Source organism: Aulonocara sp. 'chitande type north' Nkhata Bay, linkage group LG22 (genome assembly GCF_057382095.1).
Source record: "Aulonocara sp. 'chitande type north' Nkhata Bay isolate Kocher_YH1m ecotype deep benthic linkage group LG22, A_spYH_male_GT1.1, whole genome shotgun sequence".
Classification (NCBI taxonomy): Eukaryota; Metazoa; Chordata; class Actinopteri; order Cichliformes; family Cichlidae; genus Aulonocara; species Aulonocara sp. 'chitande type north' Nkhata Bay.
The window spans coordinates 30,599,126-30,671,214 of NC_141364.1; the positions used below are offsets into that span (position 1 = coordinate 30,599,126).

Genomic DNA, 72,089 nt, shown 5'->3' on the forward strand with positions numbered 1-72,089 from the left:
ATTTTTTTTTTCAGAATAATGATTAACATGAGACATGTGCCAAAGTCTTACCACTGAATCTAACTCTTACCAATTATATATTATTGGATAGGTGTGCGACACCATTATGAGCCATGCCAAGGAGAGGTTTTCTTTCACCAAGCACCTTGTCAGCGCCACTCTGTTGCAAGGAGACTTGTTCCAACAACACAGCAAAAATTTTCCAGATGCAGCACTACAAACCACAGTGGAAGCCTATCCCTCATTGGACAAAGCCAGACTTAAAACAGAACTGTCCCTGATCTACGACAACGAGGAGTTTCAGAGTTGTAGTGGTGCGCTGGCGCTCTATCAGGTTCTGATGGAAAACAACCTTCAAGACACATTCACCGAAACTGTAAGTCTTCTTAACATCCTCATCACCACACCAATGACAACATCAGAATCGGAGAGGTGTTTCTCTACTTTAAAGAGGATAAAAACTTTCCTGAGAAACAATATGGCTCAGGATCGGCTCAACGCTCTGGCTATGCTGTCCATAGAGAAAAAACTCACACAAGAACTTCCTGATTTCAACACCAGGGTCATCGAGAAATTTGCCACTCAGAAAGACAGACGAGCAAAGTTCTTGTACAAATAAGAACCCTTAACCATATTTACTCTCTTTCTCCATCCCTCTCTCTTTCTCTCTTTAGCCCACCCCCCCAATCAGTTTACAGTTGTTGTTTTCAATAGTTATTTTTCATTCATTCATTCAAAAAAAAAAAAAATCTGTTCATGTTCATTTTTACAAATCTATACAAATGGCCAGAATATGGTTGTTCATTTTTACAAATCTATACAAATGGCCAGAATATGGTTGTTCATTTTAAATTTAAATTAAAATTGTGTTGTTTGATGTACTCAAATGTAGGCTTGGAGGTCTACCAAGTTGATTTCTCTCCGGGTGTCCCCAAACACACGCTTCCCTTCCAGGTGTGTCATCTCCAGTATAATTCTCTCAATGGACTCTGATAAAAAAAAAGAGTTGGGAGTCGGACTTGAAGTCAACCACACGAGATATCGCATGCTGTGTTGGTCCTGGTGTCATCTTTATGATGTTTTCCACTCCCGCTCTACTTCCTTTGTCTTGGGGGGGATGAAGACCAGAGCAAGTGTCCACTCTTGGACTGGAATGTCTCCTCAGGTGCCTGTTCTTCAGGTGCCTCTCCCTCTCCATCTGTTGATTGGTCAGAGTCCTCAAAGTCTGGATCAAAATCTATCTCTGCTCTATCTCTGTTTCAATTTCAGTACCCTCTTCATCATGTCCAAAACCCGGACCAGAACCTCTTCGACAGTCAGTCGCCAACTCATTGTGCTCAGAGTAAAAGGAGTGCAAGGCAAACACCAAGCTATATATATGGTCTGTGTGAAGATGATACATTGATTAGTCTGGATGGTGTGATTCACGTGGGGGGATAGTGAAATCATTGAAAGAGTATAGTGGAAACGGAAGCGCAAATACAAAAACTGAGCGAGAGGGGCTGCTATTGTGTGTGTGTATGGATAATAGCAAACACTGAAATATATTTTTTGCATGCAGCAATGAATTTTGTTCACTCAAATTCAGCTTTTCTTCGCTCACAATAAATTTCTCCTCAAAATGCAACACTTGCACCTGCAAACTTTTTTTTCTTGCACTCCAAATATTTTTACGTGCGCTCAGAATAGTGGCACAAAATTAACCCCATAGACAGCTTGCTGAAGAACTCGAGTTTCTTCTCCCCCCTCCATGCTGTCAGACACTTGAAAGTGACCCGCGCGTGCTTCTCAGCCAATCACAGCGGTATAGACACCCAGCCTTCCATTTCCATTAAACTCTTTCATTCACATAAATTATTCTCTTGCATACATATATTTTCTTCACACATGAATGCATTCTCTTCTTACATACATGTATTATTTGTGAGATTAAATGCAGTAGGAATGCATAAATGAAAATGCATGTATGTTAGAGTGAAAATTTGTAAATATGTACATTAAAATACATGTATAAGAGAGCACAATATTGCAATGTGTGTGTTAAATATGTGTAAACATGAGAATAAAAATATCTAAATATAAAAATTTAAATAAAACTATGTGAGAGTGAAAGTATGTGTGTGAAAGAAGAATGTATGTGTGTGAGAGTGACAATACGTGTGTCTGACAGAAGAATGTATGTATGTGAGAGTGAAAGAATGAATTTTGGCTTGTACGGCCCCTCATATATATACACGAGGGGCCGTACAAGCCAAAATTCATTCATAGGGTAAGTCCTCATCATTATCCCATAGCGGTTCAGGTAATCTCTCAGGGCCTTGGAAGGGTGGCCATGTCCAGTCTACCTCATCAATGTTGGGAGAGTCGCCGAAATACAAAAAATCTTCCTCGTTGTCAGTGTCCATAGTCCACAGTTGTGGTGGTGAGGGGGGTGTGCTCCACTCCGACACTGGTGAATACGGTGCGTTTTCACTCCAATCTTCAAATGTAGGGTTCGTGGCTGGATCTTCAGAGACTAAAGATTGCTCAGTATCCCTGGTACCAAGTACCAAATATGTACCAAGTTCTGTCACTCTGATGGTTGATTGAGCAGAAGGGCTGGAAGATGCCATTTTCATGGAGAATTTCAAGCCCAACAGATGGGAATTACCGTTCTTTTCCAAAGTTGCAGCTGCTAGGGACACAGTGGCCAACTCTACGGTTTTTGAAAATTGCTACCACTCCTACCCGCACCCTTTAAGATCAACCCACTTCCAGATCACGCCCCCTTCTGTTATTTTAAAAAGAAGACCGCCGTCTCATTCCTTCAAACCTTTTTTTTTAGGTTGGAGGTGAGCTTCACTCCCTCCAAGAAATCTACAGGAAGCGGTGCCTGAGGAAAGCGGGAAGGATCATCAAGGACTCCAGTCACCCCAGCCGTAAACTGTTCAGACTACTTCCATCAGGAAGGAGGTTCTGCAGCATCCGGTCCCAAACCAGCAGACTGAGAGACAGCTTTTTCCACCACGCCATCAGAATGCTGAACACTTTATAGACACCTCACCTTCACTACTGGAACTTCAACAGTGTGCACTCCACACTGTATATAATGCCACTTGTTTTGCACAATATCCAACTACCAACCTCTGTATATTTTATATATTGGTTACTCTATTTAATTTGTAAAATATGTACACACACACACACACACACACACACACACACACACACACACACACACACACACACACACACACACACACACACTTAGTATACACATCCAGTAATGCATACACTCTTATACAGGGAGTGCAGAATTATTAGGCAAATGAGTATTTTGTCCACATCATCCTCTTCATGCATGTTGTCTTACTCCAAGCTGTATAGGCTCGAAAGCCTACTACCAATTAAGCATATTAGGTGATGTGCATCTCCGTAATGAGAAGGGGTGTGGTCTAATGACATCAACACCCTATATCAGGTGTGCATAATTATTGGGCAACGTCCTTTCCTTTGGCAAAATGGGTCAAAAGAAGGACTTGACAGGCTCAGAAAAGTCAAAAATAGTGAGATATCTTGCAGAGGGATGCAGCAGTCTCAAAATTGCAAAGCTTCTGAAGCGTGATCATCGAACAATCAAGCATTTCATTCAAAATAGTCAACAGCGTCGCAAGAAGCGTGTGGAAAAACCAAGGCGCAAAATAACTGCCCATGAACTGAAAAAAGTCAAGTGTGCAGCTGCCAAGATGCCACTTGCCACCAGTTTGGCCATATTTCAGAGCTGCAACATCACTGGAGTGCCCAAAAGCACAAGGTGTGCAATACTCAGACACATGGCCAAGGTAAGAAAGGCTGAAAGACAACCACCACTGAACAAGACACACAAGCTGAAACGTCAAGATTGGGCCAAGAAATATCTCAAGACTGATTTTTCTAAGGTTTTATGGACTGATGAAATGAGAGTGAGTCTTGATGGGCCAGATGGATGGCCTTTTCGGGTTGAGGATGGAGTCAAGCTCAACTCCCAGTCCTACTACCAGTTTCTGGAAGACACCTTCTTCAAGCAGTGGTACAGGAAGAAGTCTGCATCCTTCAAGAAAAACATGATTTTCATGCAGGACAATGCTCCATCACACGCGTCCAAGTACTCCACAGCGTGGCTGGCAAGAAAGGGTATAAAAGAAGAAAAACTAATGACATGGCCACCTTGTTCACCTGATCTGAACCCCATTGAGAACCTGTGGTCCATCATCAAATGTGAGATTTACAAGGAGGGAAAACAGTACACCTCTCTGAACAGTGTCTGGGAGGCTGTGGTTGCTGCTGCACGCAATGTTGATGGTGAACAGATCAAAACACTGACAGAATCCATGGATGGCAGGCTTTTGAGTGTCCTTGCAAAGAAAGGTGGCTATATTGGTCGCTGATTTGTTTTTGTTTTGTTTTTGAATGTCAGAAATGTATATTTGTGAATGTGGAGATGTTATATTGGTTTCACTGGTAAAAATAAATAATTGAAATGGGTATATATTTGTTTTTTGTTAAGTTGCCTAATAATTATGCACAGTAATAGTCACCTGCACACACAGATATCCCCCTAAAATAGCTAAAACTAAAAACAAACTAAAAACTACTTCCAAAAACATTCAGCTTTGATATTAATGAGTTTTTTGGGGTTCATTGAGAACATGGTTGTTGTTCAATAATAAAATTATTCCTCAAAAATACAACTTGCCTAATAATTCTGCACTCCCTGTATTGTCCATATATTTATTACTCTCAGATTTAGCCATTCTTATATTTTTTTTGTTTTATGTTATTGTATTTTTTGCACACTTCTGTTGCTTGTGAAGCTCGCACACAAGAATTTCACTCGCATGTACTGTACCAGTGTACCTTCACATGTGATGTGACAATAAAAGTGATTTGATTTGATATTGTCCTTGAAACATTGGAATTTCATATATGCACGAATGGCTTGGCGCGCAAAGAATAACGTCACAACAATGTGATTGGTCACTTGCGATGTTGAACCTCATGTTCTGTTCATTCCTCCGTTCTCTGCAATAAATCACCAGTCCTCACCTACCTGCAAGTCCTGCGTTTGAGTTCTTTCTTCCTCGCCTTCAAACACAACCCCTGACAATTCTTCATTCAGAAATGAAATTCCAAAAGTATCTGAGGTGAGTTTATAATCAGGGGGGCCCTCCCCGAGCCAAACAACACCCGTAGAAGGCTGACTCGAGCTCCTGCGCATGCTTAGCCTCCTGCCTCACACTCTCCTTGGGGAAGGCACAAACTGCAAACTGCTGATACCAAGCCGAGTCTGCTGGGTCCATGTTCTGTACTTCTGTCATGTGATGTGTGCAGCAGGAGAGAAGGACCCAATGTGCGGACTCCAGGAGGCAAAAAGTGTATTCCAAAAACAGCTTTATTGCTGAAGATAAAATAACTAATCTGAAAATACCAGTAAACTAAACAGGCAGGCTGGCAAATGGACAACAGAGTGTGGGATGAGGGAGATCACGACACAGACTGAAGAAAACACGGGGCTTAAATACACAGAGTGAGCAATCAGGGAATGGGAGACAGGTGGGAAACACAGCTGGGACAAATCAGGGCTAACGAGACAAGGGAAGCAAAACCAGATACATTAACATGAGACACGTACATTCAAAGTAAAAACAGGAAACATAACACAGAGACATGGACTTGACAAGGGGATACAGCTGACAGGGGAGACAGCAACTATGGAACACAGAGACATAAACCATAGGACAGAGAACTCTAAGGAACCAAAAGACTAGAAATTATAAATAATATAAAAGTTCAATAATAATGTAAAACTGAAAACTCTGGGTCGACAACCCAGGCACCCCAACATTAAAAGCTCTGCATTTCACTTAAATTTTTTTGTTTGACTTGTACCATCCAAACTGTAAAGGAAAATATTTGTTTATGGTCCAGTGTTGAATACCTATAAAGGCTACAACATAGTGTATATACACTATCCTCCTAAGACCCGAAGTCTTTCATGGCATGCATTTTTAATTTCTCTTTGATATTTGGGCTTATTGGGACCTGATGAATGTAAAAACCAAGAATTACCAGATTCTTTTTTTTTTTACCTGATTTTTGTTTCAGAGAAAAAATAATACCACATAAGAGGAAATTCACTTTGATAGAACAGTGGCAGTGTAATGTCCTCGTAAGTGGATATCAGGTCCTTGTAGAGTGAAATTTAGTATTTTGGTCTACACCAGGGGTGTCCAAACTTTTTTCACCGAGGGCCACATACATAAAAATATAGGAGGGGCTAGGCCTTCCACTCTTAGTGAAACTGTGGTCTCCATCTGTCATATACTGGGTTGCCTGTGCCGAGCTGGTGGGCGTTGCGGCTTTACGCCACCATGACATGCTTTGCGGCAGGGCTGTCAATGTGCAGTTCCTCTCTTAGCTGCCACACCCATTGTTGTGCTGTTATAACCCATGCTGGATACACGTTCAATAAAGCAGCAACATAAGAAAGCTACCGAGTGGTCATTCTACATGGTGTCAGAAGCGACCCGGACCATCGCCAGAATAACGCCATAAGGGAGAAAACAACAGAATGGCTTAGTTTAATCCCCCGAAAAGCTTCCCCTTCGATAAGCCGACGGAATGGCCCGACTGGAAACAGCGTTTCGAGCGCTACAGGATCGCAACGAAACTCCACAAAGACGAAGGACAAGTACAGGTGAGCTGCCTAATCTACACGATGGGAAATGAAGCAGAGAACATTTACTAGTCACTCACCTTCGCCGCCGATGAAAGTCGTGATGGCTTTGCCGTCGTAATGAGGAAGTTCGACGAGTATTTTTTCCCGCAGAGGAACATTATACATGAGAGAGCATGTTTTCACCAGCGTGTCCAGCGGCCAGGTGAAACGGCGGAGAGTTTTATCTGAGCCCTGTATGACCTCTCAGAGCACTGTGAGTTTGGTGCATGTAAAGAGGAAAATATCCGCGATTGTATTGTGGTCGGGATACGAGACAAGGACCTCTCCCGCAGGCTACAGCTGATGAAGGACCTCACATTGGCGCAAACGACCCAGATCGTCAGAAAGTCAGAGGAGGTCGCAGCACAGGTCAGCTTGCAGAGAGATGCGGGAGACTCAGTACAGGAGGTACGGGATAAGCAGAAAAGCATGGACTGGAAATCACAACAACAACAGCGAGGCAGGCTACCCGCGGAAAAAAAATGGGTGGGGCGTGACAAGAAATGCGGTAAATGTGGGAAGACACAGCATGCCAGGGATGAAAATGTGCCCAGCAGCAAAATCTGTTTGCCATGGCTGCCGAAAAATTGGACACTGGGCCAGGGTGTGTCGTAACACCAGATCAGTGAATGAGGTTACAGAGACAGAGAAAAGCGAGCAGGCCTCATATTTTCTAGGCTCAGTGTGTAATGCAAAAGGAAATAGCGAAGCATGGACTGTGCAGTTACTGCTAGACTCTGCCCCAATAGAATTTAAGATTGACACAGGAGCAGATGTCACTATCATAAATGAAGACACGTTCCACACACTTGCTCATAAGAGAACAGTAGAGCCTTCTAATCTCCCTCTAGATAGCCCCGGAGGAGAGCTGTTATGTCTCGGCTACTTAAAGGCCACAATAAGTTATAAAGGCAAAGACTACCTATCCAAGGTGTATGTGGTTCGTGGACGCAGAGTTAGCAACCTTCTCAGCCGCTTCTCGTCAGTGCAGATGAACCTGGTGAGAAGAACTGATGAAGCAACAATCACTGCCACCAGGAACCAACCACTTTACGGTGAACACGGAACACTAAAAACTGAACTAGTCAAAATTCAGTTAAGGGACGATGCTGTGCCTTTCCCCATGCTGCAGAAAGTGAAGGAGGAACTACAAAGAATGGAGAACCATGATGTCATTGAGAGGGTGACCCAACCTACCGAATGGTGTGCCCCAATGGTGCCTATCTTGAAGAAGAACACAGCAAGGGCCAGGATCTGTGTTGATCTGACAAAACTGAATAAGTCTGTCAAAAGAGAGCGCTATATCTTGCCTACCCCTGAGGAAACCATGTCCAGGTTGAGTGGGGCAACGGTCTTCTCCTCGCTGGATGCAGCCAGTGGATTTTGGCAGATCCCGTTGCATCACGAGAGTTGCAAACTAACGACATTCATCACGCCATTTGGCAGGTATTGCTTTAAGAGGCTGCCCTTTGGGATAACAAGTGCACTAGAGATCTTTCAGCGAAAGATGTTGGAGACCTTAGAGGGGCTTGAAGGTGTGGAGGTCTTTATGGATGACATCCTGATCTATGGGGCCACAATGAAACAACACAACACCCGACTTGAGAAGGTGCTGCAGCGCATTGAGTTAGCCGGATTGAAGCTCAACCGAGAGAAGTGCTCCTTCAGACAGAGCCAGCTTCGCTTCCTAGGGCACCTGATCGACTATTCTGGGGTCAGGCCAGACCCTGAGAAAGTGAACGCCATTCTTCAGCTGCCGTCACCAGAAAATGTGCAAGAGCTTAAACGTATCCTAGGAATGGTTAATTACCTGGGCAGATATATTCCTGCTCTTGCCACAGTATGCCAGCCACTGTACGAGTTGCTTAAAAGCAAAAACAGTTGGACCTGGGGTCACCCACAGCAGGCAGCCTTCAAGAACATTAAGAGAGCGCATACATCAGCACCTGTTCTTGCCTTCTATGATGTCAACAGACTCACAGCCATATCTGCCGATGCCAGTAGCTACGGGCTTGGGGCTGTGCTGCTTCAGCTTCATGGCGTAGAGTGGAAACTGTGGAGCAGGGAAATTATTTTACTGCTATTGTTAAATAATCATCATTAATAATAGAATCTGCAGTATTGATATTGTATTCAGAGGTTTAAACAGTGTGTCTTTTAGAAAGACTAAGTGCAGCAGGCTGACAGGAAGTTGCAGAGAGTTTGCAGGAGAGTTTGCAGAAGCGAAAGCAGAGTCTAAGTATTCTGAGCAGGTTAGACGAGGCTATTTGAATTACTAGGTTATTAAAATTGTCTGTTATACTTTTATATTCTTTTATTAAGCTCTTAGTAGAGGTTCTTGATTAAAACCTTTATTCAACATAGTACATGTATTTTCAGTTAGGTTATTGTACCTAAGGATGAGCCTCTGTTCTGGTGAAAGGTCAGAAGTGCAACAGGTGGATTGAGAAAGAGCATTTAAGGACAAGACAGTAAGTGAGAGGTGACATAGAGGCTGAGTGAGGTCGTGACATACACCCACACACACACACATTAGTAGACTCATTTATAGGTGAGAAGTTGGTCATGTTTGTCTCTGGAAAGAGGAACAGCGTCTGGCAGGATGTGGGGCTCGTGTTCCAGACGAGACGAAGACAACGTTCTTTTAAACTGTGTTAAAAGCCAATGTGGTTGATTTGACGTATGTATATATTCTGTCGGTGACGCACGGAGGGGCGTCAGTAAATCAAACACTGATGCTATAAAAATCTGTGTATGCTTTGAGTAAGTCGAAGATCAATTGCTGTCTGCGTACAGAGGTGTCTTCCCACGCGTGTATTCATTAAAATCATTGTTTGACCAAGATCTTCTGGACCATGGTGGTTTGTACTCTCCTTCCTCAATATTTGAACCTTAACATTTTGGGGGCTCGTCCGGTGGTTGAGGAGGGAGAATTGGAGGTGTAGATGGAGAGGTTCGGTGGTCTGACGGGCAGACATGAATTCCAGTGGTCGAAGTGAGTGGGCATAAGCCGGCTTATCCAAAGGTAAGGCACTACCTGTTGAATTATTTCCAAAGTGTGCCAAATTGGATATGATAAAATTTAAGTCTACTCACTGAAATTACTGGTGATGTCTGTTTTGATTTTGATGAAAATCTCATGAGTAGAAGCAGTAGAGTCTGCTAAGAAGAAAGAAATGAAAGCAGTTTGAGTCTGCATACTGGGTTGAAGTCCCAAAGAAATTGAGTTAGAGTCTCAAGTAGTTTGGTAGGGAATTTGGTCATTTTGTGGGTTAGAGTCCCCATTGTCCATCAGGGTAGATCTGCCTCAGTCATACACTTGTTTTGGGTGTTGATTGTTGTTTCAAAGTGTTATAAATTATTCTAGAACGGCAGTTAGAGTCTGCTAGGAAGCGCAGTGCTCAGAGGTAACGCTTGCCAATGCCAAGGACGCTTAGGCATTGTCCTCGAAGAGGGATAGTCAGTTGGTCACTGTGGAGCTTGGGGCACTCCAGAATAACTAGGAGTTAGAGTCTCCTTACCGTTTGGAACGGTAGTCTGCGCTTTTTTGGTCAGCAGAAGTTGGACTTCGGGCGTGTAATTTTAACTTAAAACTTCGGGGTAAGCCTTGGCTGTGAAACGCCAAAAAATAGAGCTTCAGGCAAAGTTTGGGTTGGTTGACGCTTTTAAATTGAGTTAGGGACTTTAGAGATGAGGCCAGAAACTGTTGGACAGATACTGGTTAATTGATCACAAAAAAGTTGGACTTTATCGGTTAGACCGTTAACTTAAATTTGTCAAAATTGGTTAGGCGCTAAAGCTGACAGATCTGACAGTGGTTGTAAATATAAGACGTCTTTGTAATATAAAATAAGAAGATCTCTGTGTGAAAGGAGTCTGAGGCAATGCTGGAGCTATTTTTAGACGGTGTGTGTGAAAATGCAAATTAGTAAGCAGTGAACTGTTTAAACCACAGTTGGTTTTAGATATACTGCTGCAAACATTGTTGAGTGTGTGTTTAAATGCCATTTATGTTTATTAGAGGACTATAAATAAAGTATTGAGTTGCCGTAGTGGATGTATAGTAATTGACTGAAGTTGGATGTAGATATATAAATATATTGAGTGCACTGTATATACTTAAGACGAACATATTACTTCTCTCCAGCAGTAGTTGCTGGTGTGTTTTATTTTTTCAATTTCTTGTGTGTGCGGTGAGAATTAATAGAGGTTTCAATCGTTTTTTCTTTGTTTTTGTTTACTTGCTCTTTCTGATTATGAAAGGCATGTCTAAAATACTCGTAGGAAAGCGTGTTTTGAGTTATATTCCTCAACTCTAGTCACAGTTTAAGTGTGTGAATGCGGTGAGTAGAAGGTTTTGAATGATGAATAAAGGTGTGAGAGGTATTTCTTTGGTGATGTAAAGTAGGATGTTTTAAAGTTTGAAAGTGTTTTCAATTTGAGAGATGCATGAGTGATGTTATAAGAGTTTGAGTTTCCTTTTCTTTCAGTTCAAAAACACATAAGTACATACACTTGGTACACCCGTTTACTCTTTGATCTTATTAAAACAGACGGTGTATTTGAGTTTGTTGCCTACTGCTCTAGACGCCTCACGGAGGCTGAAACACGCTACGCACAAATCGAAAAGGAGTGTTTGGCAAGTGTTTGGGTCTGTGAAAAGTTTGATAAGTATCTATGTGGCTTAGATCGCTTCAGGCTTGAGACTGACCATAGACCTTTGGTGCCCCTGGTCAACAGCCGGGACCTTGACAATGTCCCGGCTGGTAACTTCACATCTGAGCAGACAAGTATCACATGTGGAGTTCCCCAAGGTTCCATCTTGGGACCCCTTCTGTTTAACATCTACATGCTCCCACTGGCACAGATTATAAACAACAACAAAATAAACTATCACAGCTATGCAGATGACACACAAATATATATCACAATGTCACCAGGAGACCGAGGCCCTGTACAGGCTCTTGGTAAATGCATTGAGGAAATCAATGACTGGTTGTGCCACAATTTTCTCCAGCTAAACAAAAACAAAACTGAGGTAATAGTCCTTGGCGCCAAAGAAAAACGATTACAGGTCACCAGAGAACTTCAATCTATACATCTAAAAACCACAAACCAGGCGAGAAATTTGGGTGTAGTGATGGATGCAGACCTAAACTTAGAAAAACACATTAAGACAATAACAAAGTCAGCTTACTATCACCTCAAGAATATATCAAGGATAAAAGATCTGATGTCTCAACAGGACCTGGAAAAACTAGTCCATGCATTCATCTTTAGTAGGCTTGATTACTGTAACAGCATCTTTACAGGTCTACCTAAAAAATCAGTCAGACAACTACAGCTCATTCAGAACTCTGCTGCTCGAGTCCTCACTAAGACCAAAAAAGTGGACCACATCAGTCCAGCTCTGAGGTTCTTACACTGGCTGCCTGTCCGTCAGAGGATAGACTTTAAAGTTCTGATGCTGGCCTATAAAGCTCTGAATGGTTTAGGACCAAAATACATCAATGACCTCCTGACCCAGTACGAACCATCCAGATCCCTCAGGTCATCTGGATCCGGTCTTTTATCAGTTCCCAGAGTCAGAACCAGACACGGAGAAGCTGCATTCAGCTTTTATGCTCCTTATATCTGGAACAAACTCCCAGAAAGCCTCAGATCAGCTGAAACACTCAGTTTATTTAAATCCAGGTTGAAGACTCACCTGTTCTCAGCTGCATTTGAATAAAGCACCAAATCCACACTTTAAGCTTAAATTTCAAAACTTACATTTAACTACTGATTTTATCTACTGTTCTGATTTTATCTGTTTTGATTTTATATACTGTTTTGTTTGTTTGTTTGTTTGTTTGTTTGTTAATTAGTTAGTTAGGTTATTTGCTTGTTTTAATCAATTTTAAATCATGCTTTTTATTTGTTCTTGTTTCTAATGTCTCTGTAAAGCACTTTGAATCACCTTGTTGTTGAATTGTGCTATACAAATAAACTTGCCTTGCCTTGCCTTGCCTTGCCTTGCCTTGCCTTGAGGTGTCAACGCCTCCTGATGAGGCTCATGAGGTACAAGCCGGAGGCCGTCTATGTCCCTGGCAAAACGCTTGTCATCGCCGATACGTTGTCACGGACAGAGATGGGCAGTAACGCGTTACTTGTAACGCTGCGTCACTGCGTTACTAAAACCGTGATTTTTTGCGAGAATGTCTCACGACAGTGACGTAAGCGAGTGCGCCGTTAGTGACAACAGCTGTGTGCAGATCAACAATGGATCACATATCGAGTGCGGGAGAGAGTATGAGCGTGCAGCGTTTAAAGCGTGGAAGTACTGACCTTACTTTAAGTTTGATTCCATAAAAAGTGACAAAAACATTAGCGTCTATCGTGCGTGGGAAGAAACCTTCTTTTTACAGCGAAAAAAACCCCTAAACTTCCAAGCAAGCGCCGAGTGCGCTATGACGTAATGGGAAATTCACAGAGAAACTCGCGGATTCTTCCATTGACCGCGGCACACCTGCACCAGGGTAAACCTCCGCCTACCGCAGTCCTGCTTTACAGGTGAAAATAGAGCAACAGGACCGCTGAGTCTTTGACTTTATTTATTTTCTGCTGTGTTTTACTTGCATCTATTTGAAAGACTGAGTGTAAACACAAAAAATATTTTACTTTATGTGCTGGAATGTGTAGAAAATAGGTTTAAATGTTAAACTAATTTATTCAAGTCAGAGAATGTTGCTTATAGTTTAATTTTTACTTTATGCATAAAGTTAAAAGATTAAAACTGATAAAACAAGTTTAAAAAAGAGACTTTAGAAAAAAAACAGCATACAGATTTGAGTGCCGACTTGGCTGAAAGCATTAAAGATGTAAGAAAGCAACTAAGCGATCTGTCTATGGAGGAAATAGAAAAGAAACTGAGATTCACAAAACAAACATTTTATGAGTCTGGTTCCAAAGCAACCAAAGTACTGGCTAAACAGTTAAAATCAATACAAATAAGTAATGCAGTTAATAAGATTAGAGATCCAAACACCAAAGAACTATTATATGAACCAATACAGATAAAAATGCCTTTCAAAAATATTATAAAACAATGTATAATCAACCCGACCAAAAAAACAGACAAGAAATTGAAGAGTACTTGGATCAGTTAGACCTTCCTTCTATTGGGACAACTCAAAATGAATTTTTAACTAAACCAATCACTAAGGAAGAACTGGAAAAGGCAATAAGGAGATTGAAATCTAATAAAAGTCCAGGGAGTGATGGGTATCCCAATGAGTGGTATAAGACTTTTAAAGAGGTTTTGGCTCCTATTTTGATAGATTCTTTTAACTGGACATTGAAACACGCTAAAACTCCACCCTCTTGGAAAGAGGCCATTATATCAGTCTTACCAAAAGAAGGTAAAAACAAGGAAAACTGTGACTCTTATCGCCCAATTTCTATTTTAAATGTGGATTATAAATTATTTACATCCATAATCACAAGACGCTTACAGCTGTTTCTCCCAGATCTGGTGGATGAAGACCAGACAGGGTTCATTAAGGGGCGACAGACACAAGATAATATACGACGCACATTGCATATAATTAATGAAATTAATAAAGAGAAAATCCCAACAGCCTTAGTGAGCTTAGATGCTGAAAAGGCCTTCGATAGAGTCTCTTGGATATTTCTTTTTGCTGTTTTGAAGAGAATGGGCTTTAACAGTATCTTCATCGAGTGTATACAATCCTTGTACCACAGGCCATTGGCTAGAGTTAAAATAAATGGGGACCTGACAGACAGTTTTGAGCTCTTCAGAAGAACCAGGCAGGGTTGCTGCCTGAGTCCAGCCCTTTTTGCTCTGTATATCGAGCCTTTGGCTCAGTATATACGGCAAAGTGCAGACTTAAAAGGGGTTTTAGTTTCTAAAATTGAACAACGAATAGGTCTCTTTGCTGATGATATAATTATATACCTACAAGATCCTGACACTGTGGTGGACCACTAGAGGGCTCCACTCACACCCAGTGTAGAGGAAGTGTGTTCCTGTGTTTTGTGGCGCGATATGCGCAGTTGATGTGGGAGACGAATAAAGAAGGAGTGAGAACTGAGAGCTGTGTCGTTGATGCTTACCTCCACATTGGTGACCCCTGACTCGAGCATGCAACGGGCCGTAGATAACGCACACTCCGCTATGGATGCATCAGCGGCCGCCGGACCTCCGCCTCCTGTTGCAGCTACGTTCGCTGTGGCGCTAAAACTGCCGGACTTTTGGCTCCATGACCCCCCGTCATGGTTCGTACACGTGGAGGCTCAGTTCGCCCTTCGCGGCATCTCGGCTGACGACACGAAGTATCACCATGTGGTGGCCTCGCTCGACCCGCTGGCCACCCGTCGCTCCTCCGGGACCCACCCGCCCAAGGGAAATACGCCGCCCTCAAAGAGCTGCTTCTTCCGCGCTATGCCCTCTCCGACGCCGAACGAGCCGAGAAGCTCCTCAACCTGTCAGGCTTGGGTGGCGGTACCGCGCTCGAGCTCATGGATCGTTGCTCGGGCCGGATGACGGTGGTTTCCTCTTCGTGCACCTCTTCCTTCGCCAACTACCGGCCGCCGTGAGAGCTGTCCTCGCGAACTCTCCGCTTCTGCCTGCGAAGGATTATCGCTCCCTGGCTGAAGAAGCGGATCGTATTCTCCTGGCTAGCCGCACTTTTGACGTTCACGCCCTGGCTACGGACACGCCGGCGGCACCTTCCACGCCTCCACCTGCCTCCCCCGGAGCATCCGCCCCCTTGCTGACGGCAGGGATTGCTACACGCCGGCACCGCGGAAAGAGCATCTGTTTCTACCATCAGCGTTTTGGCGACAGAGCGCGTCGCTGCCTGCCGCCTTGCGCTTTCACGGCCCAGGGAAACGGACCCGCCAGCGCGCCGTAGCAGCCGCGACCGCTGGCAATACAGAAAGGCTGCTCTTCATAGAGGACTCGCGCTCCGGGAGACGTTTTCTCGTGGACTCCGGCTCCCAGAAGAGCCTCCTTCCCCCTACCGCTGCCGACGGACTAGCAGCGAACTGTGGGCCGCAGCTCATTGCAGCTAACGGCTCTCCCATCAAAACGTTTGGGGAAAGGTTGGTGACTGTTTGTTTTCATGGCCGGGATTTCCAGTGGAACTTTGTTGTTGCTGCTAGCTCTGTACCTATTTTGGGTGCTGATTTCCTGTGTGCTCATGGACTACTTGTCGATGTCGCTAACAGACGTTTAATCGATGCTCTCTCGTTTTCTTCGCTACCCTGTTTTACTCGGGCCGCCGAGCCCCTGATTCGGGCTAATGTAGTGACCTCCGGGGATGCTTTTCAGCGTTTGCTTTTAGAGTTTCCATCGCTGTCTGTCCCTAATTTCTCTAGCACGGTAACGAAGCATGGGGTTGAGCATTATATTCCCACGGTCGGGCCCCCGGTGTTCGCGCGCGCGCCGCCTCGACCCCGCGAAACTGTCCGTCGCTCGGGAAGAGTTTGCAGCCATGGAGCGCCTTGGCATTGTACAGCGTTCGAACAGTGCATGGGCCTCTCCGCTTCACATGGTGCCCAAATCGGACGGTCGGTGGCGGCCATGTGGAGATTTCCGCCGTTTAAATAATGCCACGGAGAATGACCGTTACCCCATCCCCCACATTCAGGATTTTTCTGCCAATCTCGCCGGAACGTCGATTTTTTCTAAAATTGACTTGGTGCGGGGGTATCACCAGGTTCCCGTGCGCCCCGAAGACGTTCCTAAAACCGCTGTCATTACCCCCTTCGGCTTGTTCGAGTTTTTGCGCATGCCGTTTGGCCTGAAAGGTGCCGCCCAGACCTTTCAGCGGCTGATGGACTCCGTTTTGCGTGGGCTGCCGTTCGTTTTTGTTTATCTGGACGATATATTGGTGGCCAGCTGCTCAGCGAGCCAGCACGAGTCCCATCTGCGCCAGGTTTTCCAGCGTTTGGAAGCGCACGGCCTGATCATCAACCCTTCCAAGTGCCAGTTTGGGTTGCCTGTTCTGGATTTCCTCGGGCACCGCATTTCCGCTGAAGGTGTGGTTCCGTTGCCCGACAGAGTCCAGGCCGTTTCGGCTTTCCCGCGTCCCACGTCGGTTAAAGCGTTGCAGGAGTTCTTGGGGATGATAAATTTTTACAACCGCTTTCTCCCCAGAGCTGCCCACCTGCTACAGCCACTCTATGCTGCCTTAAAAGGTAAAACAGCCAAAGATCCGGTTGACTGGCTGCCTGAATGCGTCCGTGCGTTTTCCGCAGCCAAGTCTGCGCTGGCTGACGCCGCCCTGCTGGCCCACCCGCTTCCGTCGGCGGAGATCGCGTTGACCACCGACGCCTCGGACGTGGCAGTGGGCGGAGTGTTGGAACAGCGGGTTTCAGGTCTCTGGCAACCGCTCGCCTTTTTCAGTCGTACGCTCCGGGATGCTGAACGCAAGTACAGTGTTTTTGACAGGGAGTTGCTGGCCCTGCACCTCGCAACACGGCATTTTCGTTTTTTCCTCGAGGGTCGCAACTTTGCTGCGTACGTTGACCACAAACCTTTGACGTTTGCGATGTCCAAGGTCTCTGACCCATGGAGCGCACGCCAGCAGCGCCAGTTGGCGGCCATTTCTGAGTTTACCACAGACATTCAGCATGTGGCTGGTAAGTCCAATCACGTCGCTGACTGTCTCTCACGTGTGTTGGTTTCTCCGGTGTATGTCGGCATCGACTACGCTGCCATGGCCGCCGAGCAACGTGCTGACCCGGACGTCCTTGCCCTTCAGTCAACAAAAACGGGCCTCGTGCTGGAGGACACCCCGGTGTGGGACGGCGGTCCGCACCTTCTTTGCGACGTTTCCACCGGCCGCCCCCGCCCGGTGGTTCCCCTTTCGTGGCGTCGTCGTGTTTTTGACTCGGTGCATGCCCTCTCTCATCCCGGCGTCCGGGCCTCGGTCAAGCTGGTCAGCGCCAGGTTTGTTTGGCCGGGCCTTCGTAAGACGGTGAAAGAATGGGCGGCGGTTTGTATCCCATGCCAACGCTCGAAAATCCACCGGCACACACAGGCACCCCTCGAGCCTTTCCGTGTCCCGGGTAGGCGTTTCGATCACGTTCATGTGGACCTGGTTGGTCCCTTGCCGCAGTCACAGGGTTTCACGCACCTTTTGACTGTGGTGGACCGCACAACCAGGTGGCCGGAGGCGGTACCCCTGGCGTCCACGACAGCGGCGACGGTGGCCAGGGCATTTTTGTCAACGTGGGTTTCACGTTTCGGCCCCCCTGCTGACATTACCTCGGACAGGGGCCTCCAGTTTGTTTCCGAGCTTTGGTCTGCTATGGCTGACGGCCTGGGAGTCAAGGTCCCCCGCACCACAGCATACCACCCGCAAGCTAATGGGATGTGCGAACGGTTTCACCGGTCACTTAAGGCCGCGCTCCGTGCTTCCTTGACAAGTGGCGACTGGGTCGAACGTCTTCCGTGGGTTTTGCTGGGTTTGCGTAGCGCGGTTAAAGAAGACCTCGGGGTTTCCCCGGCTGAACTGGTCCTCGGCCAGCCTCTCCGGGTCCCCGGGGAATTCTTGCCTGAGAGCCCTCCCCCATGTTTCGATACCTCTTTGTTGCCTTTTCGCCCCCCAAGAAACTCATTTCCTGTTCCTGGTCCTGTGCACCACTGCCTGCCTGACACCTTTGTTCCGAGTTCATTGGACTCTGCTCGTTTCGTTTTCGTCAGGCACGATGCCCATAGGACTCCGCTGCGTCCACCATATGACGGGCCATACAGGGTTCTTAAACCAGGCAACAAACATTTCGTTTTGGACTTTGGCGGTCGGCAGGAAGTTGTCTCTGTTGACAGACTTAAGCCTGCACATGTTATGCAAGAGGATCAGGTGGTCCCGGCCCAGGCCCCTCGCCGCGGCCGCCCACCTGCCACCGGGCTGATGGATTCTGTTTTTTCCCCCAGGAGCGACCCGAAATCAACGGAGTCCGAGTCGTCTTCAGCTTTTTCTGACCGCCAGTGCCAGCCTCGCTCCCGGGCTGGGTTGCCCTCTGTCAGTTCCCCACCCCCCCAGTTCAGCCGCTCCGGCCGTTTGCTTAAGCCCCGGGTCCTGGACTAGTTCTGCTGGGTGTTCGGGGGGGGGGCATGTGTGGTGGACCACTAGAGGGCTCCACTCACACCCAGTGTAGAGGAAGTGTGTTCCTGTGTTTTGTGGCGCGATATGCGCAGTTGATGTTGGAGACGAATAAAGAAGGAGTGAGAACTGAGAGCTGTGTCGTTGATGCTTACCTCCACAACACGACCTTTCCTCGGTTGATTAAAGCATTAAAATATTTTGGCAAAAACTCAGGATATAAATTAAATATCGTAAAGACTCAAGTACTCTGTCTGAATTATTTCCCCAAAGAATCAATTCAAAACGAATATAAACTAAAATGGGACTCAAATAAGATCAAATATTTAGGTGTCTATCTAACTAGCGAAATAAGTACTCTATACGAGGCAAATTATGTAAAGATTAGTAATACAATCCAAAAAGATTTGATTAAATGGGCTCCGCTTGTCATGGACCTTAGCTCAAGAATAGAGGTAATAAAAATGAATGTGCGTCCCCGACTACTGTATCTATTCACTTCATTGCCAGTCCATATACCAGATGCACAATTTGGTAGATGGGATGAATTAGTTAGTAGATTTATTTGGAAAGGGACAAAGCCAAGAATAAGATTTAAAATACTCCAATTAAGAAAAGAAAAAGGAGGACTTGTCCTCCCGAATTCCAAGGAATGTTTCTATGCAGCTCAGCTGAGATATATTGTTTACTGGTGTTCACCGGATTACACCTCAAAATGGAAGCATATGGAGATAAATTATTGCTTATCATGTCATCCACAAGCAAGATTGGGAGAAGAAACTATCCAGTCTACGAACACAAATCTCATTACTGAATTCACTATTAAACTCTGGTGGATTATAGTGAAGAAATATAGAATTTTAGAAGACTGTAAATTGCTGATTTGGCCTGCATATTCTCAAAAATGCCAAAGTGGACAATGGGATAGTACATTTTTAAGATGGGTCAATAAAGGAATTACAGCAATGTGCACATTAATAGACGGGACAACATTCAAATCCTTCGAGAATCTACAGAGACAGTTCGGACTGGATAAATCAGATTTATTTAGGTATTTTTAATTAAGACATTTTTACAATACAGAAATTAGGAAGAAGCTCTTGAGAGAAGGAAGCCATATAATAGAAATAATAACAGGTGCATATAAAAATCCTCCATCAAGAATTTTATCGAAATTATATAATGGCCTGCAAAATTTGAATAGGAATGAAACATTATATATCAAAAAAAAGTGGGAATCTGAATTACATCTTGAGCTGTCAGAGGATGACTGGCGATCCATATGTCTCACACAGCATAATTCCACTAGCTCTAGACGATGGAGAGAATATGGCTGGAAAAATGTGATTAGGTTGTTTATTACTCCTTATATCAAAAGCAAGCAGCTGAAAACACCCCAAAAATGCTGGAGATTATGTGGAGACTGGGACGCCAATCATTCTCATGTGTTTTGGAAGTGTAAAAATATCAAACCTCACTGGGAAAGCATTGTGGTAACAATGACGAAAGTGCTGGGGTATGACGTGCTGTGTGAGGCACGAGTAATGTATTTTGGAATATGGGAAAATGTAAGAAAGGAGGACCGTTACTTGTTTAAAATTATGTTGTTGTCAAGCAAAAAGGTAATAACAAAAAACTGGCTGAAAAGTGACCCTTTAAAATTGGAAGAATGGACTGATGTAATCGAGGACATATATATAATGGAGAAAATGACCTACACTTTGAGACTGAAATCTGACAAACACCGAAAACAGTGGACAAAATGGATAGCTTATAAGACTCACTCAGCCCCATAGGGCAGGGACCTCTCCTCGTTCTTGTTGTTGTTTTTTTGTTTGTTTTTTTTCCTTTTCCCCTCTTCCACAGATTGGGTGTCCTTTATTTTATTTTATTTTTATTTGGTTTGTTTCCTTTGTGTTCTTTTTTTTCATGTTTTTGTTTGCATGTACTATAAAATTGGAAAAAGTACAAAATAAAAAGTAAAAAAAAAGAGAGACTTTTCCATTTGATTACATTTTGTATGATGGATTATGCAGAAAAAGTAGAATTGGGCTGAAAGATCTATCGCTTTATCACCTATTCAGGTTGTAAATTGTCTTTTTAAAAAGTAACTAAGTAACTAAGTAATTAATTACTTTTGAAAATAAGTAATCAGTAAAGTAACGGGATTACTTTTTTGGGGAAGTAATCAGTAATTAGTTACTGATTACTTTTTTCAAGTAACTTGACCAACACTGGTCACGGAGTCCACAGACTTGGGCTGAGGATGACACTAGCACTCACAGTGAAGTGGACTGCTACATAGCCACCGTGTTACAGGGCATTCCAGCATCCCCAAGCTGAATGGAAAGCTTTAAAGCAGCCACTACAACGGATGTTGAACTACAGACTGTCATCACGTACATACGCAGGGGTTGGCCTGTATACGGAGCTAGTGTGCCATTGAACATTAAAGCGTACATGAAAGTGAAAAACGAGCTGGTTATACGAGGCTGCAGAATTGTCATTCCAAAGTCACAGAGAACAGCCATTCTACACAAACTACATGACAGGCACCAAGGCCTCACCAAGTGCGGGGATAGGGCTAATTCATCTTTGTGGTGGCCGGGGCTCTCCACTGAGCTAAAGAATGCAGTGCTGCAGTGCCAAACATGTCTGGCACAGAGGCCAACACAGACAAGGGAGCCGCTCATCTCCACACCTTTGCCGGATTGTCCATGGCAAAGGATAACCCTGGATCTCTGTGAACACAACCGGAATAATTACCTTGTTGTGTCGGACTACTACTCACGTTTTCAACCTAAATGGCCCAACAAAAGAGAGGTTTAACGAACGGATGCTGGTCAGAAGGCCAAGCAGGCGTTCTACTACGACCGCCGCCATGGTACTAAGCCCCTACCTCCACTCCATCCAGGGATGCTGTCCTAACTAAGCTGGACCAGGAGAAGGCTTGGGCAACACCGGCCATCATCTCCAAGGAGAGCGTCGGGACGGAACCGCCGCCATCTCCGCCTCGAACCATCTCCACGGGCTATGCCACAACCCCTTCCAACACCCACTGTGGACACTGAGGAGCTGCCATCTCAGGGTGCGCAAGCCAGTCAAGAGGCTGGATCTGTAGACACTGGGGTAATGGGAGAGAAGGAAGGACTGGGGATTGGGAATGTTGTATTGTTGCTGTTTTGCACTTATGTTTTGAGCTGCAACCAATACTGCTGTTACCTGGTTGAGTTAATTACCTTAAAGGTTTACCATGTTTAATAAGTCCTGTTTTGTGGACACTGCCCTTCATGCCGACAGTAAGCCAATTGTGCCCGGTCCTTAAGAGAACCGCCCAGAGGCTATTATAGTGTCACATGTTATCATTGTGTCGTTGCTGTTCTATTTGGGGTTTGTTATTGGAAATAACATGAAAAGGGGGGGAGATGTCATATACTGGGTTGCCTGTGCCGAGCGGGTGGGCGTTGCGGCTTTACGCCACCATGACATGCTTTGTGGCAGGGCTGTCAATGTGCAGTTCCTCTCTTAGCTGCCACACCCGTTGTTGTGCTGTTATAACCCATGCTGGATACACGTTCAATAAAGCAGCATCATAAGAAAGCTACCAAGTGGTCATTCTACACCATCGGTCATCCATTGCTCCCACGCCGCTCGCAGCCTTACTTTGAACGGCCGGTTCACACCGATGTCCAGCGGTTGGAGTTCCTTTGTCAGGCCTCCCGGAATGACAGCAAGCTCAGAGTTCATTTGCTTCACTTGTTTTTTCACATCAGCTGTGAGATGGGCACGCATAGAGTCACAGATCAACAGCGATGGTGATGCTTGGAAAAAACCACCTGGTCTCCTTACATACACCTCCCTCAGCCACTCTTTCATCATTTCCTCATCCATCCAGCCCTTTTCATCTGCCTTAATGATGACTCCTGCTGGAAACTTCTGTTTAGGCAAAGTCTTTCTCTTAAAAATCACCATAGGCAGCAGTTTCTGTCCATTAGCATGGCAGCCAAGCACAACAGTAAAGAAGACTTTTTGTGCCCCGTTGTGCGTATCGCTATCGTGCTGGTCCCCTTCTTCTCCACAGTGTGACTCACCGGAATGTCGAAAGTGAGCGGCACCTCGTCCATGTTAGTGATGTGGCTGGGCTGGATGTGTTTGTCGGCGATGTGTTTGCTGCAGTAGGAGCGGAAGATGGCCAGCTTTTCATTATAATCCGCTGGAAGTTGCTCCATTGATGATAATGGGCTTGTAGTCTCTGTGCTGACTCCTTCTGAAGTCCACCACCAGCTCCTTGGTCTTGCTGACGTTCAGCTGGAGGTGATTGTCCTGGCACCATGATGCCAGATTCTTCACTTCATCCATGTAGGCCGTCTCATCGTTGTTGGAGATGGCACCCAACACCACTGTGTCGTCAGCAAACTTCACAATGGTGTTGGAGCCATGGGTGGCCACACAGTCTGAAGTGTAGAGGGAGTAGAGCAGTGGCGAGAGGACACATCCCTGAGGTGCTCCTGTGTTGATGGTGATGCTGTTGGAGAAGCACCTGCCCACCCTCACCACCTGAGTTCTGCCAGTGAGGAAGTCCAACACCCATGCACACAGACGGCTGTTAAGTCCCAGATCCCTCAGCTTTGTGAACAGTCTGCAGGGCACTATTGTGTTAAACGCTGAACTGTAATCAACAAACAGCATTCGCACATAGTTACCCTGTTTCTTGTCCACATGGCTGAGAGTGGTGTGTAGGACGTGGCCGATGGCATCCTCTGTGGATCTGTTGGATCTGTAGGCGAACTGCAGCGGATCTGTGGTGTCTGGGATGGAGGAGGAGATGATGTTCTTCAGCAGCCTCTCAAACACCTTCATTACTACCGAGGTCAGTGCAACTGGCCGGTAATCGTTCAGGGATGAGGGTTTGCTGTTCTTGGGCACAGGGATGATGGTGGATCTTTTGAAGCATGTGGGGACCACAGACTTCGCCAGGGACTCGTTGAAGATTTAAGTGAACACACCTGCTAGCTGGTCAGCACAGCAGCGCAGCAGACGGCCGGTGATGCCGTCTGGCCCCGCCGCTTTCCTTGTGTTCACTCTCCTCAATGCCGCTCGGACGTCATGCTCTGCGATGCTGGTCACCGGTCTCTCGCTGATGACGTCACTGTCCTCGGTAGTCAGGCGGTAGATAGCATTAGCCGCCTGGCTAACCTCGAAACGGGCGTAGAACTGATTCAGCTCGTTGGTGAATGCAGAGTCAGCAGCGTTGATCAGCGCAGTGTCCCTGGCTTTGTAGTCCGTAATGGTGCGTAGTCCGTGCCACATACTCCGTGTGTCGCCCTGGTGGAAGTGGGACTCCACACGTTTCCGGTACCGGCGTTTGGCATCTCTCACCGCGAGCCGCACGCCGTATGAGGCCGCTTTGTAGGCGCTCATATCGCCAGTGGCGAGACCCGCGTTGTAGGAGGCGGTCCTGGCGTTTACTGCGATCGATCTGTCCATCCACGGTTTCTGGTTTGGGAATGTGGTGACTCTCGCAGTGGGGATAATCTCCTCCGCTAGCATATTGACGAAGCATACTGCTACTTCCGTAAACTCGTTGATGTCGACTGCGCATGCTCTGAACATGTCCCAGTCGACGTCGTTGAGTGCGTCCTGTAGCGTAGCTTCTGATTGGGCAGTCCACCGTTTCACCTCCCTCGTGGTCACATCTTCCCTCCGTATGCTTTGCTTATACTGGGGAATGAGGAAGATGGCGTTGTGGTCAGACTTCCCAAAAGCCGGGTGTGAGACAGCTTTGTAGCCCTGCTTGTATGGCGTGTAGCAGTGATCCAAAATTCGATCCCCTCTCGTTGGACACGAGACATGCTGGTAAAAGTTTGGCATGACTTGTCTGAGGTTCGCTTTGTTAAAATCTCCTGCTACAATGAGGGCTGCGCCCGGGTCCTTGTTTTGAAGCGAGCTCAGCACATCATGTAATTCGGACAAAGCCATACCTGTGTCCGCTTGGGGTGGGATGTAGACCGCCGTGGCGATGACTGAGGTGAACTCACGGGGCAGGTAGTGTGATCAGGAGATATTTTATTTTGTATTCTCATAATCAGTTATCATTGATTAATCATTTACCATTGTTGAATCTCTTGACAGAATAATCTTTTAATTACATCTGTGTTACTCTGAGCAAATATTAATGCACACTGACTGTTTATTGAGGTTCTGTATCATTCTTGTTATCTGCTTAAGTTGTTGCACTTTAGTGCAGTCACACCGTTCAGACCCACCAGTCCTGTTGGGCCCAGGCCCGCCTGCGTTTAGTTCTGCACGTACGCCGGCCTGTAACCACATGCACGCACTTATGTAACACACGCACGTTCACCTACACACTTAGTAATAATAGGGGGGTCGTCTGAGGACAGTTTCTCTGATAGATACACTTTCACAAAATGCACAATGTAATACACACTTGTTTTTCTCTTAAGAGTAGCAGTTGATGTCTATATAAGGGAAAACTCTTTGATAGGCGGGGAATTGTTATCATTTGTGATCATTTCCAGTAAAGATCCAACTGTGATGTCATAATGGCAATATAAGGAGACGGGACAGTCCAGTTGACGAAGGATTGGATTGCAAATTGTCTTTCCCACACTGACTGCGCAAAGTGTGTAATAAAGATCACTATTTTTTGACACCTACTTCGGCCTGGGCTTGCTTTCTTCTCTTCCCTAAATCGAACGAACCATAACAGTAGAAAGGGCGGCACTTAATGCTCAGGAACTCCAGATGTGGCGAGCAGCCGCTGGAGAGAGTAGAAATGCTCCTGGCATCACACCACTTTCTGTTTACCATGAAACACACTCCCCCACCTTTGGTTTTGTTTGACTCTGCCGTTCTGTCCGCGCGGAGCACAAAGAATGAATCCGACGGAGTTACGGCCTGGTCAGGCACGGTGGGGGTCAGCCATGTCTCCGTGAAGCACAGAATGTTGCAGTCCCTCATGTCACGTTGGAAGGTGACCCTTGCTCTTAAGTCGTCGAGCTTGTTCTCCATGGATTGTACATTGGCCAGTAGGATACTGGGCAGTGGTGCGCAATGCGCCTGCTGTCTCAGTCTGTTCCTAATACCAGCGCGTTTCCCCCGGCGCTTCTTTGTTCTGCGCCTCGGATGAGCGGCCCGTCCTTTGTTGTTCTCCGCGCCGCGTAGAATCTCTGACGGCCAGGAAGGGTCGGGTTTAAAAGTGTCCAAGATTAGATGTGCAACCTTGGCACCGATGTTTACAAGTGATCCGCTGTCGTAAACTATAAGACTAGAGGATTTTGGGATGAAAACCAGAGCAAAGAATAGGTAAAAAACAAGAAAAGTAGATAGTCGGAGCGGAGTGGTCAGGAAGGCGTCTGGACGTGGCCGCGCCATCTTAAGACAAGACGGACCTCCTTGGAAATGTTCAATTTTCATTTCTTCTGCTAGCGTTGCTGCTTTTAGTCGAATGGTGACCGTCGAAACGCTTCTCCCACTCGTTCTTTGCTCAATGATCTACTGCTCGAGTCTTTCCTCCAACTCGGGCCACCTTGCCTTATGTCCGCGGAAACTCAGCTGCGTCTTCTTGACCTGTCGGAGCTCGTTTTCCAGCTTCCTCCACTTGCAAACCATCGATTCATTAATCTTAAATTCTCTCGCGGTTGCTCGATTTCCATGTTCTCCACATAGCTGATGGCCTTCAGTTTGAACTGTGCTTCATAAGCGTGTCTCTTTGCCATTTTCAGGGTTGTTAAAACAACGATGTTCTGCATAACGCACATACCTGTTCTTTTATATTCAATTCAATTTCAATTCAATTTTATTTATATAGCGCCAAATCACAACAAAAGTCGCCTCAAGGCACTTCATAAATATACAATCAACGCCCACACTTCCCCCTTTAGCGTTCTCATGGTGTTCTCTACTACGTCTTCCTTACAACAACAACACACACAGGGCGCACTGCACTATAGGGTGCGCCGCACTTTTTGAAGAAAATCTAAGACTTTTATGTGCGCCTTATAGTCGTGAAAATACGGTATATTGCTTTTCATTGTTCAGGTGTACATTTTGGGCTGTACAGTGTAACCATATGTTGAAAAGCATTATTAAAATAAACATTTTTAGTGTTGTACCCTACTGAAGGCATTATGTTAATAGTTCCCAGATTCATCTTTGGAAGTAAGGTCAGTATGCTTCCCCCACATTTATCATTATCGTGAAATGAGAACATGTTCCTTCTATTGTAAACTTGTTATGAGGCAATGACTATGTTATCTTACAAGCCGAGCAATAACAAATAATCACACACACATAAAAGCAACAAACACAATTTTCTTATACAAAATAACTAAAATAACTAATAATTTAAGTGACTTAAATATATAAAGTACATTCCAGGGTCCATCTATGTCAGAAACGATTAAGATGGGTGGCTAATATGTATTCCATCATCCAGCTGGGGCCTTTCGTGCATGTTCTCCCCGTATTTGCCTGGGTTCTGTTTGGGTATTCTGGCTTCCTCCCCCAAAAGATATACATAGGGTTAGGTTAACTGGTGATTCTAATTTGCCCATAGGTGTGAAAGCGAGTGCAAACTGTTATCTGTTCCCTGTGACAGACTGGCAATCTGTCCAGGGTTAACCCCACCTCTTGTCCTATGATAACTGGCATATGCTCCAAATCCCCCACAACCCTGATAAGGATAAGCAAGAATGGATCGATGGAAAATTGGCATTCGGAAAAAGAACACAAATCAAACACACTGCTCTCAGGCACATCTGTTTATTTAAAGCCTTGTTCAATCTTTATTATGGAAAGGTATGACTTGTCTTGAAAGGTATACTTGAAAGGTATCCAGTATGACTATCAAATGTATTCAATAACCCTTTAGCAACAAACCTCTATACTTTTCTTTTTTTTTTTCATGAACAAGTTACAGGGGATTATGACTGCACTTTGGATTTTGCATTGTATTTTCTATTATTTTGGAGGCAAAATGTATATAAGCAGGGCTGGACTGGGACAAAAAATCAGCCCGGGTATTTTGACTAGAGACCGGCCCACCAGGTATTATAGGAAAAACCATAAAGCCTTAGAATGAAAACAAACGTTGTTGTGACAGTGATGTGCACTGTCTTGTTGGTACATATGTATCAATCTAATAAACTTAAATCTACACCATCCTCCCTATTCTGGTATTCTAAACAGTACTTAGCCAAAACCCAAAGGCTGCTTGGTTGAGTTAACTTCCTGAACTATCTACAACATATGGTGGAAACCTGAAATTAAGACAGAGAAGACTAGAGGTGAGACATGATCATTACTGAATATTAAAAATAATAAATGACAGATTTAGTGATATTTTCATAAACTATTTATTTACCACATCAATAAACAGCATGGCAGGGCAAAATATTTTTTCTAACATAGCAACCTTTTAAAAGTGAAAGGCGACAGAAAGACAGGTGAGAAAGATTAAAACTTAACTGACTTTTTGATAGGATTTTACACAAAGTACTAGTACAGTATCTAGAAAATGTAGGAAGATACTAGCATCATGTACAGTACTTTCTTCTGAAGAAATTATGTTGGGACCCTGAAAAAAAACTTACTATGTACAATAATGGATTTCTATAAATTTGATATCAGATGAAAACTTTGGTTGTAAGATTCGGATAATTATTAGTTAAAAGCTAGAAATTTTAAATGAGAATAAGAGAGAAAAGTATTTCTTTGTGCCCCCCTTTCCCTGTTAATGCTCTACCTGGCCCCATGGCAAAACTTTGGTAGACCCGCCCCTGCACAGTTAACAGCTGTCAGCTACATAGAAAAGGATCCTGGTGTAAGTTGTCTCTCAGAAGCAGTTCATGGCTTTCCTTCAACTCATTCATGTCAGCCAAAAGGTAAACCAGTTTCTCCATCACCTGTTCAGCTCTGATGATTCAGTAAGGACATCTCCTGGTTTTATCTTCATGTTTCCCTCTCACCAGATAACCAAACCGATATCATGACCAGCAGCTTTTATGGCTCCAACAAACATCAGCTGATACTAGAAAGTAATATTAAATAAATTCTAACAACAGCTTATCAAGTTTAAAGGCGCTTCTGCTGTTTAACGCGACCTCCGCTAGTTTCCTCTTTCTGGCGCAAAGCGGGAGATAAACAAGCAAGAGAGACGGGACTTGAGGCAGAAACGCTGATCAGCTGATCATTGATCAGTTTCATGATTGAAGTAGCAGCAGGAGAGGGAGGGGGGAGAATGAGAGAAGAAGAGGCAGCTGACAGGGTAAAGACACAGAATAACTCCAGCTTTTTGTCTTTTTCTTTATTGTAGCTGAAGTACGGGACAAATCGCATTTATTTTCAGCTCAATACGAAACGCGTAATATTAACTCTGAATACCAGAGGATTCCGTTTTTTACAGGATGGTAGACAACTCTACTAATTAACCATATGAATAAAATAAAGTTCACCAGTAACATATAGCACCCACCCAGCTGTATAAAAACTCTGTCATGCTAGCTAGTACACAGTACGAGTTATTGTAACTGACTGTAAAAAGTTAGCACAACGAAAACAAACTACAACTAAACTTGGTTTATATCTGACCCAGATAGACTGCAGGTCATAACTTCTTACCTGAAGCTCATTTCACCTGACAGTCAGACCGGCGGCTGCCATGGGTCTCTCCACCTCTGCCTCCCCTTTCCCCCATCCACCTGCTGGCCTCCAGTACTTGCAAATTTTACTGAATCTGTGAAAGCTCCACCATAGCCACTACCAAACAATTGAGTTAATTTTACATGTCTGCCAGCATCTGTCCAATCCGCCACCTTTCACAGTTTACACGGTTACGAAAAAAAGACAACAACAACAACAAAACATCGGCCCATTTAAAACAAAAAATTACCATCGGCCCACCGGGCAAATGCCCGGTATGCCCAATGGCCAGTCCAGCTATGTATATAAGGTTACTAGTGATAAAGTCAAATATAGATAAAGTTAGTGTATAGTGGTGTTTATTTTGAAGGGGGGGGGGGGGGGGGGGGCAATTACCATCACTTATTCATTTTTATAACACAGGTCTATGGTTAGATGATTTGCAACTGATAAAGACAGAAATGAAAACATGAAAAAGAAATTACCATCCTTTAAAAAAAACAATTGTCTTCTTTTTGTGTAATTTCTCTATCATTTTATATTCGTCTGCTCCTGGATGGGCTCCTGTTTTAAATTTTTTGTTTTTGAAGATTTCAAAGTAATGGCTCCAGCTTCCCCCGCTGTCTGCTCCAAACCCAAAGATAGTGACCTGGGGAAAAAAATTGAAGTAAAGATTTAATGTATTGTTTCCACTAGGAGCATTCTATTTATTTGTTTATTCATTCATTCTTTTATATATTAACTAATAGCATTCTTAAAAGACATCATTATCTCCATGTCCTATTGAGGACATGGAGAATACCACAAAGCTGACTGAGGAGTTAATGAAAATCAGCCCATAGAGCACTTTATGCATAAATGCTGTGATGACAGGGATTCTGCAAAAGGAATAGGGATGGGTAGTATCTTCACTGACAGTTTTAGCGTTAATGAGAGCACTCACTGGAGTGAAGGTTCTTCTAACAGTACAACAACCCTAAGCATGCAACCAAGATAACAAAAAAGTGACTTCTTGACCACTTTGTAAATGTCCTTGAGTGGTACAGCCAGATTCCAGACTGGAACATGACTGATAATCATTGATAATCACTTCTCAGTCCTGGGATCCCCTAAGTGTCATGTTTCTGGGTCCTTTTGACCCAGTTTTTTGTTTGTTTGATTTTTTTGTTTTTTTGGTGGTGGGGGGGGGGGGGGGGGGGGGTGTTGTGCATTTTTGGTCATTCAAATCAAATCAAATCAAATCACTTTTATTGTCACATCACATGTGCAGGTACATTGGTACAGCACATGTGAGTGAAATTCTTGTGTGCGAGCTTCACAAGTAACAGAGTTGTGCAAAATACAATAATGTAAACAAGCAAAATACAAGAATGGCTACATCTGAAACTAATAAATATATGTACAATATATAATAGTATATGCATTTCTGGATGTGTATACTAAATATTTTTCTACGTGTGTGTGTGTGTGTGTGTGTGTGTGTGTGTACATATATTTTACAAATTAAATAGAGTAAACAATGAATAGAATATATAAAATAAATAAAATAAAATATACAGAGTGAGACATGTGCAGAACAGTGGCATTACTGTACAGTATGGAGTGCATAATGTTAAAGTTCCAGTAGTGAAGCTGAGGTGTCTATGAAGTGTTCAGCAGTCTGATGGCCTGATGGAAAAAGCTGTCTCTCAGTCTGCTGGTACGGGACTGGATGCTGCAGAACCTCCTTCCTGATGGAAGTAGTCTGAACAGTTTATGGCTGGGGTGACTGGAGTCCTTGATGATCCTCCCCGCTTTCCTCAGGCACCGCTTCCTGTAGATGTCTTGGAGGGAGGGAAGCTCACCTCCAATTATCTGTTCAGAGCACCGCACTACTCGCTGGAGAGCTTTGCAGTTGTAGGCGGTGCTGTTGCCATACCAGGTGGTGATGCATCCAGTGAGGATGCTCTCAATGGCACAGTGATAGAAGGTCCTGAGGATGCGGAGGCTCATGCCGAATCTTTTCAGTCTCCTGAGAAAGAAGAGGCGCTGCTGCGCCTTCTTCACTGTTTTGTTTGTGTGTACTGACCACGTAAGATCCTCAGCCAGGTGTACGCCAAGGAACCGGAAGCTGCTCACTCTCTCCACAGCAGCGCCGCTGATGGTGATGGGGGTGTGTACTTCTCTGCACCTCCGGAAGTCCACTATCAACTCCTTTGTCTTTGCGACGTTGAGGGTGAGATGGTTGTCTTGACATCAGTGGGTCAGGGCGCTGACCTCCTCCCTGTAAGCTGTCTCATCACTCTTGGTGATAAGACCAACCACTGTAGTGTCGTCCGCAAACTTCACAATGATGTTGGAGTTGTTAGTGGCTGTGCAGTCGTAGGTGTAGAGTGAGTACAGGAGAGGGCTCAGTACACACCCCTGTGGAGCACCAGTGTTCAGTGTGACGGGGGATGAGGTGATGCTGCCCAGTCTGACCACTTGGCGTCTGTCAGACAGGAAGCTAAGGATCCAGCTGCAGAGGGAGCTGCTCAGTCCTAGATCCTGCAGTTTCCTATCCAGCTTCGAGGGAACGATGGTATTGAATGCTGAGCTGTAATCTACAAACAGCATTCTCACATACGTGTCTCTCTTCTCCAGGTGTGACAGGGCAGTGTGTAGTGTCAGGGCTATGGCATCATCAGTGGACCTGTTGTGGCGGTATGCGAACTGTAGAGGGTCCAGTGAGTCGGGTAGTGCAGAGCAGATGAAGTCCCTGACCAGCTTCTCGAAGCATTTGCTTACGATGGGGGTCAGGGCTACAGGTCGCCAGTCGTTCAATGAGGAGATGGTGGAGGATTTGGGTACAGGGACGATGGTGGCCATTTTGAAGCAGGCTGGGACTACAGACAGAGAGAGGGAAAGGTTGAAGATGTGCGTGAACACTCCAGCCAGCTGAGCCGCGCATGACTTGAGGACAAGGCCGGGAATCCCGTCCGGACCAGTAGCTTTGCGTGCGTTCACCTTCCTGAAGCACCTCCGCACATCCTCCTCAGACACAGTGTGCGCACTGACGTCATCCGCGGTGCGCACACTGTCCGGTCTCATGGTGTTCGCTGTGTCGAATCTAGCGTAGAATACGTTTAGATCCTCACACAGAGAGGCCGTGGTCTGCGGTGTGCTGGTTTTCCCTCTAAAGTCTGTGATCGTGTTTAGTCCCTGCCACATACTCCGAGGGTTGTCAAACTGTTGCTCCACCCTGTCCCTGTACTCACGTTTGGCTGCTTTGATCGTCTTCCGGAGTTGGTAATGTGCGTGTTTGTAGTCCGATGTGTTCGCGGAGGCAAAGGCGGTGCTCCGTGCCGCGCGAACATCTCCGTTAATCCAGGGTTTTTGATTGATTCTGTATTATTTTTGAGTTCACTTGTATTCTATGGTTCCTAGCTTATTCTGTTCAGTATGGTTTATTAGATCTCCCCTTGTGTCTTTGTCCTCTGTCTCACCTGAATGTCTGTGTTTATACAATGTGAGCCTTGTGTCTTGTTTCCCCTCCATGTGTTTTATTCCTTCATATTTCCCTAGTCCATCATTTTTGTTCTCTCTCTCCCTCGCTCCCTCTCGGTTGCCTCTCCTCCATACTTTGATAGTCTCCCGTCAGTGTGCGTTATTTTGTGTTTGCTCTTCCCCTGTCTCTTTATGGTTATTCATGCCAGCTGTGCTTTCCATGTGTTCTCACTTCCCTCATGATCCGTCTGTGTATTTATGTCCGCATCTCCCTCAGTTCCGTGTCCTCATAGCTTTGTGACTCTCCCTGTGTTTCCCTGTGTGAATGATTATTAGAATTCCCCAGTTTAGTTCTGTATGATTTTTCCTTTTTCCAGCAATAAATCCATGTTTTTTGAGTTCACTTCCTGCTTCTGGGAGTCTGCTTTTGGGTCCTATTCCTGCCTGCACACAGCGAGTTCATGACACTGAGGCCACTTGCCCACTTTGGGGGTCAATGTTCCAATTACCACTGAATCACTGTTGTGTTGCCTTCACCCACCAGATCTTCTCAAGGTCCTTTCTCAGCCCTAGGTATATCTCAAGCTTCTCGTGTTCCTTTTTCCTGAGGTTGCTATCACTTGGTATAACTAACCAATATGTTGTGTCTATCTTGCTGATGTACTCATGAATCTTTTGTTTCATCCTAGTCAGTGGTTGTGACACTCAATAGACCTTGGTCACCTTCCCTTCTTAGGACAATGTCTCAGGTGGCTGAGTTGCAGCTTTTCCAGTGGCCTCTTCATGGTTCCTATTTGCCTGTTGAAGTCCCTGGTACTTGTGGCTATCCTCAGTGTCTACAAGGTTCTGGTAGTGCTATTCCCTTGGTTCTGAGTAGTTTCCCTCTCTTTATTACCATCTGACAACAGTTCTTCCGTCTGAATGACATTCCAATGTCATTGTTGTACATCCAAGAGAATTGATGTCACTCCTGGCATACATGTAACACCTGTCTCATGTAGCTGTGAGTGGGGCCTGGGTCTCAAAGGTGTAATTTGCTTTTGATATTGTCTTGTTCATGCTTATAACCCAAAATATAAATCAACAAGCAACAAGACAAGCATATCAATTGAAATGCACTTCACTTTAGTGAGTGATTCCCAGTAGAAAGAAAAAAACGAAATAAAGTAAAAACATTTGAGTTTAGTGGTAAATTAATATGTAGAACTGATAAAGTGGTGTTCACTACATTTCATTCACTATGATCAGGGGTGCACATAAGTGGTCCGCAGGTGCGCATGCGCTGTCAAAATAAAAGACGTGCACCAGATAAGAAGTTGCAACGTGCGTTTACGTACATATAAAACGCACTGTTTTTGTCCGCTAGAGTGGGATTTTCACGGCATATTCTGCCCCACTTCTCTGTGCGTTCATCATTTGTTTGAAGCCAGCTCACCTCCTGCAACCACTTTTCCGAGAATACGCGCTTCTTTTGCGGGTTCAGACTCCTTCTGACATTTCTTTGGAAGTGGAGGAACACCAAAGTAATTGCTTAAAGGAGCTTGCTTCTTCGACATCTTTAAGAATTCTAAACAAATGTCTGTCCTCCTCCAGAAAATCTTATGTACGCAAATGCGCGGGTAGCCCACGCACACTCAGTCCCAGACGTTCTTAAAAATAAAACCCTTGTTGCAGGCCTAAATCATGGCTGGGGTGCACTGTGGCCACTTCACTTGTAAACAACCAATAAAATAAAAGGCGCATGCCAACATCGATATTCAGAGCTTCAGACAATTCAAAGGGACAGATGGGAAAAAGGGCATCAAGGCTACCAGCAGGGTTCAGCCACGACACACAAAACCCACAGTCACACTAAATTCAAAACTCAAATCAGCAGAAGAGACCATACGAGCTTTGCTTCCATCACACTGGTAAAACGTCTGTCTCCTCCTCCTCTTGGTAGGTTACAACAGCTCCACATATGAGGTACTTTCAACCATGAAAGTAACAGCATGTTGCTAGTTTACAGACTCAAATGTCCACTCGATAGCAGTAGCTTATCTCTCCTCCCTCTCTCACACACAGTAGACCCCACAGCCCCCGCCAAATCCCACCCCTTTACCTAAAACTCTTATGGATTGGCTGGGGGCACACGAGCTTTATTACATGCCTATAAAATTAAACAATATAATAAAGGACACTTCAAAATGTAAATAAGAAGGCAGTGAGTCTAAACAATACACATCACATATGTGGTTTGGAGCCTGCAATGCGTCCTGTCATAGAACCCTCCAACGCATAGTGAGAGCTGCAGAGAGGATCATTGGTGTCTCTCTCCCCTCCCTCCAGGACATTTACAGCACCCGTCTCACTAAAAAAGCCCTTTGCATAGCGGCTGATCCCACACACCCAATGCAAAGCTTCTTCAAGCTGCTGCCGTCGGGGAGGAGACTGCGGAGTCTCCAGGCCAGGACCAGCAGGCTGAAGGACAGCTTCATCCATCAGGCTGTCAGGAAGCTTAACTCCCTCCCGATTCTGCCCCCTCTCCCCTCTCTCCTCCACGGTCTCACTGAACTCTGTCACACACACACAAACACACACACTCTCTGACTCACTCACTGGCCTGCACCAGTTACCAGTCACTTTGTGGAGCATTGGACTGCCATTACCTCATAAGACTTTGTTGTTACACTTTCTCTTACCATACATTACCAAATCTCCATTTGCACTATTTGCCTATTTGCACTACTCTGCCTGGTTTACACTCAATGTCACTTACCCATTATATTGTATATTATATAGCTTTCTTGTTATATGTAAAATTGTATTTATTTAAATTTTTACTTTTTTTAATCACTTTTATATTTAAATATATTTAAATGTTCATTTGCTATTTATCTAGGGAGTGAAGAGTAACGCAATTTCTATTCTCCGTATGTCCTGTACATGTGGCAGAATCGACAAATAAAGTTGACTTTGACTTTGACTTTGACTTTAAACACGTGCATTCCAAACTTTTCCACTTAAAGGTTAAATGATATAATTTTTAAATAGTTTCTCTCTACATTTTAACTATTTGTCATGGTCCTGGGTCAGTGACCCAGCGCTTTTGGTTATCATTTTCTAGTTTATGATGATGATTATTATTTTTTGAGTTCTGTGTTATTTTTGGTCTGCCTTTGAGTCTGTGTCTCTGTCTGTCTATGGTGTCACCCCATCTGTTTGTGAATCTGTCTGTTTAGTTCAATGTCTTGTCTGGTTCCATGTGTCTGAGTTTCCTGTTTTATTGTGAAGGTCTGTGTCATATGTGAGTGTGCTCAGTTTACGTTTCCCCTGCCTCGTCAGCTGTGATTTCTCCCAGGTGTGTTCCCCTCCTGTCTCACATCCCTTGATTACTGCCATCTGTGTATTTAAGCCCTGTGTTTCTCTGTGTTAGTGTCGCGTCGTACCCTCAACTAGCTGTGTGTTCTGCTTCTATGTTCCTAGTGTTTGGTCTTCTGCTCCAGTTTAGTGTTTCTTTCCAGTGTTTCAGTCCTTGGTTCCTCTGTTCTGACTTTTGGTTTTCTTTTGGTGAGTTTAGTTTGTACAAGGTTTTTCCCAGCAATAAAGCTGCGCTTTAAGTTTCACTTCCGTGTCTGAGTTCTGCATTTTGGGTCCACCACTCCTGCTTGCCTGCCACACAGCGATTCATGACACTATTAATATGCTTTTGAAAATTTAAGAACATAATGACCTGAGATCGCTTTTTCAGTAATCAAAATAAACAATTTGTTTTGGCAAAGGCTACATACAGCTTGATGTCATCCAGATTGAGTTGTTGAATAACAGTTGCACTATTCTGTAGTTGGTTTCCATAGCCAGGCTTGTTAATAAACTGGCTAAGGGGATTCGAGCTTATGCAGAACAGCAGTGGGGACAGAGCAAAATGGCACATTTGATAAAACTTGTGCAACTGGCTTGAAGTTTGCCTGTATTGTTGTTCACTACATCTCTATTGAATACACTAAGTACAGTTTTCACAATTTCTGTTGCTGGGATCTTAGCTCCACTAGCCACTGAACATTGTTGTTATAGGTTGCATCCTTCTCTCATATGCACTTCCACTTTTGTTAAATCTTCAGCCTTGGTGGGGCTGTTGTCATATTGGCAAGTGGTACATTTATTTATATAACACCCAGCACGCCCCTGCGGGCGGTTTATCCTTCAAGCTCGGGTCCTCTACCAGAGGCCTGGGAGCTTGAGGGTTCTGCGCAGTATCTTAGCTGTTCCCAGGACTGCGCTCTTCTGGACAGAGATCTCCGATGTTATTCCCGGGATCTGCTGGAGCCACTCGCCTAGCTTGGGAGTCACCGCACCTAGTGCTCCGATTACCACAGGGACCACCGTTACCTTCACCCTCCACATCCTCTCGAGCTCTTCTCTGAGCCCTTGGTATTTCTCCAGCTTCTCGTGTTCCTTCTTCCTGATATTGCTGTCATTCGGAACTGCTACATCGATCACTAAGGCCGTCTTCTTCTGTTTGTCTACCACCACTATGTCCGGTTGGTTAGCCACCACCATTTTGTCCGTCTGTATCTGGAAGTCCCACAAGATCTTAGCTCGGTCATTCTCCACCACCCTTGGGGGCATCTCCCATTTTGACCTTGGGACTTCCAGGTTATACTCGGCACAGATGTTCCTGTACACTATGCCGGCCACTTGGTTATGGCGTTCCATGTATGCCTTGCCTGCTAGCATCTTGCACCCTGCTGTTATGTGCTGGATTGTCTCTGGGGCATCTTTACACAGCCTGCACCTGGGGTCTTGCCTGGTGTGATAGACCCCAGCCTCTATGGATCTTGTACTCAGAGCTTGTTCTTGTGTTGCCATGATCAGTGCCTCTGTGCTGTCTTTCAGTCCAGCTTTGTCCAGCCACTGGTAGGATTTCTGGATATCAGCCACCCCCTCTATCTGCCGGTGGTACATACCGTGCAGGGGCCTGTCCTTCCATGATGGTTCCTCGTCTCCCTCCTCTTTCTTGGGTTTCTGCTGCCTGAGGTATTCACTGAGCACATCTTCCCAATGTATTCTTGGATGTTCGTTGTCTCATCCTGGACTGTGGTGCTGACACTCACCAGTCCCCGGCCCCCTTCCTTCCGCTTAGCGTACAGCCTCAGGGTGCTGGACTTGGGGTGAAACCCTCCATGCATGGTAAGGAGCTTTCTTGTCTTTATGTCAGTGGCTTCTATCTCCTCCTTTGGCCAGCCTATTACCCCAGCAGGGTACCTGATCACGGGCAGGGCGTACGTGTTGATGGCCCGGATCTTGTTCTTACCATTCAGCTGACTCCTCAGGACTTGCCTGACCCTCTGCAGGTACTTGGTGGTTGCAACTTTTCTAGCGGCCTCTTCATTGTTCCCATTCGCCTGCGGGATCCCCAGCTACTTGTAACTGTCCTCTATGTCTGCAATGTTGCCTTCTGGTAGTTCAATCCCCTCAGTTCTGACTACCTTCCCTCTCTTTGTTACCATCCGGCTACACTTCTCCAGTCCGAACGACATTCCAATGTCATTGCTGTATAGCCTGGTAGTGTGGATCAGTGAATCGATGTCTCGTTCACTCTTGGCATACAGCTTGATGTCATCCATGTACAGGAGGTGGCTGACAACTGCTCCGTTCCGTAGTCGGTATCCGTAGCCAGTCTTGTTAATGATCTCACTGAGGGGGTTCAGGCCTATGCAGAACAGCAGTGGGGACAGAGCATCTCCTTGGTAGATCCCGCACTTGATGGTGACTTGTGCTATGGGCTTGGAGTTGGCCTCTAGTGTTGTACACCACATCCCCATTGAGTTCCTGATGAAGGCTCTTAGGGTCCCATTGATCTTGTACAATTCTAGGCATTCCAGTATCCAGCTGTGAGGCATTGAGTCATAGGCCTTCTTGTAATCAATCCAGGCAGTGCACAGGTTGGTCAGTCTGGTCTTGCAGTCTCGGCTGACTGTTCTGTCTACCAGTAGCTGGTGTTTTGCGCCTCTGGTATTCTTGCCAATTCCTTTCTGTGTCTCACTCATGTATTGACCCATGTGCCTGTTGATCTTAGCCGATATGATGCATGACAGGAGCTTCCATGTAGTACTGAGGCAGGTTATTGGTCGGTAGTTGGAGGGGACCGGTCCTTTCTTGGGGTCCTTGGGGATCAGGACCGTCCGACCTTCGGTTAGCCATTCCGGGTGTCTCTCGTTAACAAGCAGCTGATTCATTTGTGCTGCCAGTCGCTCGTGGAGTGCAGTCAGCTTCTTTAGCCAGTAGGTGTGAACCATGTCGGGCCCTGGTGCTGTCCAACTCTTCATACTGGAGACCCTTTCTTGGATATCTGCCACTGTGATGGTTACTGGACCCTGTTCAGGGAGGTCGCTGTGGTCTGCCCTCAGATCCACTAGCCACTGAGCATTGCCGTTATGGGTTGCGTCCTTCTCCCATATGCTCTTCCAGTATTGCTCCGTCTCCAGCCTTGGTGGTGCTGTTCTCTTATTGTTCCCTTGCCACTGAGAGTACACCTTTGCTGGTTCTGTTGAGAACAGCTGGTTTATTCTCCTGCCTTCTATCTCTCTGGTGTACCTCCTCAAGCGACTGGCCAAGGCTGTGAGTCTTTGCTTGGCAGTTTCCAAGGCCTCAGGTATGGACAGCTTGCTGTATTTCTTATGCACCTTCTTTGTCGCACCTTTCTGCAACTCCGTTAGTTGGCTAACCTCCCTCCGTGCTACTTTGATCTTGCCCTCTAGCCTCCTTCTCCATGGAGGGTACTGCCCCTTGTGGCTGTTCAACTTGTAGCCAAGCATCTCACTGATCACTGCTGCCGTATTGTAGATCAGCTTGTTAGAGTCGGTAATCGTGGTTGTAGGTATTGTCCGTAGTGCTGCATTAACATCATCTAGCAGACCTTCTGAGGGTACTTCACGTAATCTTGGTAACCGGCTACGGGGGATCCAGGTTTCAAGCTTGGCCATGATCCTATTTTTCAGGTCAGCTCCTCTCGCACTCAACGATCCTTCTCCTATCGCACTTGGGGCTATGTACCCAATCTCGGGTGGGGGTGATGATATTTCCCCCCTGACCTGGCGTCCTGACTCCTCCTTGCCTCCATTTGTGTTGTACCTCGTCAATCTCTAGCTGTGAGAGCAGTCCCTTCTTTCGAATGTTGGAACACTGAGCTACTAGTTGTTTCGCCGTCATTGTGGATGTTGGGTATCGAAGAATCCATAGGTCCCTCATCCTATTCATGTAGCCCCTTCCGCCGGGGTTACTTGCGTAGTAGCATTCCAACAACGCCCTGTTTATCTCCAGTGTTTCCTCGGAGGGGTCTCTCTGTACTGGGGCTGTGATCGACCGTGGCTGCTGGGTCTCTGGGGGTCCTCTCAGCCTGGCTGGGGGGCTCCTTTGCCTCCCTTCTGCTGTGTGCCCAGCCTGGAGGCTGTGGTCTGTGACCGGCTCCCGGTGCAGACAGCTCCCTGTTATAGTGTTTCCTCACTTGGCTCATGTGAACCCTGCCCAATTTTTACTCTTTAAGTGTGCGCGCGTGTGTGTGTGTGTGTGTGTGTGTGTGTGTGTGTTGTGTGTTGTGTGTGTGTGTGTGGGGGGGGGGGGGGGATATGTGTGTATTGTCTGTGAAGGTTCTCAGTCATCCAGGTCATCGTAGTCAAAGGAGCTTGCAAAGAAAAGCGTCTGGACTTCTTTGAGTTACTTGAAGATGTTTCACCTCTCATCCGAGAAGCTTCTTCAGTTCTAAGGTCAAATGGTAGAGAGTCCCAGATATAAACCTAGTGGGAGTAACCCCCCACAGAGGGACAAAAGGACCCCCTGATGATCCTCTAATCGCCTGAGCCAAGGTGTGAAACTGGGTGTGGGTCCCAATCAGCCAGAGTTTCGGGTGTGTTCATTGTGAAACCTGGCCCCACCTTATCATGCGAATTCCTGAGGTCAGATGGCCCAGGATGTGAGTGGGCGTTAAGGCGTCTGGGAAGGGATCTCAAAACTGGATTATAGATGGCAGAGAGTTGGTGTCGTAAACCCCCGCCTCTGTTCAAAGATGGTCGCTCACAGTGGACATAGATGGCTTCTTTCACTCCTCTTTCAAACCATCTGTCCTCTCTGTCCAAAATGTGAACATTGGCATCCTCGAAAGAGTGTCCTTTATCCTTAAGATGCAGATGGACTGCTGAGTCTTGTCCTGTGGAGGTGGCTCTTCTGTGTTGTGCCATGCGCTTGTGAAGTGGCTGTTTGGTCTCTCCAATGTAGAGGTCTGGGCATTCCTCGCTGCACTGTACAGCATACACCACATTGTTAAGTCTGTGTTTTGGCGTTTTGTCTTTCGGGTGAACCAGTTTTTTGTCTGAGCGTGTTGCTGGGTCTGAAATACACCGGGATGTCATGCTTGGAGAAAACTCTCCTGAATTTTTCTGATACACCGGCTACATAGGGGATGACAATGCTGTTGCGTCTGTCCTTCTTATCCTCCCTCGCTGGTGTCTGGTCTTCTTTTCTGTGCCTCTTTGCTGACTTTAAGAACGCCCATTTAGGATAGCCGCACGTTTTGGGACTCTCCACCATTTGACCTTAGAACTGAAGAAGCTTCACGGATGAGAGGTGAAACGTCTTCAAGTAACTTAAAGAAGTCCAGACGCTTTTCTTTGCAAGCTCCTTTGATATTTGTGTATTCACATCATTTATGTTAATGAGAGTGTGGAGAGTGAGTTGGAGGGTGGGGTGGGCTGCTTTTAACTATGTAAAGCACTTTGTGCTACATTTTTTGTATGAAAAGTGCTTTATAAATAAAGATTGATTGATTGATTGATTGTGTGACACGTTGGTAATGGGACACCTTTTTTATAGTTTACGAGTTGGAACTGAACCAGCTGATTTTAATTTGCACTAAGTGGCAGGATTTACAGTTACTGATAGATTTTAGCTGGTATCATGACTTAATGATTTTTTTTAATACATCTTCCAGAATTTCAAGAAAATTTTTTCACTTTGTCATTATATTGTGCATATTGTGTGTGAAATTCTGAAAAATGAGTTTGGAACAATAACAAATGAAGGGCTGTGATACTTCCCAAACAGCCTGTTTATTTTGGTATGAAAATAATGTTTTAATGTTTAGATTGAGTTAATGTTAATTTTCAATGTTTAAGTGATCATCATACTTGTTACTTTAGCAGACCTAGTGCCTACAGATTATATTCAGACATTTAAATATATTCAGCCAACTGTTAGATTTTAAATAAAATATTTTAGTAGAACTGAAAAAATATATACATCAAACATAAACTAAGGAAATTTCTGAATGTGGTAACCCTTGATTTTTAAATGTCAACTTAATTTCCCTTAAAGTCCCTAAGGGTCCCAAAGCGCTTTACATATTCAGTCATCCACCCATTCACGCACACATTCACACACTGGTGATGGCAAGCTACATTGTAGCTACAGCCACCCTGGGGCGCACTTACAGAGGCGAGGCTGCCGGACACTGGTGGACTCTGACCCCCACCAGTAGGCAACGGGTGAAGTGTCTTCCCCAAGGACACAAGATCGCCCATTTAAACAAAACCTGACACAAAAATTGTTTTTCAGGCAAACAAACACATTCAGCTCAAAAATCATGTTACACTGTTCTTGCCAAGTTAAAACTAATTGTTGAATCTGGTTGACTCCAACACTGGCCCTGTATTTAGCATTGAATCAATACCAAGTGTAGTGGCGGCACTCCATCTCTATTTCACTCTTCTGTACCACCTTTAGGAGTCAGTCTGGCAACATGCATTTGAAACGCGAGCAAGTCCAGGTACTTTTCTTGCAAAAAAGATGTTTATTGAAACTTTTAATTTACATGGCAAGACTCTGTCAAAAAACTGTGTTGCTTCCAGCTTATCCGACTCCCCAACTACGTAATTACAGTGTGCCGGAAGCCCAAAATACTAAAAAGTGCATTAGAATGTCGCACTTTTATATTCTATACCTTTAACAAAACAGTATTTTGAAATTAACTAGAAATTATATTCTTAATATCAAACGTATAATGTATATTTCTCATCTAATCATTTTACCAGTACCAATAAAATTAACCTAGAATTACTGAGCCTCTTTTTTTTTCCTGGTACAAGTCCCTACTACTAGATCTATTAGCCCTGCGCAAATTTGCGTAAATCCCCTGAACCTACCGGTAAGACCTCCTAGAATTACTGACTTTTTTATTTTCTGGTGGATGTCCCGAGGTGTTAATCACCCCTGCTGAAATTTTCACAGGTCATCAGCTCGATTCTCCTCCTGTTTTTGTTGTGCAAACCACCCATTATCTTTGAGGCCTGGAAGATTTGCATTTGTTCACTCAGAGTAGCTCAGATCCAAGGTAAGAGAAAAATCTGGGTTACAACCCTACAATGGAGCTGAAGGCCTCTCAGCAGAGTACTAGGAGGTGTTAGGTTCAGGGAATTTACGCAAATTTGCGCAGGGTTAGTAAAAATTCAAATTTTTTATTTGTCACACACACACAACCATACACAGTATGACATGGGGGTGAAATGCATGTATATGTATGTATGCATGAAATAAATGTAGTAGCTCCATTGTTCTCCTGCTTTTGTTGTGCAAAACACCCTCCCCCAACCAGGAGAGATTTGTGTATGTGTAGGAGTGGCATTGCTTGACTACAGCACAGTACTGTACATAAAAGCAGACCGACCAGGAGGGAGAATCATTTCTTCTTCGCATTTCTGAGAACGCACATCAGGATGGCCTCCGTATCACTGCCATGCAGGAATAACCTATCGGCGCAACATCCTTGGGCCTTGCTTCAGGAAATGAACGAAGCAGATTCTGATGGAGGAGAGGTTTCATTTGTCCAGCAGGCCACTGATACCTCCTCAGAAGAATCTGAAAAGGAGACGGAAGAACCCAACATGCCTCCTCGGAAGATGCCTCCCTGGTACTGGGAAGCCCTGTCTGAGCCAGACGGCAAAAGAAGGCACTGCGTGGGTAGAGGTGGACAATGGAATGCCCAGTACAGGAGCAAATCGCTCGTGCTTCACTGCGCAAGCTGGACCCACAGAGTCTGCTAAGGTTTGTCATTGCCATATTACATATGATATTTATATAAACCCATTTAGAGTGAGGTTCATGTAAATTTACCATTCTCTATTTGTTTATCTTCCAACAGCGTGAAATTACATGTGTGCTCCAAAGCTTCCTTTGCCTGTTAGACGTGGGAATGCTGCACACCATCAGAGAGTGTACGGTATACCGTACACTCTCTGTAGCAACCGTCTGGCCTCACGGTAACCTTTGTACACAACTGCGAATTAGCTCCTGTGGTTCGCCAGCAGTGAACTGTTCCAAAAAATACAGCTTATCTTGATCGTTATCAGTCTTTTGCTCTACTGCTTGTTCGAAGGCTCTTATGAAGGCCTTATACTGTAGTGCATCACCTTTAAAAACCGGAATGTCCTTTGATGGCAACTGAGCCAGCTGCTGCTGTTTCACAAGTAACTCAGTGATTACATTCTGTTTCTGCATGACTGACAATACATCATCACTTCTGTTAACGTGACCATTAAGCCCATGAGTGGGGACTGGATGTGGTACCTGTGAGTTTTGCACTTGTGAATTAGCGTGACTACTCACATCAGCTTGTTGTGGGAGCATTATGCCAACTCTTTCCTTTTTAACTCCTCGACCTTGGGATCTTTGTATTGACACATAACTGCTCAGACCATCTTCAGATCTTTCACATTCTTTGAGCACCTTTAATTTTGCTTGAATTTCTGCTAATGCAGTCTCCAACTCTAACTCTTCTTTTTCCGCTTTGACTCTTGCTGTTTCAAACTGAAGATGTTGCCTAATCCTGGCCAACTCTAACTCAAGTTCTTGCTTTTTCTTCTTTTTCTTCAATGCTGCGGCTCTTTCCAGCAAGGCTGCGTGTTCTGCCTCCTGTTTAGCACGAGTGGAGGAAACTCTAGATGTTGTAGATCAGGGGTGCCCAATCCCAGTCCTCGAGATCTACTATCCTGCAGCTTTTAGATGCATCCCTACTCCAACACAGCTGAATCAAATGGTGTGATTACCTCTTCAGCATGCCATCAAGTTTGGCAAAGGCCTGATAACAAGGCATTCAGTTGATTCAGGTGTGTCAGAAGAAGGATGCGTCTAAAAGCTGCAGGACGGTAGCTCTCGAGGACTGGGATTGGGCACCCCTGTTGTAGATGCTCGGCTGACTTGAGACCCACGCGAGCTATGAACTGCATCCTTTCTAGCTCCAACCTGTGATGCACTGTCATCTGGGTTAATAGCTTCCTCCAAGCCAACTGTAACGTGCTCCTGCTGCTCAGCTTCATTTGGAATCATATGCTTATGATCCTCTGCTATCCATTTCTTTGTTGTTTTCATAAACTCTCTTATTGATGCCATTTTGGGCTCAAACCAATTGTCCTGGTCAAATATTTTTTCTTCTTCAGACAAAAGGCTCATAACCTGGTTATTGTGACTTTGAAACTCATTCAGAGCCTATGCAAAGTCACTTTCCACCCTTTCTTTCAAATTTTGAAGGTTCTGAGCATCACTCATCATTATCTTTATCTCCTTTATTTTGCCTGTGATTGTTCCTAATGTTCGTCTTCTTAAAGCAATACATCTTTGTAATTTTTCTTCCAAAGCCTTCTCTGTTAACTTACATGTTCTTCCCACCTCTCTTTCATCTGCCATCTTATAAGTTGCAGGGGTTTATTGGCTCAGGTTGCATGCACTATTTGTCTTCTGCTTAGAATTTTTAATAGACATAGTGTAAACCAGCTTCATAACATGCCAAAAACTCCACATTGACTGTATCTGTCACGGTTTTGGGTCCGTTGGACCCGGTATTTTGAGTTTATTATGTTTTGGTTTAATTTTGCATCATGGATTGTTTTCTTGTTCTCTTGTTGTGGTTGTGATTATTATTATTAGAGTTTCATGTTTCTGTTATCCATGTTTTAGGAATTGTGGTTTCATGTATAGTTCAGTTCCATGTGTCATTTTCTGTCTCTCTGTGTTGAGTCCGTGTCTCTGAGTTGTGATTCATGTTTCCTGTTTTATTGTGAAAGCCTTAACTAGAAATTATATTCTTAACATCAAACATGTATATTTCTCCTCTAATCATTTTACCAGTACTAATAAAATTAACCTTTAATTGGCTCTTACATCAGGTATGGCATTTTTACACATTGCTATCCAAGAGTTATGTAAAACTACTTTCAGCTGTTCTGTTGACACAAGCGGGTAGGCTCTACATGTTCGATTTGGCAATACTTTTAACACTTGATATCCTTCATGGTACCACCTTTAAACACAACCCATGTGTCTTTAGCTAGAGTAGTTGCTGCCTTTGGTTTGCAGGTAAATGTGTCAACCATCAGATGTCCACTCTTCTTGAAATAACCATAGATACATTTCTGTTTTAGGCATGTAGTCATCTAAGGCAGACTTTTCTCAGCTTTGCTGGTAAATCAGTGTTTCTCAGTGTTTAACTACCACCACTGTCAGTCAGATGCATAATGTACAAATTGTTTAAAGTGAACATACCTCATCACACATCACTAGGCTGAGAACCACTGCAAGAAAGCCAGTGGATGGATAAGCACCCTTCTTTCCCAGCCATTCTTGATGAACATATTTCATGAAAGCCGGATGGAGGATCCAGATCTGTTATGAATCAGACATAGCCTTAAATCTGAGTTCTATGAACTATTACTTTCTGCAATGAATTCACAAAATACTTTAAATTAGCACGACTGTAGCTAAAAGAAGCCAGTATTTGTTTTTGGTGGTATGGCTTTGACTATTGACCTGCATGACCTTCCAGGCACATAAATGCCAAGTATGAGAGATTGGGAAAACCATAACAATACCCAATACAGAGCAGAGTAAACAGTAAATACTGCAACAAAGAAAAAGCTGAGGTGCAGGTGATTTGTGAAATGGCTTGCACATCTGTAGCAATGGTGGATATGCTAAATCAGGTTAATAGTAAAACCTACTGTATATGAGATTATCCAGTTCAGTGTGTAAAATCAGCTGACTTTGTTTCCTGCCTGAATTAATGGTAGCTTATATGTCAGTTTTGTTCATGTAAACCTAAAATACTCACCAAATCTTTGTTAGCTATCTTCTTTAAGTTTGGAGCACCATTTTCCCTGTTAAAAAGATGAAATGAACTGATTACATAAATAAATGCTAATAATTACCTAAGACTAGCACATCACAACAAAAGATTAAGTTGTTCATATAACAATTCATATAACTTTCTGCACTTTTTGCTGTTTAAAAAAAGAAAGGCTGACCTCTGATGGGTTGTCTCAAAAACTGTTTTGTTTAATTTGGTTGTTCTAACAACAAAACAAAAACAAAAAACTATACTGCATTTTTCCGTACAATTAGCTGAAACTATGTCGCAAAGCAGTTAAAATCTGCTATTCAGAGCAAAACAGTTATACAATTTCTGGCAACATAGGTTTTAAGACAGTAGCCCTTTTAGCCTACCCTCGATTTATGTCCTTCATGAGCCACAAAAAGTCACGTGTTTTGAAAGGAAAAAACAAGAGATGAGTGGTATTGTCCAGTCTAGTAGAACTCTCTGGATACATGACATGATGAGTTGTTTTGGTTCCAACATCTCTTTCATAGCCTTTGGTACGCCCCCGATTCATTCTAAATAATACAGAAGGATACATATTTAGCACACATTTTTGCATTTTAGATACATAAATATACATAGACTTATATTATATTATACTATATTATATTATATTATACTTTTTGTCTCGCAAGAACATTGTTTACATTAGATTTTGTGTTTGTGTTAAATGATTATTACCTTATTACGATATCATGGGAATCAATAAGAGGTCCATAATGCGATCCTCTCAAATTTCCAGAATTCCCCACCACGGCACAACTCCTGCAGTGATCAGGACGAGGTTCTCCAATATCTGCAATTGGTGTTATTGTCTGAAATAGCCTCTCTAGAGTTTTATTGTACAAAGTCAAGTTCTGAAGTCTTGCCCCCTGTAAGTTCTGACAAAGAGGAGAAAGTTATTGAAAAAAAATCAAACTTCCCCACAGAACAAAAATATTATAGAATTTCCCAATGATTACAAGTTCATGAGTCACCAGTAAGTCTGGGAAAGACCCTTTCAAACATTTTTCCATATCAGCATCAATATTATGATGCGCCATTTACAACAACTGTGAAAGATCACTGAAGCTCAAGAGTAAAAAATGTATACTGATTTAGGCAAAAATCTTATTAGGCCTGAAGTTTAATTCAGTACTTTAATTTGATATTTAGAATTAGGGCTGTTCGATATAACGATATATATTCGATGACGATATAAAAACGTCTATCGTTTCATTTTATGCTATAGTTTGTTTCGTGGTGTTGCATAATGAACTTTTTACAGCAATATTTTTTCATTGTTTTGATGGTCACTGCAGTGGCTATATTAATTTCTTAAAGTTCTCTCTTTCTCTTATATTTAATATTACCACACTTCGGGCGGACAAGCGCCTGTTTTTTTGCGTTGTGGTTAGCAACAACGACGGTAACACCATCGCGTGTCCGTTTGTTTATGTTCCACATAAACCTTTCACAATAAAGCTCATGATCCTGTTGAGACTTTTCAAAATAAACTGAACCACGCGAAAAAGTAGATTATTTACGCATGAATAGTAAAAAAGAGCCGCCAGGTGCTAAAAAATAAACCTTAGACTCAAACGTTAGAACCGGCTTTTCTCCGCAGCATGCCGTGTAATAAATATTCACAAAGAAAACGGCAGCCGTTACAACTTATGTCTAAAAATGTATCGTTTCGTGCATCGGTTAAAACACTCAACTCCAGCTACATGACGCGCAGCTGGAAACACTTCCCGCAAGTCGAGCTGCCCGATATTCACAGAATTTACAGAAAATGTCACATTTTTGTGATTTATATCGTTATCAGGATGATAGAATTCTTATATCGGGATATGAGATTTTGGTCATATCGCACAGACCTATTTAGAATTGTTCTGAAAAGTTTAAGACTGATCTGCAAGATACAACATCAGCATTAATCTGTAAGTTTCTTCAAGCATATGAGTTGTGCACATTTATGCAATGATAGATTATGAACAGTACTTACACAAACATATACTGTAGATTCGAATATTTTTTTTGTCTTTCAATTCAGATAGAGTCACAGTTTTACCTCAGAGCTCTAAGTTATCATTAGTGAGAACCTCAACCCCTGGGCCTGAACGCTACCCCTTTCTTGAGAGAAACAAAAAAAATACTCATTGCCATATTAAGCCATTTCTTTTGACAGAAGTTATATCCAGAAAAACTCCATAAAAGGTTGCAGACCAAAACAATTGCCTTACTGATTGTCTTACTAATAAGTGGGAATTCGCTCTCATGCTATTTTGCCCCATTTAGTAAATCTGGCCCTTTAAAAAAAATGCCAATGATCCAGTTTTATGCGTAGGGAGGCGCTTTCATATTGTGATATTGCGACTTTCACTAAAGGAACTAAAAAAGTTTTCCAGAACTTGTCATTGCCAGTAAATGGTAAGGATTTTACCATTCTTCAGGTAGAAATACAGTAGGGTGAAGAGTGCAGTATATTTAAAAGAATAAACGATGGATAGTACAAGGTGCTCTAAACTTGTGTAGTTTGTTTACTTACACAATAGAGGAATATTTGTGCTTGTTTTTTGGATGGAGGTAGACCGTGTCATTTAACAGCAGCAATATGTTGTTAAATGTCATGACATACTTGATACTGCTCTTTAATAATAATAATACCTTTAACATCACCACAGAAGCCAAAAAAGTGATATGTTGATTTTTTTTTATTATTTACCTTCCACCAGAGGAAATCTTCCTCTGAAGGTATATGTTTCTGTGACAGAAAGGGTACAGGAGCTTCACTAATGATGTCATTAAACCAAGGATCACTGTCTCTTAGACATTTCTGACAGCCACAAAGACTCGGCTCGCGATGACAGAAGGTATATCCAGAAAAACTCCATAAAAGATTGGAGACCAAAACAATTGCTGTGATACTCAGTAGCGGGAAAATGCTAACTCTGGATCTTCCCCATTTGAAATACATCTTGGCAGAGTTCCAATCTGAGAACAAATACATGTATGAATGTGAAAAATAGGACTAAGCCTTTAGAATACAGTAATAGAAACAATAACTCTTTACTTATAAATATTTATAGTTTGCAGCATATTAAGAGCATTGCACTGGAATGCACAAAATCGGATAAGCATAAAAAGTTGGTTAGTGTCCTCTTATATTCATGGCATTTGAACAGATAGCATTTACCAGCATAAATCACCTCCCACATTATTAGTTCATGTAAGTAACAAGATCTGTTGTTTGAAGTTGAATAAAACAGTATGACACCCAACAGAATGGAAAACACAGTACAAAATATTTCTAGATCTTGGTCAGATTCTGCATTTGCATGAACTGTTTATCTCATTGTTTTCTCTGCTTACCTCTGTTGCTGTTGAAAAACTCCTGTTCAGTTAAACTTTCCTTGTGGTTCTGGTGCTGATTAACCTAAAACGAAGTAACATAGCAACAAAAACAACACAATGATTAAAAAGCAAAACAACTCAAAATGGCACTCATTAAAATTATCCCATTTGCTTCTGAAGAATTTGACTACACAATATGAGGCCACTCTATTTGAGGCAGAACAAGATAAATTGCTAAACTGTTTGAAAAAATAGGAAAAAAAGAAATCTGGGAAATGCATACTAAATAAATGCAAACACACTTCAGAGGTTCGCTACAGATTAGTGTGAGATAAGACAGAGTGTAAATGTAATGCATCTGCAAACCAGGAATATGAGTCAAGAAGAACTTGTAGGATATATCTATTAAGCTATCCATGTAGCTATCAAGTAATGAGCAACTATTCAGTGGGAGAGGGAGGGAGTGGTTGTTGACTATGTGCAAATAACTATAGAGGTTGTGTCTGACTTGTGCATTGCCACACAGAGAAGTTGTGACAATAAATTTTATTTTATTATGACAACCCACAAACCGACACACATGCAAACACATATACATAAATACCTTTAAATATATATTCTATTAGCCTCTTATCAGCACAATACAGCTGATATTTGAGTCCATGTTTTACACCATAACATTTAACGCATAACTCTTACTAGAGGTTCTTTATTATTAGCTGAAAACTTAAGATTCCACCCTCATATATGGTCATATGGTAAATGGTAAATGGCCTGTATTTGTATAGCGCTTTTACTAGTCCCTAAGGACCCCAAAGCGCTTTACACAACCAGTCATCCACCCATTCACCCATTTACACAAACATTCACGCACTGGTGATGGCAAGCTACATTGTAGCCACAGCCACCCTGGGGCGCACTGACAGAGGCGAGGCTGCCAGACACTGGCGCCACCGGGCCCTCTGACCACCACCAGAAGGCAACAGGTGAAGTGTCTCGCCCACAATCGCCTATCTTTAAATCCTCTAACTCTAAAACACTATGCAACATGGTAGCTACAAATACTAACACTCACCATTCATTGAGGCTACTAAGAACACAAATGAACAAGTAACAAAGTAATAGAAAACCCAACATAAGTTGTCTAAATAATGCTGCCAAAACAGCCTCAAGAGGATAGTGTCATTGATATTTGGGCAGGACCCCTTCACATGTCATTGTCTGATGTCATTTTTTGTGTCCTTTGCTGCTAGTATTACCATGCAAAGGACATACTAACTGTAATAAAAAATAAATGGAGAACCTTTATCGTTGTGTAATATCCAGTGTATAATGTGAAAAAGTGTTTCAATAATAATAATAATAATAATAATAATAATAATAATAATAATAAGAGTTCTTATTGTTGTTGCAATTGTTATTGTTATTATTATTATGATTACTTGATGGGACTAAATGTTACAATCCCTAAAATAATTAGCACCATTCTTGAGTGGGCTTGATGACCGGGTCTGTTTTCATATATAAGGTGCACCGGATAATAAGGCGAATTAAGCTAAACAAAACGGCCAGATAAGCCAAATTTTACTCAACTCATTCTTCTTGCTTCCTCCACTTCTGTACCATTGATTGATTAATGTTGAATTCTCTCGCAGCTGCTCTATTACCATGTTGTTGCAGTATATTAATGACGAACCTTGTATTGTGGATGGATTATCTCAGTTGCTAAAAAGTTAGCGTTCATCCTCCAGCTTCACTGTGTTTATGTTATGCTAACATAGCTGTGTCGCTAGCGATCACGCAGCACATCATTATATACCAACTAGCCCAACTTCAGTAACCCTACAAACGTCACTATTTAGTTTTCTGTCTTAATTTATGTTGGAAGTGATGGCAGAGCTGTACGTTTTCATTTTTTCAGAACTCATCATATTTATTGTGCGGAAAATATGGTACATCCCAATGATCTCATTGGGATGTACCATATTTCCCCTTTATATCTATAAAGAGGTCTTGCCTAAGTATTAATGAAAAATCAACATTAATGAATCAATGGTATGGAAGTGGAGAAAGCAAGAAGAATGAGTTGAATACAATCTGACTTATCTGACTGTTTTGTTTCGCTTAATGTGCCTTATAATCCGGTGCGCCTTATGGTCCGAAAAACACGGTACATTGGGCCCCTTTGATGCAATTATTTCTGACCTCTGCCACTGTTCTTACTGTGATGTTTTTTTTGTTTTTTTTGTTTTCACATTGATGTCTTCAGGTGAAACTTTGGGTATTTATTTCAACCAATTGTGTGTTTTTGTCCTCATCCAGCATTAAATGGTAAATGGTAAATGGTAAATGGCCTGTATTTATATGGCGCTTTTACTAGTCCATTCTTAAGCCATTCTTTATGGATGTCTCTCTGCCCAGAGTGTGTCACATTTTGTGTTTTAGTTTGCAAAATACTTCTTCTAAAACCTAATCTTTTTTTTTCATTGATATGCTTCATAAGTGGCTTCTATCATCCAGAAAAATAGATTTAATAAAATTATTAAAAAATAAAATAGTTGTTTGGGGGTTTTTTTCAAGTAAATTTTAAAAGAACTATTTGTCATACTAACTAATTTGACTTAAACACTGGAAAGCAATTTATTTAATATTTACAAAACAGTAGTGTTATATGATATTTTTGAATTAAGATACAGATTATTATCTTTGCTTATAATATGTTAGCTGATTTGGATCAGTAGAGGATCATGTGAGTGCAGCTGGCTTGCAAAAGACACATGATGCTTAATATATTTTTTTTCTCTCAACTGAAACATTACAAATAACATCACTTAGAAATGCTTGCTTGCCTATCCCATTTAAGTTTATTCTTAAATGGGACTAATGGAAATATTTTTCTCTCTTGCAAAATTTAGATTTTCATTTTTAAATTTAGGTGAAAGGAAGGTGTAGGGAATTTTAGGGGTTTATCTCTGCCATTTCCACTATGTGGAAACCATTGGATGTAAACTTCTTAGACAAGTCACTGTTTTTACACTGTGACTTGTCACTGTTTTGCCCTGAAGCATCAGGTTTGTTGATAGTGAAAATAATGTTGACAGAGAAGGCGTGGACACAACCTAAGGTTGTCAACACATTAAGTGTCAGTAGTACAGACGAAAGGACTGGTAATAATGCGTTAAATTTGCTTTCTAAAGTTCTAAAGTTCTAAACTTTTACTTTATTTTGTGACCAGTATGACTGCTGATATGTTAAAAGGTTTGTCAGCTGCTTGCAATAATAATAGCTGTTAACTACTGACTAACGAATACAATATGCATATTTCATGGTTTGTGAGTGATTCGGTGGTTTAGTAGACAAAGAAGTCAACAGTGACTGTGATATAAACATATCATCACTATAAAGAGGTCTCTAAATAAGTAACAGTACTCTATTATTAAAACTGATGATGATTTGTATGCTATTTACGACATTGACAAATGTTCAAATCACTCACAATATTGGAGTAAAAGAAACACTTCCAAAAAAGGATACTAGCATACATTTTAATACTTCCTAGATACTGAATTTTTGAATTAAAAATGAATAATACTGATATTAAGCCATTTATTAGTTGTGTAGCAATGTATATACAACTCCAATTACACTATGGATTACATTTTTAAGGTACTTATCTACCTATTTATTATAATCTGGAAGATGATAACTTTGTCACAGATGGCACAGAAATTGACCCAAAAGCAGACACAATGCACAGAAGCGATCGAGTTTACAATCAGTTTGTTTACAATAACATAATCAAAGTTCACAGTGAGAGTCCTGTCCGGGACAGAACGCCTGAAACAGGAGCCAGAGCAGTTAAACAGTGAGAATTGAGCTTTCCTTACTTTTTTTGTGCAGAGGCGTATTAAATCCCAGTTCTTTGTATTCTTTACGGCCAAAAAAGACACAAAGCTCAAAGTGGTCAAACTCAAAAAATGATCTTTAATTTTACATATTCCGGAATATGGAGACTCAGCAGACACACAGACATGTCAGCCAAAGTCTGAAGTAAAACAGGAAGCTTAGTCATTTATATAATTCCTCTAGACGTCACACACACTTCAAGTTTTGATCAAAGACTCTGCTTACTTTCACTTTCTGGCTGCAGGTCCTATTTTTGCAAAAGCATAGTTTCCTGTCAGTACTTTTAACTCAAACTCAAAACTGGCCCTCTCTTATACATAAAACAATATAATCAGCAGATAAGCATTCAGATTATATATTACTTTTATATAACTTTCTCAGATCAGAGGCTAGAGAGGACCGCGCTACCGTTCATTGTTTTGGCAGAACAAAGAAACCTGTTCAACCTGCAAAAAAAACAGTTGAACTCCCATTCAGTCAGATGGCAGCTAGTTTTTGGTCGATTCAGTTTCACTTTAAGCTATGGTGCTTAAAGTGAAACCTGATGCCTTGTCTTAATTTGCTGAAGTAGAAAGTATCTTGTAACATGGAAAATCAAAGACTAGATATGTCATATGTCATGGCTGTGTGCAGGCAGGGAAAAGGACCCAAAATGCAGGACTCACAGAGGCAAGGTGAACTCAAAATGCACAGCTTTATTGCGAGTTGCGGACCGGACAGAAAACTAGCTATTCTGGAGAGAAATAAACTAGCAGACTGGCAAGCAGATAAACAGAACACACAGCATAGTATGAGGGCGAGCAGACATTAACGACCCAACACTGACACAGAGAAAACAGGCCTTAAATACACAGAGGGAGCAATCAGGGGATGACAGACAGGAGGGAAACACAGATGGGTCAAATCAGGGGTGACGAGACAAGGGGGAGCAAGACCAGACACAATACACACAGGACAGGGACTATAAATGTAAAACAGGAAACACACCGACACGTAAACTTAACAGAGACTAGGGAGACAGAACATAGAGACCTGAAATGTGGGACAGAAACCAAAACACAGTCATAATCAGTGTTGGTCAAGTTACTTGAGGAAAGTAATCAGTAACTAATTACTGATTACTTCCCCAAAAAAGTAATCCCGTTACTTTACTGATTACTTATTTTCAAAAGTAATTAATTACTTAGTTACTTTTTAAAAACACGATTTACAACCTGAAGAGTTGATAAAGCGATAGATCTTTCAGCCCAATTCTACTTTTTCTGCATAATCCATCATACAAAATGTAATCAAATGGAAAAGTCTCTTTGTTTTTTAACTTGTTTTATCAGTTTTAATCTTTTAACTTTATGCATCAAGCAAAAATTTAATTACATGCAACATTCTGACTTGAATAAATTAGTTTAACATTTAAACCTATTTTCTACACATTCCAGCACATAAAATAAAATATTTTTTGTGTTTTCACTCACTCTTTCAAACAGATGCAAGTAAAACACAGCAGAAAATAAATAAAGTCAAAGACTCAGCGGTCCTGTTGCTCTATTTTCACCTGTAAAGCAGGACTGGGTAGGCGGAGGTTTACCCTGGTGCAGGTGTGCCGCAGCGGTCAGTTGAAGAATCCGCGAGATTCTCTGTGAGTTTCCCATTACGTCGTTGCGCACTCGGTGCTTGCTTGGAAGTTTAGGGGTTTTTTTCGCTGTAAAAGGAAGTTTTCTTCCCACGCACAACGGACACTAATGTTTTTGTCACTTTTTATGAATCAAACTCAAAGTAAGGTCAGTACTTCCACGCTTTAAACGCTGCACGCTCATACTCTCTCCCACAATCGATATGATCCATTGTTGATCTGCACACAGCTGTTGTCACTCACAGCGTACTTGCTTACGTCACTGTCATGAGACATTCTCGCAAAAAAATCACGGTTTTAGAAACGCAGTAACGCAGCGTTCCTACGGGAAAGTAACGTTAATCTAATTACCGTTTTTGTAATAGTAATCCCTTACTTTACTCGTTACTTGAAAAAAGTAATCAGATTACAGTAACGCGTTACAAGTAACACGTTACTGCCCATCTCTGGTCATAATCCATGATAAAATCAAAAGTGAAGGTACAAAACTAAAAACACTGGGTCACCGACCCAGGACCGTGACATCATATCCAGCAAATTGAACCAGATTCAGGCAGCTGACCATGCAGACGGCAACAGTGGTGTGTTAACAGTTCTGGCGGCCGGCCACGCTGAAGGCAGTGCAGGTCCGGAGGCTGCCCACGCGGAAGGCAGTGGCGGTGACAGAGCAGGTCTGGAGGCCGCCCACGCGGAAGGCAGTGGCGGTGACAGAGCAGGTCCAGAGGCCGACCACGCGGAAGGCAGTAGCGGCGACGACGACCTCGTTCAAGGGACCGACCGCGAAGCCAGCGGCAGAGACAGGGTTCAGAAAGCCGTCCAAGACAACGAAGAATGACCTGTTGGAAACAGCATGACATTGAAAAATATAAAGTAGGTGTTTAACAAAAACAAAGCTAAAAAAGGCACGGTCCGTCTTGAAAACGGAGAAGGATCAGAGTAATGGTTTGATACAGAAATTCACCTTATTTCACCTCACACTACATCCATCAGCCAAATACTTTTAATCTGCGTACATGTTGAATTCATGCACTGGCTTTCTATTTTTGCATTTGATGTAAATTCTGTGCTGCAAGACAATCTAGGGGAAATCTTTTGAGATACTTTGCTTAGTAGCAGGTGTCGGTAATTTTAGCAGCTGGGAGAGAAGAAGGTAGTGTATGCTGACTGTAACATCTAAACCTACAGAAGATTGTCATTTTTTAAAAAACTGGGGTGGCATTGGAGGGACCAAGAAGAAAGCTGGGTAAACTCAGATGAAATCAGAATATTTTATCTGAAACAAAATGAACTAAATTAGAAAATGTTGAGTATGATTTTCAGGCTCATGTGCCCAAACGCAGATGGCATAAAAAGTGGCTGCACAACTGCCTAAAAATGTTTTACACAACATAACCGATCAACAAGTATTAAGAGTCTTTATTTGAGAAAAGTCACAATCCGAAGGAACAGTACAAAAGCATACTTAAATGAACTGAAGTAAAATGAGTTGTTATGAGGACTCTTTATCAGACTGCATGTTGCGGAAATAATTTTGTAATAGAATGTGGTCTCAGTGGGGGAGGTTGTTACATCTTGCAGGAGCTCTCCTCTCTTCAGGAACTCACTCTGCAGGAGGGGGAGATACAGGAGAGGTGGAGGAAGATCTCAGCCTGGGCGTCTATTGTCTTGTGTAGTCTGGAAGATGAGTGGATGACGGGGTGGGTGCAGTTTTCTCTGAGGTGGGGTCGGGTGGGCTGTTCCGGGCTCTGTAGGGCCGCGCGGTGCTGCTGTACTGGGCCCCGGTCCAGATGGGCCTGGGCCCCCTTTCCCTGGCGGGTTGCAGAGTATGGGGGTGCCTACTGGGGTCAGCAGGGGGAGCTGGCCCCAGGGAGGGGTCACTTGCCCCTCCCTTCCTTCCCTCCCCATCTCCAGCTGCCTCCCTCTTCCCGCTCCACCACAATCACCCACACATGCCTTGGGGTAAAGATGTGTCACCAGGGTGTAGGGGAGGCATCCCCCCCTTTGTCCCCTTCTGGCTGCCTGTGCCTCAATTTTATCTCACAACTTAGACATTCACATTACTCACACTCTCATAACACATACATATAGGATCTTGGGGGTGGGCACGCTACACGGAATCCAAAAGACCATCAGGGTGTACAACCTCACCCCTGGCGTCATTGCCCACCTCTCAATTTTAAATACACGTAGACATTGAGGGCTAGCAGGAGGGGCTATGCGCTTACCTGGTGCTCTCTGGCAGGTAGCTCCATGCCCTCCTGGGTTTTAAAGGCACCTTAGAACACACATACATCAACACTACAATGAGCGGGTGGAGGGAGGTTTGGAGTCTTCTCTCACCCCCGTTCTCTGCGGCCTGCTGGAGCGGGGGGGCTAGGAGGAGGAGTTGGCCGTCCGACTGCAGTCTGGAATGTGGGGCCTGGGTGCAGTTTTGGGGAGTGTGATTGTGTGTACAGTGTCTCTCTATGTCTGTCTCCACGTTGGGTGAGTGTTGATTAATTGCATATGAGAGCATGCGGGTGGGAATGGATGTTTGTATCTGTGTGTGCTTGTTTGTCTGTGTCCATATGTCAGGTCGGGTATCAGACGCCACCTCTCTGGGGACATCCCAGGTCTTCCAAGGTATGGAGGCCTATCTCCCCAACCACTTCCCCTACCAGTGGCAGACGCCCTCAGACATCGATTCGTTGGTGGTTCTTTGTGCACACCAGCTCACTCCTTGGTGGCTGCTTATCGGGGCCTGGAGCCACTTCGGGGGTTGGCTGCCCTCGGCCTCGGGCTCGGTCACTCTGGCACAGCTGGCTGCCGGCGGAGCTCACGGGTGCATCACTGCAACCCCCCTGGCTTCTGCTCCACGGCTGCTGGTTGACCCCTCATCTGGGGCTCTCCTCAGCTCTTTCTGCGATAGTGGCGCAGCTGCCCCTCTGTTGGTCTTCCTTGGTCTGTTGTGTTCTGGGGGCCTCTGGATGTCTGGAGTCTTGATCTCCTCCAGTGGCTCCCCACACCCTCTAGCAGATCATTACATGAAGGAACCTTTTAAAACCAAGCGCGTCCATGCTCACAGGTGTAAACACGGGTGCTCACACATACAAACTACACCCTTTTTGGCTCCTACCTCAAAGCACACTATGCGCTGTCGATCTTACGTGCTGCACAATTATGTTTAATATTTAGTATTTACTGTCATATTCCCATATATCATCGTGATCTTGTTTATTGTATTGCTCTCGTTTTCTTCTGCTTGTTTTCTTTTTTCATTCTCAACAGGTGAAATTAAAAAAGTATCTACTGTTATCTATTGTTAGCTAGTTTATTGTGATGGTGTAGTTTTTATTATGTTGCTCTTTGTTGTTTGTTTTCTCTTCTGGTTTTTTATCTCCATACAGGTGATCCAGGTGTTTTGTTTGTTTTTCTTTTTTTTTCTTCCCATCTCTTCTCCCCTCTATTTTTCTTTCTCTCCCTCTCTTTCTTTCATTCTTTCTCCCTGTCCTATCCCCCAGTCATGTCTGTCCCGTCTTTAAAAAACAAAAAATAAAATAAATACATAATTATAATAAAGGTCAATCAAATGGACCAATATGGCAAGGCCATGATGATCCACTCCAAACGGGACAGGCAAAAAAAAAAAAAAAAAGGCAAAAGAAAAAATAATGTGGTCTCAGTGGTGTGGTGTCTTCATGGAATACATTACAGAAACACTCAGGTAACAAGCGTGACATCTATACTCATTTGCTAACCGAGAACGTGATACCTTCATCTCTGACAAAAATGTGGAGAGGTGTGGTTTGTGAGGATTTCCTTATGTACCCATGTTCAGGTTTGGAAACCGCTTCACCCATTTTGTAAAGGATAGTTAGATAGTTAGTCACACCAGGACAAAGCTGTATCTTGTTTATTGCATCACAGATTACAGATTACACAAATGAAGAAAATCCCTTTTCTCTGTGGCTGCTTTCGTGTCCATAAAGAGTGCCTAAGTTCGTTAAAGTGTGAGTAACCACCGGACAAGCTATATTTCAATAATTTTTTTTATTGAACAACAAGAGGGTTGCACCTCGCGACAAACGAACAAATACTGTTAACTATAAAAACACGTCCACAATCCACATATATTCTTTCTGTCCAATAAAGATCTTGGCATATTAGTTCCGCTCTCTGTCACTTATTAATGTGGACACACCCCGATTATGATTTTCCCCGATTATGAATGTTTTCCTTATAAATGTCACATGATCAAGATTATGTTAATCGATGTTATGTTTATCGATGTTATCCCCAATTAGCAGTATAATTATCAGTAGTGAGTAATTATCATTACTGTTAACCATAGCCCAATTAACTCGATATGGAGTTCCTGGGCAAAATTCTTCTGTTGGGCTGTAATGGTCTAATGGTATGCATTTATTTTTAGGGCGAATAAAGCTGGAAAAATTATCAATTAAATTTTTATTTATATAGCACCTTTCTAGACAGAATCACAAAGTGCTGCGCATAAGATAACAAGTCATAAAAAGATAAAACTGAAAATATAAAAAAGGCTAGAATTAAGCAAAAGCAAAAGAGTCCAGAGTTCTTAAGGTTTGAGGGAGAGAGTTCCACAGTCTACGGGCCACAATCGCAGAAGCTCTATCACCCTTAGTTCTCATCTTAGTTTTTTATAGCAAGTAATCAGAAATCAGAATCAGAAACTTTATTGTCATTGTCATGAGAACAACGAAATTAAGAATGGTCCCCGATCATTGCATCATCCCTAGCAATATCAAAATATAAATAAAACAATAAAATTCAATAAATAAAATAGATAGAATACTTAAAATACTAATAAGATATAACAGTAAAACATTCACATACATTCCCACACACATGCTTCAGACCGTGCATAGATTAACACAAGAGTGGCGTGATGGACATTTTTTTGTAGTATTCAGATGTGTTATTGCAGTTGGATAACAGCTGTGTTTGAGTCTATTAGTCCTTGCTCTGATTGCCCTGTACCGTCTGCCTGAGGGCAACAGTTCGAACAGGGAGTGGCCAGGATGTGAGGTGTCTTTTATGATGTTTTGGGCCTTTTTAAAACAGTGGGCGTTGTGTAGAACTTCCAGTGTGGGGAGAGGGCAGCCAGTGATCTTTTGGGCGGTGTTAATGATCCCTTGGAGTGCTTTCCTCTGAGCCCCTGTGCAGCTAGTGTACCAGATGCATATGCAGTAAGTTAGAACACTCTCAATGGTGGCTCTGTAGAAGGACACCAGCAGTCTCTGTGTGATGTTATTCCTCCTGAGAATTCTCAGGAAGTACAGTCTCTGTTGGGCCTTTTTCAGCAGCTCGGAGGTGTTCACACTCCAGGAAAGGTTCTCCTCTATATTGACTCCCAGGAAGCGGAAGCTTGCCACCCTTTCTACACAGTCCCCATTTATGAATAGTGGTTGGATCTCTGCCTTTTTCCTTCTGAAGTCTATTATGACCTCAAGGTGCTTTATACTGTAAGGTAGACCGTACAATAATACATACGAATAGCAGAGAGGGACAGGGGGACACTTAACCAAGAGGCCCAGCTCTGTCCTGCACTGTCCACTGAAGTCCATCGAGCAGGTTGGGGAGGAGAGGATGTTGTCTAAGCTAACATCCATCATGGACAACACCCCCCATCCCCTGCATGAGACTGTACGAGCACTGAGCAGCTCGTTCAGCAGTAGACTTTTACACCGACAGTGTAGGAAGGAGCGCTACCACAGGTCATTCTTACCAGCAGCTGTCAGACTCTATAACAGAGTTTCACATTTTTTTGGTTATCTTACTCATCAGCTTGTTTGTCTTCAATAAAATTCAATAAAAGAGGTGATCATCACTGTTATATGTTCAAGGAGGACGTCATAAGGCCTTGAGGCAATCAGATGTAAGACAAAATATTTATGAGTGGTTTTAAGTTGTAAATTTCAGATTTGACCCGAACACGACAGGAAGGCTAATTGGTTTTCTGGTTTTAATCCTAACTCTTCTTATTTGTTCTAGATGTAAATGTCTTGGGTTTTGTGAAGCATGGCTGGATGAAGCAGCTGTCCAGTGTTTGCAAGTGTCCTATAAAGAGGGAAAACTTTAATTTTGGATGCCTGCTCTTTCAGGACAGCAGTCTTTGATCAAACAGCTGAAACAAACACTCATAGTTTAGAAAATCCAGTGTATTCTTGTGATTCTTTGTACTCTTGGTATTAAAGTGACTTATAGAAATGTTCATAGCATTTTTGTTAGTACTACTGGTAGTATCTCACAGTGTAGTTTCACAGATTGTTGTGAACCTCTAGTGATTCTTTTTGTTTCATACAAAGTGACGTGTTACCTAAATTTTCCCCTGAGCCGGTTTTTAGGCTCTCGCCTTTAGCTCATGTTTAACCCGCTAAGAAACAGGGAAGAGAGAAGACATATACTGAAATCAGTGGCAACAAGTCTATGGAGTGAGAATTCTTTCTTACATTTGCACAATATCTCTAAAATGGAAAAATATCAATATTAAAAGTATTAGAAATATCCTGTCTGTCCAGAGTGATGCTGAAAAACGTGGTAATGAATCTATTATTTCTAGACTGGATTATTGTACAAAGAGGATGTCCTTCGTGCATGTGCAATGCTGATAGACAGAAGGCAGAAGTTAACCACAATTACAGCACAGGTGTCACAGGCTGAGACCGCACGCTTGAAGTACGCATTTTGAGTGCGATTATGTCACCGCCACGCGGCGACAGCTGTCCCAATTCGAAGTGTACTTCAAATGGATACTCCAAATGCGCCGTTGATTTCCCCAAATATCAAGCGTGGTCCGGTGTACTCTTCGTGGTCCCATATATCCCACAATCCATAGCGCGGCGGTGGGTGTGGATAATTTTGCCGCAAAATAAGGCAGACGACAGAAGGGAGCGGCCGAAGAGTGAACTGTCAAAAGTAAGTACTGAATATGATGTCACTTATTTATAGGGATGGGTATTGTTTAGGTTTTATCCGACCGCTTTTTTCAAAGCGGACATAATGGCACCGGATACCGGTACCCATCACTACTTATTTATGTGCGAATGTTTAATAATGAAGAACATTAAAACATTACTGTTGGCCACATGTCGGAAAAGTTATGTGACATTAGTGATGTGTGTACTTTTAGTGTTAACTTGGTTTTAAAGCCTCTACTTCAAAAAATATATATATAGTTGGCCCTAATCTTACAGAGAACGTGATGGTTTTATGGATAATTAAAGTCAGTCATATATCCACAAACACAACAAGCTGAAAGTCAGTGAATGCTGCTTGGTTTGCAGTCCTAATATTGATTGATTGACTGATTGATATACCTTTATTAGTCCCACAAGGGGAAATTTCATAAGGCTGCCGACCTATCGCGGCACAAGCAGGATCCACTGCACTGTTAATGTTAGCTATGTTATATTGCTGCCTCTGTTCGGTGGTGTCGAGCCAAACGGACTTTAACGTGTGTTTGAACGAGCTGACGGTTCACTCGTTAAGCTGAAAGAAAGATGCTTTAATCACAGGAGTCACACATGTGTCGACTGTACCAGCTGGGAACTCTTCTTGTTGAGCACTCGTAATAACACAAACACTAAATCTTCCTTCTCTTGTGCTGTTTTGTAGCAGTGTCTACACCTGAGACTGTCACCTGTCTGTCCTGCACTCTCTCTCTGTTTCTTTCTCTCTGATTGTGTAATAAAAGTATGAACATGTATTTATAAGTTACACTTGTGTTTGAATCCTGCAGCTTATCACACATTTGATTTCCATGTGTGACAACTGCAAGTGTCCAGATTGAGGACAGACTGAGGGACCCACTGCTGCACATCATCTGTGAGGCTTTGCACCCCTGATGATCCACCAGGACAAACTCAGCAGTGTGTGAGGAAGAGGAGGAGGAAGAGCCAGCAGCAGCTGACAGATAGAGAATAGACAGACTGTTCCCTGTTTGTGAAGGACTGCTAGAAAAGTTTAAAATAACTAATTGTCTGTCCTGAATCAGTCTTATTAGGTAATGTTCAAAATATTTTATCATTCCAGTGTTTTCATTGTGGGAGAAAGTACTCAGGGCCTTCAAGTTAAACACTATGAAAGGCAGAAACTGTCACGGCTGGGGCAGCAGTCGTGTGGAGGGTGAGAAAGGAGGATCCAATAGCAGACAATGGGGGAGGTGCAAGTGGGTTTTATTTACAGTGCACAAAACCTAAGGCGTGGGCAGAACCGAACATAAACCTAACCTGGGAAAACTAATACAAAATGGAGGACATGGAGCGAGGAGCAGAGAGACACGAAGAAACATGGAAAAATGTAGACTACACGGGAGATTCACAGAGAAACACAGACAGACATGAAGTTAAACAGACGACACGACAGAGAGCACAGGAAAACACAGGGCTTAAATACACTGGGAGTAATCAGGGAATGGGCCACAGGAGGGAGACACAGCTGGGAGCAATTACAGCTGACGAGACAGGGGAATAGTAAATTGATCACACTCACATAAGACACAGACCTTCACAATAAAACAGGAAGCTCAGACACAGGGAACCAGACAAGACGCTGAACTGAACAGAGATTCACAAACAGACGGGGTGACACCAAAGACAGACAGAGATACAGACGCAGACTCAGAGGCAGACCGAAGAGAACTCAAACAATAATAATCATCATAATAATAAACTAGAAAATGATAATAATAAACTTAAAGCGCTGGGTCACCGACCCAGGACCATGACAGAAACAAGTTTAATGTTCAGAAACCTAAAGTATGTATCAGCAGCAGAATGGACCTAAAAATAAATGTTTGTTTCAGTTCTATGAAGCTTTGAGTATTTTGGATTAGTAGTACTGCTGTGTTTGTTGCATCATATTGCCGTAATTATTTATATGCTTTACATAGTCTGAGGTAAGTTGATCTATAGTGTTACATCATATTCTATAAGGATGTTATGTGTTTGTAGACTTTCAACCCAGTTTGACCCATTTAGCAGAAGCCAGCCTGTTTAAGGCTCTGATATCTATTCTGTGTGACTTAAAGCAGTTTGACATGGTATGATTTTCTCACCCAATAAAGGAATATTTAATATATCGGTCTACTCTTCATTCTATCAGAAACAGTTTTCAAAGCTCGTACTTTTTTTTTATACATTGCGCATTGAACCAAATGTAATAATGCCAACATATTAAATATAATAATGCCAACATATTTGTGGGCTGAGCTCCAGTACCTTGGTGGCGCTGTCACTTGGTGTTCGCTCGCTCTGCGGTAGAGTATCACTTCCTGTTCCTGCTCAAACACAGTGGTGTTTCTGAGTAGCTTATTTGCTTAGCAATTTAATTAACAACTTTTAGATACATTCTTCTTTCATAGTATAATCTTCACGTGCTTCATCCGAAGCACACTTTCTGTGTACTCACTACCTAATTTATAGCCAAAGTATTCACTCACTGTCTCTGTACTGTTTCGCTAGCTTAGCTTAGCTCGTAGCCGACTCGTTAACACAATGGCTACTTCACCTGTCCCTCCTGCACTTTCTTGCTCATTGTGTCAGATGTTTAGTTACTCCTCGGCCTCCTTTAGCAGTAATGATATCTGTAACAAATGTAGCATATTTACAGCGCTGGAGGCCAGGATTACTGAATTGGAGACTCGGCTTCGCACCCTTCATTCACCCATAGCTAGCCAGGCCCCTGTAGCTGGTGCAGCCGAAGATAGCGTAGGCCCCGCTAGCTGTTCCCCGGCAGACCCCAAGCAGCTGGGGAAAGAGGGAGGCTGGGTCACGGTGAGGAGGAAGCATAGTCCTAAACAGAAGCCCCAGGTACACCACCAACCCGTTCATGTGTCTAACCGTTTTTCCCCACTCGGCGACACACCCGCCGGGGGTCAAACTCTGGTAATTGGTGATTCTGTTCTCAGACATGTGAAGCTAGAGACACCGGCAACCATAGTCAATTGTCTTCCAGGGGCCAGAGCAGGCGACATTGAAGGAAATTTAAAACTGCTGGCTAAGGGTAAACGTAAATTCAGTAAGATCATAATTCACGTCGGCAGTAATGACACCCGGTTACGCCAATCGGAGGTCACTAAAATCAATATTGAATTGGTGTGCAACTTTGCCAAAACAATGTCGGACTCTGTAGCTTTCTCTGGTCCCCTCCCCAATCAGACCAGGAGTGACATGTTTAGCCGCATGTTCTCCTTAAATTGCTGGCTGTCTGAGTGGTGTCCCAGAAACGATGTGGGCTTCTGTTAGCAGAGACGGGTCTTCCAGCGGAATCTGCATGAATATTGAAGATACTTATATTGTCTAGACGGAGGAATAATCACACGTGGGGCATCGGCTTTTCACCGGAACAACACTTAGTTTTTATTATTGAACTCTTGCGTGCACTCTGCAGCATAACAGGAAGCATCCTTTCAAAATAAAATCACAACAGATGACAACGAGGGCATACCTATTAACTAGCTCAACACCCCCACTTGCACTCACGTTGTCAGCTTTACATGCATTCCAAAAGAAACAGTTTTTCTTTACTATTTGTTTACACTCCAAACATATATTTCTCAAACTTCAATAACTTCCCCTTTGTTGCTGGCTTTGTCATAACATCGGCCACCATCAGACCTGTCGGACAATACTCCAATATCAAATTTCCAGCATTAACTGTTGATCTCACAAAATGATATTTGATATCGATATGCTTACACCTCTGTCTGTTAACAGGATTCTTTGCCAATGCAATAGTCCCTTGATTGTCCTCAAAAATCTTTGGCGGTCTCTTTTGATGCTCATACATGCTTTGCAACAGTTGTGTCAAGTACAAACATTCTTGTGTTGTTGCTGCCAAAGCTATGTACTCTGCTTCACAAGTTGACAAGGCAACAGTTGGCTGCTTCTTTGTTCGCCATGACACCAAAGTACCTCCTTCATTCAGGCTTACGCAGTAACCTGTAGTACTCCTCCTGTCAGTCACATCCGCAGCCCAGTCTGAGTCACTGTGACCTTGTACTCTCAAATCTTTGTCACTTTTCCTGTAGCACAATGTCTTGTCTTTTGATTGTTTCAGGTACCTTAGAACATGTTTCACAGTAGTCCAATGTTCCACAGCTGGTTCTTTGAAGTGCTGTGACAGCTTACTTACAACAAAACTCAAATCTGGTCGTGTGCAAGAGGTCAAGTAAATAAGGCTACCTACTGCCTCTCTGTACATTCTGACATTGTTCATTTTCTCAGCATCATCATTGTAGTTCAACCTTTGTTCACAAGGAGTTGATCTTGGTTTACAGTCTTGCATTTGAAATCTTTCCAGTATGTTTTCTACATATCTCTCTTGTAACATTTTTACACAATCTTGGGTTTGCTCAAAATCAATACCAAGAAAATGTTTGAGTTTCCCCATATCTTTCATTTTGAATCTTGCAGTTAGCATTTCCTTCACAGTTTTCAAAACCCTTTCATCACTGGCTGCAATAATAATATCATCAACCCATATGATCATGATCACTTTTTCTTTTCCTGTTTTCCTTGTGTAAACACAATGATCTACAGGACTCTGCATGAAACCGTTCTCTATCAAATAGTCATGTAATGTCCTGTTCCAGTTTCGGCCTGACTGTTTAAGCCCATAAAGTGACTTTTCCAGCTTGTAGACCAGTTTCTCATCTGTTTTTCCTTTTACTTCATAGCCTTCTGGCTGCTCAACATACACTTCAAAATCTATTGGTGCATGCAAGTATGCGGTTTTTACATCCATCTGATGCAAAATCAGGTTTTCTTGTATTGCACACTGCATCAATACTCTTATGCTTGTCAGGTTAGCAGTCGGAGAAAAAGTTTCATCATAGTCTATCCCAAAACACTGGTTGTAACCTTTAGCTACGTACCGTGCTTTATATTTTTCTGATCCATCACCACTGTTTTTCTTCACATATACCCATCTACCCCCCACTGCTTTCTTTCCCTCAGGTAAGATTGTTAGGGTAAAGGTGTTGTTCTCTTTTAAGGATTGCATTTCTTCATCCATAGCTGCTTTCCACTCTCTAGAGTTGGGTGACCTTGCAGCTTCACTGAATGTCACGGGTGAGTTACTTATCAGTCTGTAACAGTAGTCTATGTTAGTCAGCACTTGATCATCAATGTCTTCTCCTGACTCATATTCATTTAGATAATCTGGTTTCTTTCTTGTTCTAGAAGGATACCTTCTGGAGTTTTCAGTCTCATCACTAAGTGGCATCTGACTGTTCACTTCTGGTTGGTTGTCAGTATCTGGTTCCTGTGAACTGGTACTGGGGCTTTCCCTGTTCACGTTTGGTCTCTCCCTCACCTGTATGTCTTCATCCTCAGATGTCGTATCAGTTTGTGTTTGCTTTTCCTCATTGTGTTTGGTTACAAACTTAACCAGCCTAAACTTTTGCACTTTGGCGCTGTCTGGGAAATAAACCTTGTATGCTGGACTGTTTTTGTCGTAGCCTACAAAAATCCCTTTTGTACACTTAGAATCCAGCTTACCCTTGTTTTGCTTGTAAGCATAACACTCACACCCAAACTTTCGCATTCTGGATAGATTGGGCTTCCGCCCAGTCAGCAAAAAGTAAGGTGTCTGCCCTGTCCGGTTGTTAAAGCATCTGTTTCTCACGATAGCCGCTGTTTGAACTGCATACGTCCATAATTCCTTTGGTATGGCACTCTCAATAAGCATGCACCTCCCCATATCAAAAAGTGTTCTCCAGCCACGTTCCGCTGTACCATTCTGGTGAGGGGAATATGGGGCTGAAGTTTCATGTCTTATTCCATGTTTGTTTAACAATACCTGGTAACTCTTTGCCATGAACTCTGTGCCGTTGTCTGACCTGATACACTTTACCTTCCCGAGTGGGGCTGTATCGGCCAAAAAGATTTCAGTTGCTTGCATTGTTTCACTTTTGTTTTTGAGAAAATATACAAATACTGCACCGGAAAAGTCATCGGTAAACAATAATGCATATCTGTGTCCATCTCGTGATTCTGGATCTATCGGCCCTGCTAGATCCGTATGTACCAGCTCGAGAGGTTTCTCAGCTCTCCTGTCAGGGTTTCTATTCCTAGTCTGGACAAATTTTCCCTGAATACACACCTCACAGTTCAAACTTTCTTTGTCAGTTTTCCCTTTGATTTTCATACCTTCAACCACATTTTGTAGCTTCAGAATGTCACTATGATTGCAATGTCCCAAAATTTCATGCCATGTCTGCACATCAAAACAATTATTACACTTATCATCGTACTCACTTACAGTCTCAAGGTAATAAAGTCTGTTGTGCTCATGGATGTGAAACTTTGTACCGTCTCTGTGTTGAAGGACGTTCCTTCCTTTCTTAAAGATGATAGTGGCTCCGTTCGTGGTGGCCGCTCTCACAGAGAAGATATTCTGTGGAAATGAGGGAATGCATAGGGCGTCTTTCAGTGTTGTTTTACACTGTCTCCCTCTGCTGTCAATCAAGCACACCTCTGCATCTCCTCTGCCTTCAGCCACTCCTTTACACCTGGTGCCATCAGCTAATTCCACACAGTGCGTTCCCGGCTGGAAGTCGTCATTAAATTTCTTGAACGCTGTTTTATCATTCAGGATGTGTGATGTTGCGCCAGTATCCACCATTAGGCCTTTGGTCCTGATGTCTTGTGGCTGTTGAGGTGCCGCGTAGTCATCGCTCATCCGGAAGACATAGGTGTCGTCGCTCTCTGCGTTGTCGCCCTCCTCCGAGGCTATGCGTGCTTCATCATTCCGTTGTCGTCTCCTGCAAGTCGACTCTCGATGGGTGTTGCTCCTACAGTGACCGCACCACTGTCTGTAGCGGCATGCTCTGGCCTTGTGTCCCCGTTGGCCACACTTAAAACAGACTATGTCTGACATGTCTCTCCTGTGGTCATTAGCAGCTGCTGCGGGTCTCACGCTGGGTTGCACTCTCGCCTTCATGATGTTATCCTCTTGTTCCATTAAGCGCATTTTCTCAGTGTCCTCATAGCTGCGGAGTTTCGTTTTAAATTCCGCAAACTTGATTTCTGATTCACTTTGCGTAATGTGAACGGAAAAAGGTTTAAATGTTTCTGGTAAACCTTTTAACACCATCGCTACAAGCAGACCATCACTAAGTGTCTCTCCAGCATTTCTCAGGGCTGTAATAAATGTCTCTGCGCGTATGATGTACTCCGTGACGCTCTCACTGCTTGCTTTCTTCAGAGAAGTCAGTTCGGTATAAAGGCTGATAATTCTTGGTTTACCTTTTCCTGCATAATAGTCTCTTAAAATTTTCAGTGCCTCGCGTCCATCATCGGCAGCTTCTCTCATCACGAGCGATAAACTCTTATCATCCAGGAACTGTATTAACTCTGCATAGGCCTGGGCATTCTTATCTTCGTCGTCCTCATCGTCGTCATCACTTTTCAATATTGTGTCTTTTAGACCTTGTAATCTAAGATGTCCCAAAAATTTTGTCTCCCACAGTTCATAATTCTTCTCATCTCCGTCAAAAACCAACCTTGCCCATCGGCCACTGGGTTCACCAGCACGCTTATTCATGGTGCTAACTTAGCACGCTAGCCCTCACCGAACACGCTGTACTTTGCGACTTTTCTGGTGGTAAACTTTCCCCTGGCGTAGCTTCAATGTTTTCCTGGGCCCATAACCTGTTAGCAGACACGGGTCTTCCAGCGGAATCTGCATGAATATTGAAGATACTTATATTGTCTAGACGGAGGAATAATCACACGTGGGGCATCGGCTTTTCACCGGAACAACACTTAGTTTTTATTATTGAACTCTCGCGTGCACTCTGCAGCATAACAGGAAGCATCCTTTCAAAATAAAATCACAACAGATGACAACGAGGGCATACCTATTAACTAGCTCAACAGCTTCATAGATAATTGGCAAACCTTCTGGAGGAAACCTGGTCTTGTTAGGAGAGACGGCATCCATCCCACTTTGGATGGAGCAGCTCTCATTTCTAGAAATATGGACAAATTTATTAAACCCCCCAAAATATACACCCTCACTTATCTTAACTGCACTTATCTTAACTGCACTACTGTATAGCTCTGTGTAAATAATCATTCTGTACATTCGATAATCTTTAATCCTACAACTGTTTACAACTTGCATAGTTCACATTTCTGTATAACTGTATATCTCAGATTCTGTAAAGTTATTTATTTCATATTCTGTATATTTTTTCATATTTATATCCTGTTCACAGCCTGTACATACTTATAGTTATAGAATATTCACAACATACTTCATACCGTGTACATTATAACATACCATAATAGACCCATTTCTGTAATATACTTACATATCTATATTATTGCTAATATATATTGTAATATATCTATATCACTAAAGCACTTCTGGATGGATGCAAACTGCATTTCGTTGCCCTGTACCTGTGCATGAGCAATATCAATAAAGTTGAATTCTATTCTATTCTATTCTATATGACTATCCAGAGTTGGGACCAGGAAGCAGAGTTGCAGTCTTACACGCCTCTCTGCAACTTCTCTCCTCCTGCTACCCCCCCCCCCCCCCAAAAAAAAAAACCCCATCTCCATAGAGACTGTGTCAGCTCCCAAACAGACAAAAAACAAACTAAAAACCATCAACAAACAACTTAAACATAAACAATTACAAAGAAAGAACAATACAGTATCCACATCTGAACCAAAGAGTAAAACAGTGAAATGTGGATTATTAAATATTAGGTCTCTCTCCTCCAAGTCTCTGTTAGTACATGACTTAATAATTGATCAACAAATTGATTTACTCTGCCTTACAGAAACCTGGTTGCAGCAGGACGATTATGTTAGTTTAAATGAATCAACACCCCCGAGTCATTCTAACTACCAGAAATCTTGAAGCACAGGCCGCGGGGGCGGTGTGGCAGCAATTTTTCACACCAGCCTATTAATTAATGAAAGACCAAGACAGACTTTTAATTCATTTGAAAGCCTGATGCTTAGCCTCGTCCACCCCAGCTGTAAAACTCAGAAACCAGTCTTACTTGTTATCATCTATCATCCACCT

The 72,089-nt window shown here is 43.3% G+C and overlaps 3 protein-coding genes across 3 annotated transcripts in view; 1 reads left to right on the top strand and 2 right to left on the bottom strand.

Annotated features, from left to right (window-relative positions):
- LOC147304448 (zinc finger MYM-type protein 1-like) overlaps positions 1-722 on the top strand; it is a 1,923-nt gene extending 1,201 nt beyond the window's left edge. The window contains exon 3 of the mRNA XM_086280968.1: positions 92-722. Within this exon, the coding sequence (XP_086137094.1) occupies positions 92-619 (528 nt within the window). The 3' untranslated portion in view covers positions 620-722. The remainder of the gene's footprint in view (positions 1-91) is intronic.
- Positions 723-21,538: 20,816 nt separating this feature from the next.
- Positions 21,539-25,680, bottom strand: LOC147304449 (uncharacterized). Its single transcript, XM_086279514.1, has 4 exons — positions 25,583-25,680; positions 24,319-24,898; positions 21,749-21,880; positions 21,539-21,649 (listed from the first exon to the last, which is right to left on the bottom strand). The coding sequence occupies exons 1-4, from the start codon at positions 25,678-25,680 to the stop codon at positions 21,539-21,541; spliced, it is 921 nt and encodes a 306-aa protein (XP_086135640.1).
- Positions 25,681-27,652: 1,972 nt separating this feature from the next.
- Positions 27,653-54,446, bottom strand: LOC147304450 (CMP-N-acetylneuraminate-beta-galactosamide-alpha-2,3-sialyltransferase 1-like). The gene is made up of 8 exons (XM_086280316.1): positions 54,376-54,446; positions 50,507-50,570; positions 49,860-50,128; positions 47,834-48,033; positions 47,500-47,667; positions 47,108-47,153; positions 46,543-46,662; positions 27,653-30,160 (listed from the first exon to the last, which is right to left on the bottom strand). Exons 3-8 carry the CDS (start codon positions 50,109-50,111, stop codon positions 29,993-29,995), a joined length of 954 nt encoding a protein of 317 aa, XP_086136442.1. The 5' UTR covers positions 50,112-50,128; positions 50,507-50,570; positions 54,376-54,446; the 3' UTR covers positions 27,653-29,992.
- Between the last annotated feature and the right edge of the window lie 17,643 nt (positions 54,447-72,089).

What these genes read in the sequence shown, in the direction of transcription:
- LOC147304449 (XM_086279514.1), bottom strand. Translation starts at nt 25,680, where the DNA reads ATGGTAAACAGAAAGTGGTGTGATGCCAGGAGCATTTCTACTCTCTCC. An exon ending in AGCATTAAGTGCCGCCCTTT is followed by an intron (nt 24,899 to 25,582) that starts CTACTGTTATGG and finishes CTCCTGATCACA; the next exon opens with CTACCTGCCCCGTGAGTTCA. An exon ending in CATCCCTGGATGGAGTGGAG is followed by an intron (nt 21,650 to 21,748) that starts GTAGGGGCTTAG and finishes TGGGCCATTTAG; the next exon opens with GTTGAAAACGTGAGTAGTAG.
- LOC147304450 (XM_086280316.1), bottom strand. Translation starts at nt 50,111, where the DNA reads ATGTATTTCAAATGGGGAAGATCCAGAGTTAGCATTTTCCCGCTACTG. An exon ending in TCCCATGATATCGTAATAAG is followed by an intron (nt 47,668 to 47,833) that starts GTAATAATCATT and finishes TGTATTATTTAG; the next exon opens with AATGAATCGGGGGCGTACCA. An exon ending in GCCTAGTGATGTGTGATGAG is followed by an intron (nt 30,161 to 46,542) that starts GTATGTTCACTT and finishes TTTTTTCCCCAG; the next exon opens with GTCACTATCTTTGGGTTTGG.